This window comes from Phoenix dactylifera, chromosome 1 (assembly GCF_051530095.1).
Source record: "Phoenix dactylifera cultivar Ajwa chromosome 1, Ajwa_hap1_PhDact_Kaust_v1.1, whole genome shotgun sequence".
In the NCBI taxonomy this organism is placed as follows: domain Eukaryota; kingdom Viridiplantae; phylum Streptophyta; class Magnoliopsida; order Arecales; family Arecaceae; genus Phoenix; species Phoenix dactylifera.
The window spans coordinates 65,522,949-65,595,037 of NC_143190.1; the positions used below are offsets into that span (position 1 = coordinate 65,522,949).

Consider the following 72,089-nt stretch of genomic DNA (forward strand, 5'->3'; position numbering starts at 1 on the left):
CCAAATCCTCCAGATAGCCTGAGCTGATCGTCTCGTCGCACGGGCCAGTAGTAGACAGCCATCGGCAAACAATAGATGCGAGATTTGAGCCGACCCTGCTGCCAGTCGGTAAGCCTCCACCTCTTGCATCGCTGAGGCATGACGGAGAGCTCTAGATAAGAAGTCTGTGTAAATGATAAACAGGAGTGGTGACAGGAAGCACCCCTACCTCAGCCATACCGATGACTCGAAGAACTGCGAGGGAGAGCAGTTCACCAGTAAGGCAAAAGACGGAGTCAGAATGCACCTTTGAATCTACCTGCTCGAAAGTGGGTGAAAACCAAATCCCTCCAAGAAATAATTCCCATCTTTTCACTAAAAACAATAAAAGAGCATCAAAGCACAACCCTAGATATACTCCTACCCACGAAAATAAAAAGAAATAGAAAAGGAAAAAAATGATTTGTGGTTCCTGTATAATGCGCACCAAAATTTTTGAGGTCATGCCCGAGAAAGTTTTGAATGTCGGACTTCCACCGCTGCTTTGCGGTCTTGTTGGGCGTGGATCCAGGCATACAGTCCTCTGCAGTCTGCATTGCAATGTTCCTGCTCGTTGTACTTCCCTGTGGGCTGGGGGGGACCTTGGGTCCGTTGGGCTGTCCTTTAGCAGCTATCCGGCTAATGGTGTGAGGCGGTAAGGAAGGCTGCCGTGTGTGCAATTGATTCTTAGAGCTAGGTTAACTGAAAATTTGGTAAGCTTAGGATCCATAATTCGAAATCTAGTAATGATAGAAGACAATGTAGTTAACGCTTGCTTATAACTCAAAAGAGAAAATTTTCATTGTTGTTAACATCCAAGTTGTGCCCGCTTCATGCGCTGGGACGTTAAGCTCCTCACCTATGCTTAACGAGTTGGATGAGTTGGATGTGCAAAGCTAGCAGCTAGTCATCCTGCGGTGGTACCTTTGTGTGGAACATGCAGAGTGTTGAGATTTCAGCTCATGCTACTACAGTAAACATTGGAGACCCTTTGAGTCCTAGCTATGGCATGAGAGGCATGTATGCCCTAATGAGCTGGTAGCCAAATTCCCAAACTTTCGAAGCTTCTGATGCACCGTGTCGCACAGGCTGGTAGTTTTTTTTTTTTTTTTTCTTGCTAGACAAAAGAAAGGGGGAGGAAGGGACAAGCCCACCCCCGTATAGCAGCCTCCATTAGGCCCCCGCCCCGCCAGGAGAATGTTCGATGCGGCCAGAAATGGCCGTGTTGAGCATCCGGACCAATTTTACTCATATCCTCCCCACCCGTGGGCCCGGCTCAGCTACCCCTCTGGGCTCTGGCTCGAGTTCCATGTGTGAGTACGTCACACCTGGCACCACCCCGGCTACTAGAGGTCCAAGAAGCGTTCCTATGCCTCATGTCCAAACAGTGGCCGAAGCCACATTTTAATCAATGCCGCAGCGACTCGAACTTGGAACCATGAGGATAGAAATTACGCCCAGTACCACTAGGCTACCACCTTGGTGGCACAGGCTGGTAGTTCGGTTAGGTGACAGACACAGGCCAATAGCATCAAGGCCTTCCGCTAAAGCCAACCATCATCCCTCCATCCATGGGTAATGAGAATGGCGCCCCCTCCACTCCAAACGGCCCAAAAGTCCTCTGACTACTCTGGGAGGTAGGCGATCAAATCACAGGTGGACCACCATGCACTACAGGGGAAGAGTGGCCACTTACAGATGTCAGGAACTCTCCCGGGTACTGCAGTTTGACCTGTAGTGTGTGCCACTAACAAATTTAAACATGAGTATGGAACCTGAAAAATATAACCCTTCAAGCAGCAGCAGCATTTACATAAACGATAAACACGAAGAATGAAACATATCTGACATGGATCGAACATATCTGACACCTTGGTAAGAGCATGCTGTCAGAGAACCAGGCCATTAATCGTCCTCCACATATTTTACAAGATGGTTAAAAATTGAACCAGCTTGGATACTAGTTTGTGAATTAGATCATATCAAGCTGGCAGTAAAGAGCACTGACATGCTAGTCGGTAGCAGTAGTAATTCACTTGATACAGAGATGAGAAGCATTGGAAAATAATTTTCAAACATAAAATATAAATTATGATTCAGGAGAATGGATCTCTGGTTTTAATCCTGCAATTTTAGCACAACCTATAACTTTGATAATTACGGCATGAGAGAATATTTAATCAGTTTTTTGAACTTTAGATTCATATAATAGAAGATTTAACTGACAGGAATATATATACCTGGACTGTGAGGTTGCCCCCATTTCCTCCATGCTTTTCTGACAGAACAGGCTTCCCATTCTTGTCATACAGGACCCAAATTGAGTTGATGCACCAATCATACACCAGAGTTATCTCTCGAACTCCATTGTAGCTGCCATCATCCCAAGCACTTCCCCCCATGGCCTCCCCATAGGCCTACTTTAACAGTCTTTGCTCCAGCCAACAACCTTCTTCTGAGAATGCTGTACCAGACAAAGCCTAACCATATTATCCGTTTGAAGTCCGGTCATCAACAATTTAAGAAATAAACTTTTTAATTTAGTTGCCAGCGCACCAAAATGGAGACTTAGTAATAGGTTTATTAAGAACTTTTGGAAGTAAATTTAGCACGAAGAAAAGTTTGCATGTTTGGACAGGCATGAGAGAGAATCAAAACCAAATGACAAACATTGTTAAACATACGCTAAAAAAATTAAATTCATCAAAGAAGATGTCAGGAGTACATAGCCCAAAGTTCAATATTTAGACAGTTTGCCCAAGATTCAATAAAAGGTTGGTGTATTGGGAAGAACAGATCCATTCATGATTACCATCAGGCATCAGCATCATATATCAAAGCAAACCATATATTGTTTACAAAACACTAATACAGGATCCTTTACTAACCATAGTGGACTGCGGAGAGCAAGCACCAAAGCTTTATCTAAAAGAAATGGAGATATATGGGCTTAGACTGACGATAGCAATGCAGCACTCATATAAATAAATGTGATTGTAAAGGTGGAGAAGGAATCAAACACTCTATTCTGTTGACAGCATCCCATACATGCTTTCTGCTTTTCAAAAGCACATGTGATTGCTTTGTCACCAAATGTCTCTGAGTGGAGTGTTTGTATCTTCTAACAGAACAAAAAAAAAAAGAAAAAAAGATAGATATCACAGCATTGCATGTGAAAAAGTGAGTTTTAACAGTGGATCAGACTGGAGGAAAGCTCACAGCAGACTAGAAGAGCTCACCTATGAGCCTGGTGTGGCTTAACCACTGTCATCCTCTTAACTGAGGTCCATGGCTTGGTTCAAAGCTTGATTGATTCTCTGGATAAATATAAAGTCTAGACTATCAAGCAACATATTGTACAAAAAAGAACCATATTTGAAATAAGTTCATGCAAGTGCTGTACTAGTTTGTGCATTTTCAGAAGTGGGCATCAAGAAAGCGATATTTTCAACTATCAAGCAGCATTCTCCTTACAAAATCTAAAAACATCTTTACAGCTTCAAGGAACAATCTTCCACATCAAATGTTTTGACATGATTTAAAGTATCATTTACCCATAACATTGTGGTATGCAGACTGATGAAGAAACCCCCACTTCTGATCACAAAAAAAAAAAGCAATTGGCATCTTTCTTTTTCCTTTATGCTAAATACAGGGAGGTTAGCCGATCCAGAAAACCTCCAGTAATACCATCTGCCATCCACTGCCCTCAGCCAGAGAATTTTGTGAGGGAATATAGTTCCAGAGTCCAGAAACAGACTAGCAATCCGGCTACAGGTTAGTTGCCATCTTTATCCATGTGGATGGATGAATCTGTCAAAAGCCAAGAACTTTGCTGAAATGCATGCTACTGGTACAAAATGCTCACTCTATTCATGTGAAAGTGAATCAATCTTTTTATACCGACAACAATGAACCAAAACAAGTAACTCAATCTTTTATACCCTGACAACAATGAACCAAAACAAGTGAATTCATCATTTTATACCGTGACAACAATGAACCAAAACAAGGGATGTAAGAAGGCGAATCTTGTAGAAATAAATGATCATTCAATATATCATTGTAAAGGAGAAACTGCAGCACTAACACAGAGAGGTCATCCCATTGTTATGGATTTAGAGTAGTTAAACAATAATAAGATTTCAAATTCTTCCCTTCCATAAGTAAACCATAACTCCACTATTAATCCGGTTATAGCATGCTTTTAAAACATCATGCATTCTAAGTTGCTATGTGATTACAGGCTTACACAAGTTTAATATCAGAAAATACAGCAGTGATCAAAGGCAGGCTACAAATCCTACTGTATAAATATGAAGATCCTATAAATCCACATGTCAATACCATATTCCACAAGTTTCAGGTAGCTGACGAACCAATTTAAATGATCTGCTTGTAAGCACTAGACAACACATGTAGCATCTAGTCAATGCTCCAACATGTCACAATTGCTTAGATGAACAAACATTGTGCAAGTGTCCAGGCCAGCCCTATCCATTCCCTTGTAAATATTATGAAAGTCAAACCTAATTATTATGACTCTATAGACAGAAACTCCTAGTAAGTTTTAATGCCCCACATGCAAGTATGCTGCACAAGGCCGAAGAGCCATAACTGTTCACTCATATTCCTCAACTCGGACAAGCGAAACCAGCTGTGCTGGTTTAAAAACTTGTGTACATGGTCCCTCTCTCTGTCCTCCCTTTCAGCTCTGAAAAGTAGGAATAAACCGCATGCTTCTAGTTTTAGTCTTATTATATTTGCCAGGATGATATAAATGATGAGTGAACTCAATAAAGAAACGCCAAAGGTTTCAGTGATATTTTTTTCTCAGTACAAACTATACACCCAAGGGCTAGAGGACATAACGAATCTTACTAATTATATTGTTCATAAAAAAAAGTTTCAATTGAAATAATATTGGACAAGAATTTCAATTAGATTTAAAAGCACCAGGTTTCTTACTGAGTTCTTAAATATTATCTCATTATAATATCATATCAACAGAAGAAAAACTACCATCAATAGCTGAACTAGATAGCATGATTGTGACTGTACCTATAACAGGAACATAATGGGAGACTTCTTTACAATTATGTTTCAAGTCATAGACATGTTTAGCTGATATATTATTCTACATCACCCTTCATTTAACAGATAATAAATTAGTCAATTATTGTAAAGTAATATTATAGCCACAGTAAGCATTACAAATGCAAAATTAGTAACACCGCGTGTACATGATGAGACCAAGACTGCATTAGAAGTTAGAACCATCACTAGCTGAACCAGTACATGTACATAATGCTCTCCTAATATCCATCTATAAGCAAATGATTGGACTCGGCCAAGTTCAATAAGAAAGCTTACAGTATAACAAGAACCTTCATAACATACAAAAAAGGAATCTAGTGCTTACCCTCGGAGGTTATTTTATCATTTCTTCACCTCTTGGCTTCTCAATTTCCTTGACATCATATGTTGTTTGGATAAGATTTCTGCTATGAGCTGCTTTTGACCAAAGAGATGCGAGTTTTTAAGAAGCAAGTTCCTTGATGACGAGTCCACACAATAGCCATGTCTTGACATCCATTGCAGAAGTTGCAAAACCAGCTCTTTCTTTTCAGGTTGTCCAAGGTAACGTGAAACAGCTGCACGGAATATGTCCTGGAAAGAGAATAGGTGCATTAGTCAGTTTCTATCTTATTAGGTTCAATCAATATTACAAAAATCTTGCGGTGGAAAACAAATATTTATCAACAGAACTACTAATAACTCTGCAATAAAATAATCAGAATAAAACTAATAGGATGGGGAGAAAAACAATGTCAAGAAGACAGTTTGGGACCTCAAAAAAGCCCCCCATTGTTTCTCCTTTTTGATAAGTTACTTAAAAACAAAAAAGTTCCCTGATTGTTGGTCCATGGCTACACAAAGTTCACACAAGCAACCAAATTGGAGTTCAATGACACATCAACCTGTAATGGTGCTTGTTAAGAACTGAACAACAATTCCAGTAACTTCAGGCGGTCGTTTTGAAACGAACCAGTCATGTCAAATTGGGCCAGTTGGGCCAGATAAGTTGGCTTGGCTGAAGTTGTTGAGAGGACTGGGTCCAATCAGTCATGTCCACACAAGCTACGTCCAGTCAAGCTGGGTCTCTGCAAGTGCGCGTGCGCGCATGCACACATATACGTGTGGATGTTTGTATTTGGGGAGGGGGCTTGTCTGTGTTTGTCAGTGGGTGGGTGGGGGTTCAAGTATGCTCATGTTAGGCTGGACCAACTAAGAGTTAGGGGCTAGAAGCACTTGCATCACTTCTCCCAATCCCCGAAATTTGACTTTGGCATCCCCTAGACAAGGAGACAAAAGCTCTGTTTTCATTTCATAGTTGCCATCATGGAAAATGGATTCGAGAAACAATGCAAAAACAGGAAGCAGGAAACAAAGGTATTAAAAAAACAAAAAGGATCTTAAAGCAGGAAGAGTTATGAAAGGTTACATGGAAGAATACTCATAAAGAAACTAAACACAAATAACTAAGAAACTTAGTCATATCTATAAGTAGCTTAATGGAACAAACATATAATCTTTAAGAAACCAAAGGGGAAACTATCAATAAAACTGGTCCAGGGTGTTGGGCAGTTGCAGCAGTGCAGAGTGGGACAGCAACATCCATGAAGAAGGGGGACAGCAGTAGCAATATTTGACCACAACCCATTCCTCCTAGCACCTCTCTTTCTAACAGATTTTCAATTTTTAACTTGAAGTTTTAGGCTTTTCTTTGAGGAAAAGTTTTAAGCAAATTTTGCACTCTTTCTTCTAACATAAAAGACAATAAAGATGAAATAAAGGAAAAAGTACTGGTGGGAGAAGGAAGTAAAATAGGAACAATTTGCTAGATAAGTGGAAAGCCGATGATAATGGAATGTAAACAGGTTTGGTTTGAATTCTCTTTCCTTAGCTTTCTGGTCCAATTTTATCTAGCTCTAGTTAAAGGAAATCTTTTATTGGAAAGTTGTGGAGTGATTGATTAAAACCCCTATTTGATTTTGATGAGCTCAAAGCAGTTGAGTATATCTTATGTTTACTAATGAATTCAATTAAGTGTTTCAATGAAAATCGTGTCTAAGTGTTTCTAGACTTGGTTCAAGATATTTTGGATAAGGTATGAAGTCAGTTTGAACCAAAGTCTGAGACTCGAGTCGACTCCAGGATATTACGAGTCGACTCCAAGTGTATCAGAATCACTGGCACGGGCTCGAGTCGACTCCAGACCAGTACGAGTCGACTCCGACTGAGAACAGACAGACGAACAGAAAGCATCAACTTAAAACCTGTCAGCGATTCGACTCCTGAAGTGCGCGAGTCGACTCCGATGCTTACCGAGTCGACTCTGGAGTAATATGAGTCGACTCCAAGAAGCTACAGACAGAAAAGTCAGAGAGCGTTATTTCGACCCTGAGATTCGAGTCGACTCCTGTGGAACGCGAGTCGACTCCGATGGTTGGCAGGTCGACTCCAAAGAAAGCGAGAGTCGACTCTCAGTGGTACACAAAGAAAAAGTCAGATAGGAGTTTTCGGACTCTGAGATTCGAGTCGACTCCCGCAATACACGAGTCGACTCCAAGGCAGCGCTCCACCAAAAAGACAGAAGGCCAAGTTTCGGAAACTGAGAGCCGAGTCGACTCCAGAGAAGTTCGAGTCGACTCCAAGACTGGACGAGCCAAAAGACAGAAGATCGGGAGTTCAGGCTCTGAGCGCCGAGTCGACTCCCAGGATTATCGAGTCGACTCCAGTGGGCCAAGTTGAAAATTGGCTCCGTGGATTTCATGAGATGAGCCGACTCCGAAAATGCCAAGTCAGCTCCAGAAGTTGGCGAGTCGACTCCGGGTCAAGACGAGTCGACTCCCAGTCGAAGAGGCCACTTTAATTCAAATTCGGAACAGTTGCCGAGTCGACTCCAGAAAAGCATGAGTCGACTCCCGCTACAGCTGAGTCGACTCCTGATCGCGCGAGTCGACTCCGACCCCCCAACGGACATATTGTCAGGTTGTGCAGAGTGTGCAGAACGGGCAGAAAAAGGTCTCTAACGGCTAGTTTCCGTGGGGGATGGTTTAAATAGCCACAGAGGACTGTAGCAAGGTAGAGAACTACCATTCCATTCAAAGAGATCAAGCTTTCATTCTCTGCAAGTTGGTTTTCAACGAAAAGAGGGAAGAGCGGCATTAACTCCATCCAACTTCCTCTTCCCAGCATTTAAAGAAGCCTCCTCCTGCATTCAAGTCGACCAGACATTCAAGAGGAGACCCGAAGTTCAAGAAGCCCTACTCAACTCCAACTCAAACGTGTTTGAGGGCTTCTAACCTCTCTTCAGTTTATATTGTTATTTATCTGCTTTTGAGAAGCTTTGTTTTCTGTTTGTCCCTTTTATTTACATCTTGTCTTTGCTTGGTTCAATCGGGGGATTGAATCAAGGGTATAGAGGTTGGTTGGTGAGCCGAGTGTAAAACCAACGTGTGTAAGGGTTCGATTGTGATCCCGGGAAAACAATCGGGGTGGTTCTAGTCGGTGAGCCAGGGAAAACCGACCGAGTTCGTTGTGAGCTCGTAAAACAACAAGTTTGGTTGTGAGCTTGTAAAACAACCGGCTGTAATCCAAGGGGTTATAGTGAATTCCCAAGTGAGACTTGGAGAGTGGACGTAGGAGCAAGGGTTAGCTCCGAACCACTATAAAACATTGTGTTTGTGATTGATTGTCTCTCTCTATTTCTCTCATTTCATTCACAGCACATATAAACGAATCAATCATCACGCTAAAGCATTAATTAGTCATCCACAAACGTTTTAAATAGCTAAGTTATTTTAAAACCCAATTCACCCCCCCTCTTGGGTTGTCTATCTGGGCAACAAGTGGTATCAGAGCCTAAACTCTTCTACCTTAGAGTCAAAGATCAAAATGACAACCCCATTTGGATCTTCCCACATTGAGGGTCAGTCCACCCAAAGACCCCCTTTCTTTAATGGATCCGACTACTCATATTGGAAGGCTAGGATGAGAATATTTATCCAAGCCCAAGATTATGAGATGTGGACCATTATAGTGAATGGACCATACATCCCATCCATCTATGTAGAGGGTGTCAATGTACCCAAACTAGAAAAGAATTGGGATGACCATGACTTTAGGAAGGCACAACTCAATGCGAAAGCAATGAATGTGCTCTATTGTTCACTAGATAGGAATGAATTCAATAGAGTCTCTACTTGCAATTCTGCAAAAGAGATTTGGGATAGACTTGAAGTGACCCATGAGGGCACGAATCAAGTCAAAGAATCCAAAATAAATATATTGGTTCATAAGTATGAACTATTTAAAATGGATTCTAATGAATCAATCACATGCATATTCACTAGGTTTACTGACATTGTCAATGGCCTAAAAAGCCTTGGCAAAAATTATACTAACAGTGATCTTGTCAGAAAAATTCTTCGCTGTTTACCAAGGTCATGGGAAGCCAAGGTGACGGCAATCCAAGAAGCTAAGGACTTGAACAAGCTTCCACTTGAAGAGCTCCTTGGATCCCTAATGACTCACGAGCTAACAATGAAGCAGCACAGCGAAGAAGAGTCCTCCCATAAGAAAAAGGTAATAGCTCTTAAATCTACATCATCTAACAAAGATCTGTCTTGCAGTAGCAGCAGTGAAGAAGAAGATCATGAGGGAGATGATGATGAGGCTCTCCTCGTGCGCAAGTTCAGAAAATTCATCAACAACAAGAAGTCCTATCATCAAAGGAGAGGCCCCTCAAATTCCTATCGGAAGGATAAAGGTAAGGAAAGGGAAAATGAGGGGATTGGGTGTTATGAGTGCAAGAAACCGGGGCACATCCGAGCTGAGTGTCCCTTACTAAAGAAGGGGAGCAAATACAAGAAGAAGAAAGCTCTCGTCACCACCCTATCGGACTCCGACTCATCATCATCATCATCGGATGATGAACAAGAAGAAAAGGCCAATTTCTGCTTCATGGCCAATGAAAATGAGGTAACGTCCGAATCGCATCTAGATTTTATATTTGATGAATTGTATGATGCATTTAATGAACTAATGATTGAATATAAGGCCATAAATCTTAAGAATAAAGAGCTAAAGATAGCTAATCAATCATACCTACATAAATATGATAAATTAGTTAAGGATAAGGACTCTATCACCAAAGAAAATTTAGAACTTAAGACAAGCAATCAACTCTTAACTCAAAAGACTAATACCTTGAGTAAAGATAATGAAAAATTAACTAAGGAAATTTCAGAACTTAAAAACAATAAACAAATCTTAAACGAGAATCTCATAAAAGATGTAAACATTCTAAAAACCGAAAAACAAACTCTAACTAAAGAACTTGAAAAGTACAAACCTTTGGTTGAAAAGTTTACATATAGTTCTGAAAAATTGAATATGATACTTAATAGTCAACGAGCAGTATTTAATAGAGCGGGTTTAGGGTATAAACCAAAAAATAAGCAAAAACTTCTTAGTAACTTCTTTGTTAAAGCTGGGAAAAGTAAAACTAAGAAAATAACCTGTTTTTGTTGTGAAACCTTAGGACATAAAGCAAATGTGTGCGATTATAGAAAAGGTAAAACTAAAAGAAAAATTAAAAGGGTATGGGTTCCAAAAGGAACCAACATGACTAACCATGAAGGACCCAAGAAAACTTGGGTACCTAAGATTACATGATTTGCTTGTGTAGGAGTGTCTTGCAGCCAAGGTCAACAAAAATTGCTGGTACTTGGATAGTAGCTGCTCAAGACACATGACGGGTGACAAGGATCAATTCTTCACCCTTGAAGCTAAGAAGGGAGGTGCTGTGACTTTTGGAGACAACAACCAAGGTCACATCATTGGTATAAGTAAAGTACAAATTACCCCTTCTACTTTTATTGATAATGTTAGGTATGTTGACGGTCTTAAGCATAATTTATTAAGCATTAGTCAATTATGTGATAAAGGTTATGATGTTATGTTTAAACCATCACTATGCATCGTAACAAACCCAAATGACAATAGTTTAGTTTTTAAAGGAATAAGACGTGGGAATGTGTATGTTGTAGATCTTGAGGATCTTGCCAAACACAACCCATGCTTAGTTGTTAATGAAACTAAGGACAATGATGCTAGTTGGCTATGGCACCGTAAGTTAGGTCATGCAAGCATGGACACAATATCTAAATTAGTTAAAAGAGATTCCGTGATAGGCTTGCCAAAACTAATATTTGAAAAGAATAAAATATGTGAAGCTTGTCAATATGGCAAACAATCTAGGAACTCCTTTAAATCCATAAAATGTGTCTCTACTTCTAGACCTCTAGAATTATTACACATGGACCTATTCGGACCAACTAGAACAACAAGCCTAGGTGGAAATAAATATGGTCTAGTTATTGTAGATGATTATTCTAGATACACATGGGTCATGTTCTTAGCTCATGAGGATCAAGCATTTTCTGTTTTCAAGAAATTCCATAAAGAAGTAACCAATGCTAGAGATACCTCAGTAATAGCTATTAGAAGTGACCATGGTACCGAATTTGAAAATCATTTATTTGATGAGTTTTGTAGTAAAAAGGGAATAACACACAATTTTTCTGCACCTAGGACACCACAACAAAATGGAGTTGTGGAGAGGAAAAATAGAACTCTAGAAGAAATGGCTAGAACTATGTTATGTGAAGGTAACCTCCCTAAGTACTTTTGGGGAGAAGCCATTAATACTTCTTGTCATATATTAAATAGAGTTTTATTGAGACCCATTATAAAGAAAACACCTTATGAACTTTGGAAAACAGAAAACCAAAGGTAAATTACTTTCATGTTTTTGGATGTAGGTGTTTTGTTCATAATAATGGAAAAGATAATCTAGGTAAATTTGATTCTAAATCTGATGAGGGCATATTCTTAGGATATTCTACAACTAGCAAAGCCTATAGGGTCTTTAATAAAAGAACCTTAGTTATAGAAGAATCTATACATGTTGTATTTGATGATTCTAGTGACATTTCTTCTAGCAAGAGAGTTAATTTTGATGATGATGCTGAAATTCTTGAAGAAAAGATAGATGAGATGACATTACAAGATAACAATCAAAAATTAATTGAAGATGCATCATCAAGCCAAGAGACTATAGTAGATCATGGGCTAACTAAGGCTTGGAGGTATGCTCACGGGCATCCTAAGGAATTAATTCTAGATGATCCATCACAACCTGTTAGGACTAGAGCATCCCTTAGGAACTTAAATAATCATCTAGCCTTTGTTTCACATTTTGAGCCCAAACACATAGAAGAAGCCGAAAATGATGTAAATTGGATAAATGCAATGCAAGAAGAATTAAACCAATTTACTAGAAACAAAGTATGGAATCTAGTTGAAAGACCATCTGAATATCCAATTATAGGTACCAAGTGGATTTATAAAAATAAATTTGATGAAAATGGAATAGTTATAAGGAATAAGGCTAGACTAGTAGCAAAAGGTTATAATCAAGAAGAGGGTATAGATTTTGATGAAACCTTTGCTCCTGTAGCTAGACTTGAAGCTATTAGATTATTATTAGCATATGCATGCTCTAAGGACTTCAAACTATTTCAGATGGATGTAAAAAGTGCATTTTTAAATGGGTATATCAATGAGGAGGTATATGTAGAACAACCTCCTGGTTTTGAAAATCATCAATACCCTAATCACGTATATAAATTGAACAAAGCACTTTATGGTTTGAAACAAGCACCTAGAGCATGGTATGAAAGGCTTAGCAAATTTCTATTAGAACATGAGTTCTCTAGGGGTAATGTAGATACAACACTATTTCTGAAAAAGCAAAACAAAGATATGTTGTTAGTGCAGATTTATGTTGATGATATCATTTTCGGTGCTACTAACAATCACCTCTGCGAAGAATTTGCTGATTTGATGCAGAGTGAATTTGAGATGAGCATGATGGGAGAGCTGAACTACTTCCTCGGGCTTCAAATCAAACAGTCCGAAGGAGGCATCTTCATCAATCAAGCCAAATATATCAAGGAGATGCTCAAGAAGTTTGATATGGAGGGAAACAAGTCAATCAGCACCCCCATGAGCTCATCATGTAAATTAGACCAAGATGAATCAGGTAAATCTGTAGATCAGAAACTATATAGAGGTATGATAAGATCTTTATTGTATCTTACTGCAAGTAGGCCTGATATCATGTTTAGTATTTGCATGTGTGCAAGATATCAGTCTAATCCTAAGGAATCACATCTAATTGCAGTTAAGAGAATCTTTAAATACCTAATAGGAAATAAGAACATAGGTTTATGGTATTCTAAAGAATCTAGTCTGAACTTAATAGGATATACAGATTCAGACTTTGCTGGATGTAAACTTGATAGAAAAAGCACCAGCGGGTCATGTCAATTCCTAGGAGAAAACCTAATCTCATGGTTTAGCAAGAAACAAAACTCGGTTGCATTATCTACTGCTGAAGCTGAATATGTTGCAGCCGGGAGTTGTTGTGCTCAAATCTTATGGATCAAACAACAATTAGAAGATTATGGCATTAAACAAGATAAAATACCCATTAATTGTGATAATACAAGTGCCATTAATCTAACTAAAAATCCAATTCAGCATTCAAGAACTAAACATATTGAGATAAGACATCACTTCATAAGAGATCATGTACCGAATGGTGATGTGACACTTCAATTTGTTTGTACTGATGATCAATTAGCTGACATTTTTACAAAACCCTTAAGTGAAGAGAGATTTAGTGTGCTTAGGAGGGGATTAGGAGTGATTGATCCATCCTAGTGGTAGTTTCCACTAGTTCATTGATTTTGACGATTAGATTTTAGCTAATATAGAGTCTCTTTTCAATGATCATCAAAACAGGCCATAATTTAGTGATTTTCCCTCATTCGGCACGAATATAGCATGATTTTAAGGTGTGTGCCAGGGTTCGAGACGACTCGAGCATGTTTCAGAGTCGGCTCGTAAGGGGGAGTCGACTCGCACATTTACGGGAGTCGACTCGAGATCAATGGCCGCAGAGGGTGAGTCGACTCGCATACAGTCGAGAGTCGACTCAAGGTCAATAGGCGCATAAGGAGAGTCGACTCGCGCATACTTTGGAGTCGACTCGAGGTCGAGTCGACTCGCGACTCAGAGGAGTCGACTCGCAGTCGGGATCCGATTTTTTAACCCTAACTTCATCGCTTAGAAAACATTTCTTTTCACCGCCGCCACTGTTCAAAACCCTAGAGTCGACTCGTAGATCGTCTCCGGCCGCCCCTAGGTCCTTTTCCCGTCGATTTTTCATCGTCCATTAGGTTTTCATCCCATTCTAGGTCAACCATGCCTCGCAAATCCGTTGTCTCAAGCCGGAAGAGGCCCCATTCCGCGACCGGTGCCGAGCGGCGTTCTAAGGCTCGGAACGACCCCGTGAGGCCACAACCTCCGGCTCGTTCCCCGCCGAGGGCGGTTCCCGCGAGGCCGTGCGCCGGGAAGGCGGTCTCCACCGGGAGATACGTCGATTTCGACTATCTCTCCCGAAAATACATTTGAAGGTGGGTCGATGCCCCTGTGATTTAGGGCTTCACCATAGGTGAGAGATTGCGTATCCAGGGCTTAGAGTATTTCCTTACGTTAGATCTCCCCACATACCCTGGATTAGTTAGAGAGTTTTACGGTACCGTCCATCGGGGAGATGGGGGTATAGAGGGCACGGTAGCCGGTGTCCCTTTGTTCATTTCGGAGGATATCATTGCCCACATTCTCCACCTTCCACAAGTAGGGGTGGCTCCCACACATCCCGAGGATAGGACTGAGGCCCTTACGGCCATTCTAGGATACCCACCTCAGTCCCCCTTAGATGAGGTGTCCGCTAGCTCACTTCCTGTTGAGGTGCGGATCCTCCTGAGCATCTTGTCTAGGTCCATCTTCCCGAAGACTGGGCGCTTCGATTTTGTTTCTGAGAGGGACCTCGCCCTTATGTTTTATATTCTTCAGGACACCCCAATCAACTTCCCCAAACTCATTTATAGGTATCTATGTGAGCCACTAGATAGACCTAGGCTCACCCTTCCCTACGGTATGTTGTTCACTCTTTTGTTTAGGGAGTACGAGATTCCTATTCCAGAGGGGGAACCCTCTCGCGCATTGCGATGGACAGATCGCATGCGTCCGGGGACCCTACACAGGATGGGGTTTCGGAAGGTCGAGGGGACATGGGTTAGGAAGTCTTCTACCTCCACACGTACCACCAGACACTCTCCTAGTCCTGACCCAGACTCTGATTATCCCACTCAGCCTTCCACTCCAGTACCCTCCACCTCAGCCGGACCCTCCTCCTCAGCTCCACCACCCATGGAGGTCCGGATCGCTCCTGAGCAGCTCCTGGAGTTGCGGCAGGAGATTGTCAGAGACCTGCGGGATGATCTACTTCGGGAGCTCCGAGGTTCAGTGCCTGCTCCCACTCCTGCACCCACATCTTCTGAGTTGGTCCCTTCCTTGACAGTCGTGACTGACATGACGGCCCATGTACGGGAAGAGATCTACAATGTCCGGAGTTTGGTCCAGGCTCAGTTCTCCAGTATGAGTGAGGTCACGGGCATCACTCGGAAGATGCGCGATGACATCCGGAAGGACATGAGCACCATTACTCAAGGGGCCGAGCGCTTGTCGAATGTGCTCATCGACAAGCTGGATGCACTTCAGAAGTCGGTGACCGAGCTCGACACGATGCATAGCAGGGCCACCTCGGCCATCATCCGACAGCTAGAGCACGTCACCAATGCGGTCCAAGCACTCGCTGAGCGCATGCCTCGAGGAGCCACATCCTCGAGAGGAGGAGACACATCCTCGAGAGGAGGAGATACATCCTCGAGAGGAGGAGTTACATCCTCGAGGAGACCTTAGCTGTTTTTGTGTTGACATGTATTGTTTTGCTTTACTTATTGTATTCTCAAATGTATTTACATACAAATCAATACAATGAGTAGCCATATTTTCTGCAATTCTGTGCCATTTGATCTATGATTGATTGTGTGTTCTGATTACCTCCTTTTTGATACGATGACAAAAAGGGAGAGAAATATTTAATAGATAATAGATATGTAAATGGAATCAACATAAAAGGAATCAAAATGAAAATTAAAACATAATTTGTTCTTAGTGGATTTGGTACCTCGAGGCTCATTATCTCTCTGTTGGGGCTCCTAATGGAGTAATCTCCAGAATCTATTCAAGGGATATTCGGAGATTAGCTGAATCCAACTCAAGAACAAATTGACAGATTTTTCCTCTAAAAACCAAAAATTTAAAATCAAAAAATTCAATACATTAAAAGAAAATTCAGAGAATCAAATCATAAGTAGAATGCATATGTTGAGGGGGAGAATCTGAATGTTTTTAAGAAAGCTAAATCATTAAATATATATAAGCCAAACAATTGATTGCATGATATGAAGGCTTATATAATTCCAAATGAAAGGGGGAGCTTTAATTCCAAAATTTATTGCTTCACACCTTTCAAGCTTGGATATATTAAATTACCAGATATTTGAATTCATTTATGGATTTTATTTCCTTGTTTATTGAGCAATTCACTTTACATATACTCAAAGTTTTGTCATCATCAAAAAGGGGGAGATTGTGGAGTGATTGATTAAAACCCCTATTTGATTTTGATGAGCTCAAAGCAGTTGAGTATATCTTATGTTTACTAATGAATTCAATTAAGTGTTTCAGTGAAAATCGTGTCTAAGTGTTTCTAGACTTGGTTCAAGATATTTTGGATAAGGTATAAAGTCAGTTTGAACCAAAGTCTGAGACTCGAGTCGACTCCAGGATATTACGAGTCGACTCCAAGTGTATCAGAATCACTGGCACGGGCTCGAGTCGACTCCAGACCAGTACGAGTCGACTCCGACTGAGAACAGACAGACGAACAGAAAGCATCAACTTAAAACCTGTCAGCGAGTCGACTCCTGAAGTGCGCGAGTCGACTCCGATGCTTACCGAGTCGACTCCGGAGTAATATGAGTCGACTCCAAGAAGCTACAGATAGAAAAGTCAGAGAGCGTTATTTCGACCCTGAGATTCGAGTCGACTCCTGTGGAACGCGAGTCGACTCCGATGGTTGGCAGGTCGACTCCAAAGAAAGCGAGAGTCGACTCTCAGTGGTACACAAAGAAAAAGTCAGAGAGGAGTTTTCGGACTCTGAGATTCGAGTCGACTCCCGCAATACACGAGTCGACTCCAAGGCAGCGCTCCACCAAAAAGACAGAAGGCCAAGTTTCGAAAACTGAGAGCCGAGTCGACTCCAGAGAAGTTCGAGTCGACTCCAAGACTGGACGAGCCAAAAGACAGAAGATCGGGAGTTCGGGCTCTGAGCGCCGAGTCGACTCCCAGGATTATCGAGTCGACTCCAGTGGGCCAAGTTGAAAATTGGCTCCGTGGATTTCATGAGATGAGCCGACTCCGAAAATGCCAAGTCAGCTCCAGAAGTTGGCGAGTCGACTCCGGGTCAAGACGAGTCGACTCCCAGTCGAAGAGGCCACTTTAATTCAAATCCGGAACAGTTGCCGAGTCGACTCCAGAAAAGCATGAGTCGACTCCCGCTACAGCCGAGTCGACTCCTGATCGCGCGAGTCGACTCCGACCCCCCAACGGACATATTGTCAGGTTGTGCAGAGTGTGCAGAACGGGCAGAAAAAGGTCTCTAACGGCTAGTTTCCGTGGGGGATGGTTTAAATAGCCACAGAGGACTGTAGTAAGGTAGAGAACTACCATTCCATTCAAAGAGATCAAGCTTTCATTCTCTGCAAGTTGGTTTTCAACGAAAAGAGGGAAGAGCGGCATTAACTCCATCCAACTTCCTCTTCCCAGCATTTAAAGAAGCCTCCTCCTGCATTCAAGTCGACCAGACATTCAAGAGGAGACCCGAAGTTCAAGAAGCCCTACTCAACTCCAACTCAAACGTGTTTGAGGGCTTCTAACCTCTCTTCAGTTTATATTGTTATTTATCTGCTTTTGAGAAGCTTTGTTTTCTGTTTGTCCCTTTTATTTACATCTTGTCTTTGCTGGGTTCAATCGGGGGATTGAATCAAGGGTATAGAGGTTAGTTGGTGAGCCGAGTGTAAAACCAACGTGTGTAAGGGTTCGATTGTGATCCCGGAAAAACAATCGGGGTGGTTCTAGTCGGTGAGCCAGGAAAAACCGACCGAGTTCGTTGTGAGCTCGTAAAACAACAAGTTTGGTTGTGAGCTTGTAAAACAACCGGCTGTAATCCAAGGGGTTATAGTGAATTCCCAAGTGAGACTTGGGGAGTGGACGTAGGAGCAAGGGTTAGCTCCGAACCACTATAAAACATTGTGTTTGTGATTGATTGTCTCTCTCTATTTCTCTCATTTCATTCACAGCACATATAAACGAATCAATCATCACGCTAAAGCATTAATTAGTCATCCACAAACGTTTTAAATAGCTAAGTTATTTTAAAACCCAATTCACCCCCCCTCTTGGGTTGTCTATCTGGGCAACAAAAGTCGATGAGTCCAAATTGTCCCCCACCCCCCTGGGGCCTCGCCTATGGATACTACATATTAGTTTCTTTGGGTATGTGACTTTGGCATTTCTCAAAACCTGCTTCGCACTTCTCTTCTAACTCATTTCCTAAGAAAGTTCTATTGGAGTAGGAAACATCTCTTCCAGCATCTATGGTTACCATCAAAGTTCACTAAACTAGTGCCAAAAGTCATACTGGCCGGCAACTAGTTCGATATAGTACCACTACGTATTGTACCAACCCAAGACGTATCAAAAACAGAGGGAGGAAGATGGAGAGGAGGGAGGAGAAGAGAGAGGGGGGGGCGCAAAGCCACCAGTCATCATCTTCCGGGGAGAGAGAGAGAGAGAGAGAGAGAGAGGAGGAGGAGCGACGCCGCCAAGGTCATCATTAGGAGAGAGAGGAAAGAGAGGGTGAAACCGCTTGGGTTGTCATCTTTGAGGGAAGGGGGATAGAGAGAGAGAGGGCGAAGCGCATACCTATGATCATCATTGGAGGCGGTGGCGGCAGGGAGGTGGCGTCGAAACCCTAACTCTAGCTGAACGCAAGGAGGGAAAGATTGATCGAGAGATGAGGTTTGGGTGTGGAGACAATGTGACTTAGGTTTTGCTCGATTCATGTCAATTCAGGTTGATTTGAGGCCTGCACTGAACCAAACCTACATCTTAACCCGATTTTCACTTGGAACAGGCTGGCATTCCCCAAATAGGGCAGTTTGGTTCGGGGCAGCCAACCTTGGTTCAATACTCCAATCAAGCTCTCTACTTTCACCGAAACAAATAGTCCATAGCCCCTAATGTATGCAATTCAAGTGGCAAGCAAGGTTTGAGGTTTTGGCCAAAAAAAATCAGTTTCAAGTAGTTTCACCAGGGAGCAATCCAAAAGCAAGCCCTTTTTCAGGCATCAGGAGTTTCCGCCAAGTCTAGTCACTTTTGGTTAGTTTCAGCCACTTAATGGGACTCATCATCCAGAAATACCCTTAATAGAAATTTGTAAAGATTGATGTGAACTACTACATAAAGTACACCATCATCCACAAAAATAACAGCATGTTTTTAAGTAAAACAAATATAATTTTTTGTAATTACATCCATTTTGTTAAATAGTCAAGTAAGCTCAAAAATCTTGTAAGGCAATATCCAATCGAGATGTTCACAAATTGATGAAGAGAATGGTCCAATGAACTAGGCATTGAAGATTTACAATCATTAAATACAATGAGTATGTGAGCACTTGAAGTTATAAATTCGACAATTAAAGTTATATATATCCTACTACACAACACTAGTTTCAATCTCAAACTACTGAAACCACAGAAATCAAGAAAATGTACAGCATGAAATACTCTAAAATTGTGCATAGTAATTTTTCTAGCTTCTTTTTTTTCTATTTTTTAATTGTTATTGAGTTTTTCCAGATTTTTCAACCAAAACTTGGGGAAGAAACCAAAGAAGTGGAACTTCACGAGCAAGACCGAACCAAAAATCAAGTTTTCAAATCATGGTAACATGCCACCGCCACTTACACTCAATGAACAGCATGAGGCCCTCATCCTTCATACAAGGAAAAGTTACAAGAATCAGGCAACATGAATAAACATCATCATCACTTCACAAAAACATGAAACTGTCATCATCTTGAGATCTTCAATACAATGCACTTAAATCTTCATGATTCACAAACCTAAAGCGGAAAAAAAAAAGTTTTCAAAACCATGATAACATGCTAGCACCTACATTCAATGAGCAGCAACTACAAGGCCCTCATCCTTCATGTAAGGAATGGACACAAGAATTAGGCAGCATGAATAAATATCATCATTTTGCAAACATGAAATTGCGGTGATTAAAAGAAATTAAAATCAATGCACAGGAATTTTCATGACTATCATAACTGCCATAGATAGACCTCCAAGGAGTCCCAAAGAAAACTATGAACGTTATGCAGGCCAATTCATACAGTTGACTGAGAGAAAATGGCAAGAGAATCAATCTAAAACAGAGAAAATATGATGTGCGGTATGCTAAATAACAATATCTTATGAACCTAAAGTAAGAAAAGAAGCAGACGATATGGTAAATAAGTACAAAGAAAATATGCAGTCAGGTCATTTTTGCTAGACATCAGCATGGTTATGGATTTATTAAGTAGAAAGCTTTTGCAGTCCCCACCGAGGACCTCATTCAGCTCATTGTCCAGCTATATTTTACCTAATTGTTTCAACAGAAGACCATTTTCACATTCAGACAATGCAAGATTGAGAAAAAAAAAAAATTGAGTAAGCTGGATGGAAGAGAATGGAGTTTTTCAGGCAACATGTATTACTCAAAGGTCCAGTCTCTACCACACAAGGCAACTGTCTTGCAAGAAACTCAAATAGCACATTTCATTTGTTGGGGCTCTAAATTCCTTAACATTGGACGGTGAGTGATTGGCATTGAAGCAGGTCTTGTATATTAATCTGGACACATCTAATGACTCTGAAAAGATGCATCTCAGTAAAGTGACCTGGATTAATCAAAATCCCCAGCCACTAAAACCTAATTACAAGAAACAAGTAAAGCATACGAGTCTCTAACATATACAGATATTTGGCATGATATGCTTACTAATAAACTCATAAAGCCACCCAAATAACAGCTAAGTCAAAAATCAACAAGCAAAAAAAGAAAAGCGAGAAAGAGAAAAGAGCTGTTATGAAATAAAATTGTCATACCATATTAATTTGTCGTCCAAAACGGTGGAATGCTTTAAAAACATCATTTATCAAATTTATATTGCCTGATCTCATAAATGAAACAGCAAATTTGTCCAAAGAGCTGGTGGATATCAGCTTCATATTATCCTATTCCATTGAAAATGACGAGAATTAATATAAGATGTTTAAATAAAAAATTTATACAAAAACTCAAGATAACTATACCTTCATTACTATATAAGCATCTTTTAGAAGCCCTGCTGCAACTAAGAGGTCTAGCATCTTCTCGTGAATGGACTTGCACAATGTTCTTTTACTGTATCTCAGCATATTATAAACAGAAAAGGCTTCTGATGGGAAACCCGATTGTCCTAATTGTAAAATTAGTGAAGAACAAAGTTCCTGAAAACAAAAATGTACAAATATTATTCAATAAATACTACGATGTTTCCACTCCACCAACACTTTGTGATATCGCACATCATATTCCTACATTAAAAGATCATATGAAACAGCGAGTTGAATGAGAACTGCCAAAAAAAAAAGTAGAAGACTGCAAGCAATTAGGAAGAGCACAAACAAATTGTCAGCTTTTTCCCGCCTTTGATGAATGTTGCACAGACATGGAGACGAATTGGATCAAGCCAAACGATCAAGAGCCAAATTTGGCAGGAGAAAGATACATTAATTTGGAGACAGATCCACATGCAATATATTTGACATTTGATATTTCTCTTCAATAAAATTAATTCTTTGATTATATTTTTTAATTCATAATCATTATTTTTTAGTTGTTAAAAATAACATGATAAAAAATTGTAGCCTTAGTCTGTCTTCACATTTATAAAAATTGAAAATATAAAGGTGAGACTCAGGATTCTAAGATGCTGACAGGTTGCAATACATGATGAATCAGAGTCTAGGTAAAACACATGTTCTCTGATACCTCTAACTCACTAGATTACTGACCCTAATTAACAAACATGATGCACTAGAGAAATATTTAATTATTGATATTAGACAATAAAGGCTCCACTAAGAATACATATGGTTTACATTTTGATAACATCACCAACTTATAAGACAATTTTCTTTATGGTGAATGTTTCTTTTGCCTTTTGGTCAAATCTATGTTGACTGCTTCACATGCGATCTAAGAAATAAATCAACAATTTATTTGGACATAAATATGAACAAGAAACATGAGTTTCATCTATGCATATAGCTATATACCTAGGCAAGTCACTGAAGCTGTTGTTGTTTAAGAATTGGAAAGACCATACCAGCAACCAACACCAAGAAGCATATCAATTTCCAATCAACATGGAGCTCATGAGAAGACCAAACTTTCTCAAGATGAAATTACATGGCAAAGTAACCAAAAACAATTCAAATTTGAAAGATGGAATAAAAGGACGATTTTAATATAGAAAAGAAGTCAAATACTACAAGAAATTGGTTGCAAGTAGGATTTTTGAGTAAATAGTTGCACCCTACGTATTTCTTGTATCAAATTGTACCTTCCCCAACTTGATGTGGCCTTGCATATGCTCAATTTCTACAAAACAATGTCATCACTTGTCCAATTGCTTGATTTGAGAAGAAAAAAAAATCTTTCAAAAATTTCTGGACATTATGATCACATGGAGGTGTTTGAAAATGCTGGATTTAAATTGAAATAATGCTTTGACAACATCATTTCATAAATTCTATGAAATTGCATAAAAGCACAACATGATTAATCTTGCAATTGACACAGATAGGGCCTCTATTTTACAAAACTAGTCAATATGACTGCTGCAGAATATAGAAAGTAGAAAATCAGTGCAGTTGGCCACCCACCACTAAACCTATCTTCCCCTTAGAAATATACATCTTCAAATATAATCTCTTCATTAAAATTTGAAAAACAATTAATGGTGTCTGCATGTTCAAAAGTTGTTTGATATTAAAATTTTGAACTTTGATGATTTAAAAAAGAGACTCAAGATATGATAAAAACGAGTTAAAATCTGAACTTGTCAAGTACAGAGTAGATATTGATGTCAGCACCAAGCTTTGGCCACTATAATTTTTCATATTGAATTATTAAAAATCCCGTTTGTTTTTATACATCCTACCATCCATGTCTAGCATCTTCATGGATACTAGTTTATCATAGATCAATGGTGAAGAAACAATGTAATATTAGCAAACTGGAAGACTCAAAACCAGCATGCTTTATGAGAACCAGTTAAAGAAACGAATTTAGACAAATACAATGCTAAAGAAAAGCTTACCTCATTTATTTGATGGCCTCTACCATGCATGTCCTCAATAGTTCGATATGCAAGGTGATACAGCTTTTCCTTACAGAAATACTTTATTAGAATATGAAATGTGTTCCAATCAGGAGATATTGCCAACTCATCCATTTTTCCTAACACTTGCATTACACTGTCCATATCCCCTGCATTGCAGTAAGCCCTGAGCAGGGTGTTAAGCATAACCAAATCATATTTGTTGTAGTTTGCTTCAAATTCCTTTGCAAGTGTTCTTCCTTCTTTCAGTAACCCACTACGACATAATGCAGAAATAATTATACTGTGGGCATATCCAGCTGCAGAAAGGAGAAGCATTAATTCCATGAACTGAAACAGTTAGATATGATATATAGGTTCTCTGCATGGTTTAAAGCACCCAGCTTGATACCATCTGACACAGTTGATATGGCATAGTTTCAAGCACCAGTCCGTGCTCAGCCAATACTGGCACCCAGTACTGCATTGCTACTAGGTACTAGATGGGCTGACCAGTACTGAATGATGTCAGCCCATGTTGACCCAGGCCAGTTCAGCATGGGCTGATGAATCTTGGTGCCACCCAATACCAACTACTAAACCAAAAGTGCTCTTGAGTTGATATTTTGTTTTGGCACAGCACATGCTAGCAGTACTAAAATCCTCGATGTACAGTGCCAATGCCTTGTATATATGCAGCACTGGCAGGCTGTATGCATGTGCTTGGCACACAGCGATCAGTGCATATCACAGCATGGCCGGGCACAGTATGTATTGTGCTACTGCTAGGCAGGCATGCCACCTACATGTATACCTAATCCCTTGTTCAGCAAGACATACAGATATACAACAATTTATTAGTTTAAGAACATTTAACTAAAATGCTGAATTTTAGAAAGTAGTTCTTGCTTTCATGTCAAAATTATGTTGCACATAATAATAAAGTAGTTTTTAGTTCTCATTAGTTCATTTATTCACTAATTTCACAAAAATATAATTGGTTTGACCATTGAAAAAAAAGGTTGTGGAGTCAGTGTCAAGGAAATTAAAAGCACATCACAATGATGGTCATGCTTATGTTTATTCCTGAACATTCTGTCACGTGTCATTTGCAAAAAGAAAAAAACCTGTGACAAGCCCATCGACCTCCATGTATTATATGGGAACCAGAATTGAGGATGAAAATGATAACATCGAGCACATTGTTTAATTCACCAAACAAATTCTACCAGAGAATTAACACTCTGAATAATAGGTCCACAAAACTGATAAGCGCCTCCTATCCAACAAATTCCACCAAAAAACAAACCAGATCATTATGCGATGAAACAGTCTTCAGTCAAAGATACCTTACATAATAAAGCAAACAACTCTTTCATCAGATACTAGTCGCCATACATATATTCACCCAACACTATACTCCTGGTTCATACCTTATCCAAAAGCTAAATACTGCCTAAACCAGCATGTCACCCACCACATGAGAGAGAGAATAAATATTGTTCAATCTTGTTCTAGGAAGCTTATGAAGGTTCCTCTGTGAAAAACTTATTACCTGCCAGATGGTAGAAACAGATCTTGGTTCAATCAGCTTGGGTGTCCTTGAGGAACCCAAGTGTTTTTTTTCTGATTCTGGCATTGGAGAAAGTACTAGGTGCAGCAAAGGTAAGAAAACGAGATAGCAGGAAAATGAACCTTTAATAACGAAAGGATGATTTTGGCCCTCACTAGTTTGTTAATTGTAAAGAAACAGTATGGATCGCAAGAATGGTCGAGCAGATTATGGAATTCAAAGATTTCTTGGCTGATGCATTTTGAACCTAGGATAGTTACTTTACTCCTTTGGCTTCAACTATAAAACTGATGCAATGGTGACTACGCAGCTCACCACTCAGGGTACACCTTGTGGTCAGGAGAGGAGGAGCGGCCACAAACGCTCCGTGAGTTTGTGTTTTTTGATTTTATTGGGTGTATTCGTACATGCATTGTATGATGAATCCGCCAAAGCAAAAAAAAAAAATAATGCAATGGTGGTTCATATTCCTATCATGTAAACCACCATGTCATCCAACTAATTTTCTTGTTTATTTTTAATTGAATATCCTTTATTGCTTAATAAGGAAATTAATTAGAAACCTAGAATAGAATATTGACAGGATCATGATGGGGATGATGACAAATTTCGAGTCTACACAAGGCAAGCAAAGAAACATCCAAGACATTGGATTGACTTGGATAACCTGGCACCATGAATGGAGCTTCAGAAATAAAGTCGAACATCATTAAAGCTTGTCGAGTTATGGGTCTTAGTGTCATTTGTCTTTTATTTTAATTATAAAATATGTTTTAGCCATATTTTCTTCTGTTGGTGTGAAAAGGACTAAATTAAAGTGATTAGTTACATGTATTATTAAAGTCAGTAGGGAGTTTTTAGGAATTAAATAATGGGAAGGTTACTGTTTATGGAACTGTAGCATGAATGGTAATGCTGCAATACTCTATTTTTTAATATTCCCTTGTCTTAGAGTTTTTCATGAACATATATGCAAAATTTCTCATCAATGAGATCAAAGTTCTCTCTCTTTTCTCCATGTGTGAGCCCTGGAATATGGGTGTGAGGCCGTAGGAAGTGATTCCTTACAGAAATCAAAATTCTCTTCTTCTTCCTTCTTGAAAATATCTCATCACTGTGCTTCTATTTTCTTTTCTTTTTTCTCATTTCTGTTATATTACAACCTAAAGAAAACACCCTTCAACCCTTATTATTGCAGTCACTTTACAACCATCAATCAACACCTATTTCAAGCCTTGATCTGTCTAAAACGCTATCCGTGGGAGTCCAATCAGAACTGGAACTTCTGCAGACCTGTCAACCCTCTTTCTTTGGTTCTGAAAACCTTGCAGTAAACTAGCAAATCCTAAACCTAGTTGTTGTGACGTGTCAATTCCTACTGCAACTGGAAGGGTCTCAAATCTTGGGCTGTTGTACATGATCTACAAGCAAGAAACTGAAAAGATTGGATTTGGATGGCGATGCAGCGTACTCACCTATGTGAATGAAGATCTGTTGCTTTGCATCCTCCACAGAATTCTGGTAATTTTCAATACTTCTATTGCAAGATCATATGCTATATTTGTGAAAAACTATTTTTTTAATATGGTTTCAGCAAGGGGCATTTAGGCATCTATCAAGCATCTTCTTTGTATTAGAATAGGTTGTTTAATCCCTAAGCCTGGTAGTTTCTTGATTTTAATATCAGATTGCTGTTTAGTGTCGCACAGCATCATATTTCAGATATTTATATTCATAAAAATTTAAGTTTGCACAAGTTTGGATTAGGGTTTATCATATTTGTGTGGCATTAATTATTAAGTTCCCTATGGTTGTCTTGCATCATATTTTTTTTGATATCAGAGCTTAGGTTTGCATCATGGCTACCCATCACGGGACACCTTATAGAGGATGTATGGCAGATAGACAGAGAAAGAACATGTAATGAAAAATTTGCCAACAGTTCGATACCATGCAAGCCTAACAAGATCAGTTAGTGCATGAGTTCATGGATGACGAAGATCATTTCCAGTCTTTAGAGAGCACTTCTAGTCCTAGAGCAGATGGGACTGTTAAGAGAGAAGGTTTCGTACAACCTCGTCCTGAAAACAAGAATAATCACGAGCACACGCACAATCCAGAAGGCATGATCTATGGCAAGATCTAGTGGATTCAGAGCATGTTGATGAGGTAGATTGGCCCCGAGGAATCACCCTAGACCATCAGTTGTGGGTAAACACCATAGGGCACCAATTGTTGAGTGCCCTCCACAGGGAGGGTTTTGTAGGGACCCTAGGCCACATCATGCAACTCTTGGACCAACAAGTCCTGCATATCATGGGTGTTGGTTTGATACAGAGTACTATGGTCAAGTAGGGGTGATTTTCGTGACATGGAGGACAATATCACAAAGAAAGAAAGCTTAAGGCGCCTAGCTTTGATGGGGGCGGCTTGACCCTAAGACTTTAGTGACTGGTTATCTAAGATGGACCATTACTTCGACTGTATGATATGTCGGATTCCCGAAGAGTTAGATTTGCCAAGAGGAAATTAATTGGACAAGCCGAGATTCATTGGACCAATGTCGAACAACAACGTAAGCATCTACAGCAGGGCCCTATAGATAGTTGGAAAGAGATGAACGAAAAGCTGAATGAAAAGTATCTTCCAACAACCTATAAGGATCACTTGATGGATGAGTTGTTCATGTTGCACTAAGGTAGCTTGTCGTCATTCAATACATGAACATGTTCAATAAATTAATGCTCCGGTGTGAAGTTGCAGAGGAGCCACAGTTCACCCACTCTGGGTTTCACACTAGTCTTAAATCTAACATTAGGTGAGGGATGTTGCCACAATTAGTCTATTCAATTGACCATGCATATTAGTTGGCTTTAGAGTTGTAGCAGTACTTGATAACTCCTAAAGTTAGGAGATTCAATTTGCAAGCTAGGGAGATTGCTTCTTAGAGACCCTCTGAAGGAAACCAACAGGCTCAATTAACTAGTTATACATGTAGTGGGACATTTCTTCTTTAAGAGATCCTAAAGGGAATTTAGTTGCTGCCACCTCCTCCAAACAAGGCAGCAATGCAATTGAATGCTATAACCGCCACAAGATTAGTCATTAGGCATATTAGTACCCTGTTAGAAATCTTTATATAGGTGCTAAAGGTGAGAATGAGGGTGAGTTAGAGAAGGATGTTCACGTATCCGAGAAAGGGGCAAGTGATACAAAAGAGGCATTGGAGGACACCTCTCTGCATGTGATGCGTGTTTTGATCACATCTAAGGTTGTGGAGGATCAGAGACACACCACTATCTTTCATACATGCATCAAGAATGGTGACAAAGCTGCAGACTTATTGATGGTAGCGGATGCATACATTTTGTCTCCAAATAAAACAGTGGGTCATTTGGGGTTGACACCCGAGCAACACCCTCAACCCTATAAAGTTGCCTGGATAGATAAGATCGCTATGCCTACTATGACCTAGAGGTGTTTGGTCACTATCCAACTAGCAGCATACTAGGATCTTACTTGATGTAATGTCCTTCATATGGACGTTGCTCATATTTCACTAGGAAAACCTTGGCTCCTTGATTTGGATGTGACCCAGTTTGGAAGGATCAACACATTTTCCAGCATAATGGAAAGAAAATTGTGTTGGCCAAAAGAGAGTCAAAGGGTCAACCCAAAAAGTCTAAACAACTTGTTGAGCAAAAGAAACCCCTCCATGTGCTTAATAAGAAGCAGTTTGAGAAAGAAAGAAAGAAGGGGTTGTATATGCTCTTGTGGTCATCGAGGTCATATAACCACTAGTTGGATCTACACCGGAGGTCCCTGAGGAGGTTAGTTAGGTACATGCTGAATTTAGTGATGTCATGGCTGAGGAGTTGCCTAATGAGTTACCATCGCTTAGGGACATACAACATGCCATCATTCTTGTGCTTGGGTCATCCTTGACCATTCTTCCTCGTTATGGAATGAGCCCTACTAAGCATGCTGAGCTGAAACATCAGGTGAATGAGTTGTTACATGGGAGAATTTTTCATAAGTCTTAATTCTTGTGCCGTCCCTACATTCCTCATCCCTAGAAAGGATGGTAGTTGGAGAATGTGCTTAGACAATAGAGCCATCAACAAGACTATGATCCAAGTATAGGTTCTCAATATCTAGACTTGATGATATGTTAGATATGATGGCTGGGTTGTTGACGTTCTCTAAGATTGATCTATGTAGTGGATACTACCATATTCGTATCAGAAAAGGTGATGAGTGGAAAGCTGCATTCAAGACAGATTAGACTTTATGAGTGGTTAGTCATTTGGTACATTTATGAGGGTCATCACACATGCCCTTTCATAAGTAGTTTCCTCGTCGTTCACTTCGACAACATTTTCATTTATAAAAAATCTAAGGAAAAGCACCTTTGTCAGTTATGTTAGGTACTTGAGGTTCTTCGATATAAGAAACTCTACATTATTTTGAAGTGCGCTTTCATGAATTGTATTGATCACTTTCTTGGATTTGTTGTCTGTGAAGAAGGTGTTGTAACTAACTCTGAGAAAGTTAGAGTCATTCGACACTGGCTCGAACTTTCTAGCATTCACGAAACCAATAATTTTCATGGACTGGTCGCCATTTGTAGAAGGTTCATCAAAGTTTTAGTACCATTATGGCTCCCATCATGAATTGTGCTGAACAAAGAGGAGTTCAAATAGACTAAACCTAAAATTGAAGAAAAATTGTCACGAGCCCATGCGTTAAGACTCCCTGATTTTCCTAGGGTTTTTTTGGTAGCATGTGAAGCCTTAGGCGTAGGCATAGGAGATTTGAGTCAGCAGGGTCATCCTATCACATACTTTAATGAGAAACTGAATAGGGCACGACAAAGATATTCCACCTATGACCAAGTTTTACACCATCATTCAGGCCTTGAGTATTGGAACCATTATTTGTTGCTTAGGGAGTTTATTTTGTATTCTGATTACTGAGCCTTACAGTACTTAAAACTCCCAAAGAAATTAGGGCACTGATATGGTTTTGCAGGAGCACACTTTTATTCTCATATTGCTCAAGTGTTGAGAATAAACAAGCGGATGCACTTAGTTGGGCAATAGCCATCCTACATACCATGAATCTACGTGAGTGGTGGGTTTTGATAGGATCATTAACAACTATCCTTCGTGTCCGGATTTTGGTGAATCTACACTACTGTGACTAGTGATTCACGTTCTCATCACATAGATTATTTGTGAAGGCTACTTGTTTAGAGACAGTCACCTATGTATTCTCAGCAAGTCTTTAAGAGATTATCTGATTTTGAAATTACATGCAAGTTGAGTAGTAGGTCATTTTAGGAGGAACAAAACCACTACCATGGTGGAGAAGTAGGTTCTTCAAGCCTAGCCTCAAACATGATGTGGCATGCATAGTTCCTCAATGTCGTACATATCAAGCAATGAAAGATAGAAAATAGAACATAGGTTTGTACATATTGCTGCCTATTCCACATGCAACATCAGTTTAGATTTTGTTTTAGGTCTTCCTAGGACACTTAAAGGTCATGACTCCATCCTTGTTGTAGAGATTGCACAATCTCCCTAAGACCATTGTCTCAGATAGGGATATAAAGTTCATAAACTATTTTTGGAAAATGCTTAACACGACACTCTAGGTTTGCAATGCATACCATCCAACAGAAAGAGGTTGTAAATAGGAGTTTAGGAAAAATTCTCAGATGTCATGCAAAAGATGATGTCTCGTTGGAATCAGGTTCTTCCAGTGGCAGAATTTACTTATAACAACTCCATCAATCGATATACAGGTCATATTCCTTTTGAGATTGTCACACATTACCAGCCTAGGAGGCCTATAGATTTGATTCTCCCATCTATTGCATCTAGACCTAGTGAGTTAGCAAATTTATTTGCATGTTGAAATTCGTTGGAAAAATACTTTGAGCGATGAGAGGTATAAAACTATAGCAGATGTACATCGCTGGTTCCAAGCGTTTGGAGAAGGAGACGTGGTGATGGTGTGAGTCCACCTGAAGAGTTTCCCATGAGGAACCTTGAGGAAACTGCATGCTAGCAGGATAGGTCCCTACCATGCCTTGAGAAGGATTGGTGCGAATGCTTCTTAGTTGGATCTTCCTAAAGACATGGGGTCAGCCCTCCATTTAATGTAGAGGACTTGTCACTCTACCAAGAGCCCATATATGTATCTTTTGAGCCATTTCTTTCTATCTTTCCTACTACTTTTACTATTGCATCTTCTGCATCTCCATGAGGTTTAGTATCTACACTTCCACAACCTCCCACTCCACCTCATCCACCACTTCGAAGGAAGAAAGAGAATGAGATTGACGACATCATTGGTAAGCAGATAGTCTCTGCTAGTGCTACCAAATTTTAGAAGTATTTGGTCAAGTGGAGAGGATATCCAACTTCAGATAGCACATGGATCACAGATGATGACCTATAAAAGCTTAGGCCAGAGCTGCTTGAGAGACATAGCCTCCATGCGTTGTGAGGCAAATTTTTCCAAGCCAGAGAGTGTTGATGGGGGATTGCAACAGATTTTGAGTTTATACAAGATGAGCAAGAAACATCCAAGCCTTGGGATTGACTTGGATGACTTGGTGCCATGACGGGAGCTTCACGAATATCATCGAGCATCATTAAAGTTTGTCAAGTTTTGGATCTTAGTGTCATTTATTTTTTATTTTAATTATATTTCCTGTTTTAGCGAGGTTTTGTTTAGTATAATGTGAAAAAGGACTGAATTCAAGTGGCTAGTCTAGTCACATGCATCATTAAAGAGCCAAGAAAACATTTTAGAAATTAAATAAGGGGCAGGGTTGGCACCATAGTGTGAACAATAACACTACAGTGGCGTGCCTTCATGAACATTGTATGCAGAATTTTTCATCAACAAAATCAAAATTCTCTTTCTTTTCTCTCTGCATATGAGACGTGGAATATGGGTGTGAGGCCCTAGGAAGTGATTCCCTACCAAACCGTAATGAAATTAGTTTGTTTTCTCCTTTTCTTCTTCCCAAAATATCTCCACACAGTGTTTCTGTTTTCTTTTTCTTTTTCCTCATTTCTGCCATATTATAGCCTCAAGCAAACGTTCTTCTACCCTTATTACCATTTCCCCGCAGCAATCACCTTACAATTATCAGTCAACACTTATTTCAAGCCTTGATCGGCCTAAAACCTGATTCGTGTGAGTCCAATAGATCTGCAACTTCTGCAGACCCGTCAGCCCTCTTTTTTCGGACATAGAAAACTTTGCAGTACATGAGCAAACCCTAAAACCAGTCCTTGGAGCACCTTGATTGCTTTTATAACTAAAAAAAGGTGTCTGATCTTGGGCTTTCATATACAATCCACAAAGCAAGAAACAGGAAAAGGATCGCAGCACATTCATCTAGACAAATGAAAATCCTTGTTTTGCATCCTTCAAAGAATACTAGTAATTTTCGATACTTTTGCTACAAGATCATAGGCTTTATCTGTGAAAAGCTGCTGTTTGAATCTGATTTCAGCAAGTGGCATGTATGCATCTATACCAAGCATCTTCTTTGCATTAGAATAGGTCATATTTTGAGTCCTAAGACAGGTATTTTCTTAATTTTAATTTGAGATTGCTGCTTAATATGGCATAGCATCATATTTTCTGATATTTATACCATAGCATTTAAGTTTGCATAAATTTGGATTAGGGCTTATTATATTTGTGTGGCATTACTTATTAAGAAATGTTTCTAATCTTTGGTTGGATGTGGAAAGCTGCTGCTAGTTTTGGTGTTGATCTAAAGTTGGATGAGGGTTTTCTTTTTTCTCTTTACTTTTTCTTTTTGTCTCTATGCATCTACCTTTTTTTCCTTTTTAGGGAGCGGAGCAGGGAGCCTATGATAGAGCCTCCATTTTTAGACTTTTGACCTTTCCGAGAGATAGTAGGATACAATTATTGAACTAGCATTATCATCTCCTTATCGATGATGAAGGTCAAAGAAACTTGTCCAAGTAGCCAAATGCAGTTTGGGGACTCTTCAGGATGAATCAAGTCATCAGAGTCCAAATGTTGGTTTTCAAATGTCGTGGCTGATTTGAGGTTAGGCTGTTTTTTCCAAGATGACAATTTTGTCAAAATTTGGGAGTTATTTTTCTCCCTTCAGACTCCTATTAATGACATCTAGAATCAAGTCATCGGAGTCCAAATGTTGGTTTTCAAATGTCGTGGCTGATTTGAGGTTAGGCTGTCTTTTCCAAGATGACAATTTTTTCAAAATTTGGGAGTTATTTTTCTCCCTTCAGACTCCTATTAATGACATCTGGAGTCATATTTTATTAACAGCTCTTAATATTTGTTATTTATTTTTTTTCTAAAATGCAACCCAAGAGAAGAGGGGAATAAAGCAAGAAAGTAACAAGAACATATCTATAAATGTTAATATGAACTACCAACCATTTTTATACATAAATTAGCATTTTGTGGCATATCTAGAAGAGAGCTCACCAGATTTCACATGTTTTTGCTTCATTTCAGCAAATAAAGCCTTTGCTTCCTGTATATGTCCAGCCTTAGCAAGACTATCCATCAACAAACAGTAAGGCATCTACAAGTAAAATTGCATTTGATGAGATTGAAAGGGTGGTTACATAATGATGAAACTGAAACAATAAAGATAACAAGAAGGTATTTCTAAGCATATTTACAAATCTTCGAAGGGAAAAAAAAGGAAGATGGGGAAGGGGGCAGCATATGAAGTGGATACAGGCCACAACAGTTGGTCCCAATCCCAGATGAAAAAGATGGAGGGCTAACTTTAGCTTAACAGCCAGTCATAAAACATGATGAATTGTGATGAAATGGATTTAAACTTTATGTGCATGAATTGTAGGGCATCCCCTATTACATCAGAGGTTGCCCTAAGTAGGAATTCTTGGCAAATAAGGATACATAAAGCCACTTGCAAGTGCATACAGTAAATATAAAGGAAATGGGATTATACCAAAATGTAATCATATAGAAAGATCAGCATCTTCCATCCTATGCAACACCATCATTATGCAAATGAAGGTAGGATCAGTTGTTCCTAATGTCTTTCAAAAGCTAATTTACATAAGGACTAGCCTGATCATCCATTATATAACTTATATGTCAGGATATACTCAACATAAATGAATGCTTTGGATGCCATGAATAATTTCAAATATATTATCTTAGAGGAGAAGAAAGAGAACAACACAAAAATGAAAATCTTATATAACTCATGGCATCAGAACTTTTACAATTTTAGTGTACCTCATCTTCAGCATATCCCAAAAACTCTAATTCAGCCAATAGTTCCTTTGACTTTTCAAAAAGGCCCCCTCTAGCATACACCTTCAATAAAGTAGTCAAAATAACCTGCAGATAGATGTAACTAGACTTGAGAAGAAATATAAAAATCTGATAAGTTTGATGGATTGACAAAAGAAATTCTGTGGAACCACACCACAGACACAGCTTGGATGAAATAACACTGCCTCCTTAATGTTTCCACCAGAACTCACAAAGATATATTATCAGTCTCAGATATTTCCTTTTCCCTGCTAAATCATGCAATTACACAATATACATAGTGTAAAGCATGATCTGTGATCTGGTAGCGTATGTATTTGCCTACAACAATCAAGACAAGATGACATGCTGCATGCACAATGTCCATGTTTCCAATTCGTTACTCAGAGGTTCACACTAATTAACAAAATATGGCATTCTTAATGCAATTGTTATTTATAAAATTGAAAAACCTGAAAATATAGATGCAACAAGAAATCGCATGAGAAATATTAAGTTGATATAGACTTGAGGAATATATTGTACTATTGGATACATGTATTAGCATTATAAATGTTCTTTACATAAAGAGAGTTTATTTCAGAAGATCAACCCTTCACCTCATATTCCCATAAAGGATGGAATTATACAACGCATGTAACAAATCCTTTAAGTATGGTTGAACAAAGGCAACTTGGTCTCTTATGCTTACTGTACTAGTAATTGTTTGCTTAAAAGTATATGATGTGATGGAGAACTAGACAAGATTAAAAAGGCATACAGTAAAGACTAAAGACACTGCTGACAACTTTAATTAGATGGTGGCATCAGATGTAGGCTGTTCCCAGAATTGGGGAGTTCAAGACCAAAGCAGCCCTCCATGCTTGAGAATGATATGGTAGAAGAGGTCTATGATTAAAGGGAATAGTGTTATACAGAAAAAAACAATGGAGTGGCACTTAGGAAGACAGTCCAATGGAACAAGCCCTAATGGTAGGATAGGACACTCTGTGTTATGGATTAATCCCAAAGATGGAAAACTGTTCCACACTATTGCAGGTCCAAGGTTGGAACCAGATACATGCCCTATTTCTAGGTCAGTTCTACAGAAAATTGGACACTGATTCATGCTCGGTTTTTTTTTTTTGGAAAATAATTTTAGGTTAAAAAAAATGGATAGCAAGAATAAGATATGAAGGGTTATATCCTTATACCAGAGAAGAGTAAACCTTAGGTCCTATGTAAGACCTTAAAGGGAACTAGTCAAAAATAAGAGAAGCTGATAATTCCATTTATAATTTTCACAAAGACTAATAAATCAACCATGACTGTCGCCTCTATGTACAGTATCAGTATACAATTACTTTGCTGGGCAAATTAGCAATCAGAAAAGGTAAGCCAACTACAACTCCTGATTCTCTAACTACAGAATAGCAAAGAAAGATTTGAATGACCAACCCAAATTTTTGATAGGGCTTGTTGCTGAATATCATGAACATGTTGCAATAGGGGCACATTTGGAATTTATGGGAGGAAAGCCTTACTTACAAGCCACAATTAAATCTTCCAACATATTATTTTTGACCAATCAAACAATCAAACTAATTGCAAAAGGGGGACACCTTAAAACAACAATATCTAAGATTCTAAAAGCTGGGTATATTTATTAAAAAACTAATTAAACCATAGAATGTCTATGTGAAAGAACTTTAACTCAGAACACCAAGGAAACTAACATTAGCGAATAAGGGAGAAACAGACATCATATAAAATGAAAGATACCTTATTTGGTACCAATCCCGAAGACTTCATATCATTTACTAATTTCTCAGCCTTCATATAATTCCCATCTACCGAATAAGCATTGAGTAGGGAGCTGTAATGAAATAAATTAGGAGGACAACCTTCATCCTTCATCTGCTGAAAATATGACTCTGCTTCGTCACATAAATTATTTGAAGCACAAGTGGCTAAAAGAGTGCCATAGATAACACCATCCATACGCAGACCTTTATTTTCAAGTTCCTGGACCAACTGCATCGCCTTAGAGTAGCCATTCTTCACTTTACTGCAACCTGACAGAAGCTAAAATAACCAGACAGAAGGAAAACTATGAGGAAAGTATGGGTGGAGAAAACTTACAAGCTATTAAATAATCTACAGAATTACAAAGATATAAACATTTCACACGCTAGTTGATTCTAAAAAAAAAATAGAGAACAAACAAATGAAATCATGGATAGCATTACTGGACATACAGTACTATAAGTGACCAAGTCTGGCGATAGACCATCATCTTTCATCTGATTAAACAACTTGTTACTGCTCTCGAACCGTCCATTTTTCACCAAACAACCAAGAAGAGAATTACAAATGGACACATTAACCTTCAATGACTTATCTGGGATGCTATCATAGGCTTGTAGAGCTTTCATCGGGTTGTGACTTATGCCCATGTATTTGATAAAACTGCTATATGATGCAAAATTAAGCTTCTCATGTTTCTGCATCCAATCAAAAAGCTGCATCATAGCAAACATGCAAAGCCGTTAATATCTTTCAATTAAATGCCAGGGACGAAGGGGGCTAAACTTATCAGATTCCAAAAATACTTTATAAGAAAAGAACATCATATTGCTATTGGATTTTAATTGGCGTATGGCGGATATTATATAAATTGGAAAAACTGATTGACCCACGAAAAACAAAAACCCCGTAAAGCTTATTAATAAAACATGAACTGTAAAGTGTACAGCAATAACAAAATGATAAGATGACTCGGTACATCCCTAATAGAATAGACTAATAACATTCTTTTACAAAACTCTTGACACTTTTATTCTCATATGAAGCTTTATATAAGCCACCAATAATAGCAATAGCTTTAATGTTGTGAGCCCAGGACCTTAAAATATAAAGCAGCACAATCTTCTTCCAAATATCTAAGCCAAGCCTGTGCTTTTAGCCCACAAAAAAATGAAGAGAATAAAGAAGTACAAGAAAATAATGGAACTGCATCTTAAGTATAATTATTATCCTCCATGGGAAAACACACAAGTTATCATTTAACAGTTGTGTTCAATCAATCAAAGCAGTTGCAAACATGAACAATGGAGCATCACTTTTGCTTCAAAAGAACTACCAATCAAAAAGTGCTTCTATGGAGATGATTTGAAAATGCTTTGTAAGTGTTGGTTATGTTGGTCAGCATGCGCCAATCCAGGCCAATACTGACATCCAACATAGGTCAGCATGGTACCTATTAGATCTATTTTCATATTTTTACTTAAATTTTCTTTTTGGCTTCAGTGCAGCATAGCACTGTGTGCGCCATGTCAGTAGGTCGCTAGCACAAGAACCAGAATCGATGCCTAAATTTTTAGGTAAACATGCTTTACACAAAGTATTTCAGTCATGTGGGTAAAGGAAAAAGGCCCACATAGATTTGTGGGCTTTCAAACTACAAAACCTCAAGTTTATCTAGCTTCCAGAACCATGCCGACCCCTTCAATTACTTGGTTTGTATTCAACCATGTCAAGCTTGGGTTGGGTTCAGTCAGTATAAAATTTAGTTATCTAATTGGAGCAATCTTGACTTACCTCTGTTAGGTTTTGCAGAGTTTTTCTTAGTATGGATAAGATATAGGAACCAGGTTTAGAGCTCACATCCAACCAAAGGTAGAGATAGCACTTTGGCAGGGCCCTGATCGAATTATATCCTCATTTAATCCAGGTTTACTAGCCTATTTTCACCTCGCATGCAGTGCAAGATTGAGAATTTGATCTGAAGTAGAAAAAAATTGTATTTGCGAAGGGTAAAAGCTCAATTTTCTACCTCTTCTAAAAGCAACTTTTAGGCTTATTCTTGCTTGAGAAGTGCTTTTGTCAAGTTCTAGACAAAGATTTTCCTTTTCATGCAAATGTTTTTTTTTGCTCTGAAGCCATGAAAGAAGTACTATAGCAATGCCAGTAGTCAACAGCTTTTTAGGTAAAACGTTTAAATTCATTGCTTATCCAAAAAATTTAGTTATACAGATATCTATGCAGCACACGTCTGAACCTGTGCATTTATAGGTACAACAGGCAAAGAGAGAGAAATCTTACCATCTTTACTAACCCTACTACAATAACTTACATGCATTTTTTCATCTGTTTGGGGCCACCATCATAATTTTCTTATCATTATCTACCAAGGGTTAATAGCATTTGCATTGTTTTTAGTTATCTTCAACAAAATCAGGAAACAAGAGGATTAAGATCTCAAATTGCCAACCTGAGAAACTTTGGTCCATCTTCTTAACCCTCCAAAATAGAATAAAATGTTGTTATAATCTTGTACTTGCAATATTCCCTCCACCCTGTACATAAAGAAATATGAAAGTTAGAGAGACAGCTATACTAATTTCAGCCCAGCCACATGTCATAATGGTCAAAGTAGCAGCTTAGACGAAGAGACTGGGACAACAATTATTAAACAATTAGATATGTGAGGGATCTGTTATTCTAGGAAGAGAACAAAAATTGAAGTCGATATGAGATTCAAAAACAATTTGAAACAACAACGTAGTGATCCTTGGGAAGCTCATATGATGTTTTGATATTCATGCTACATATAAGACTTTGGAAGTGAGCACATGGTCATGAAGAAAATAAACACAAAATAAGCACTACCAAGACTTAAAATACAAGTCCATACCGAGCATACCATGCCAGTCTGATAGGGAACCACTATATGGAGGAGCAACCTCTAATCATGACAAGCTTATTTGGTGCTTGGAATATTTTAATAGTTCACTTGATATGTATATTATTAACACCGATGGCATTAATTTAGTTTTAGTTCTAAATCTTGGATAAGTACTGGTGTGGACACCAGTACCGGACCGCCTGTTACGCGGGTCTACGGTCGTCGCAGGAGGAATGTCCAGCCACTTTCGTTATGGTTGGATTGATTTGATGTTAGTTTATTTTATGTTGATTGAGTTTATTTACATATTGTTATGTTAGTGTTTTTATGGGATTAGTTTATTTGTAGGAAGCTTTTTGTATTTTGTAACCCTATATATGGCTTTATGCACTTGATGAATGAAAACGAATGATGATGAATGCTTAAAATTGCCTCCCTTCTATTTTCTCCCTCCTCTTCCCTTCATTATTCTTCTTCCTCCTCCTTCCTCGTCTTCCTCTCTTCTCCTTCTTTCTCTCCACTCCACTCCCATAGCCGTACTGCATCAGTTTTGGTATCATAGCTTTGGCAGGCTTTGCCCCTGTTGCCAAAGCCTCGATCCCTCTGTTCCCTTCCTTTCTCTCAGTTCCCACACAAAGAACAGAAAAAAGAAAACCCCTATGCTAGACCTTCTCCACCGTCGTTGCACCTGAGCCCGCCGCCGCCATCAGTCGCCGCCAGCAACGCTCGAACCGCCTTACAACGCCACCGTACCACTGGTTGCTACCGGAGAACGTCGAGCCCCACCTTGGTGTATGGCGGAATAGCCTCCGATTCCACATTTCAGGTGGCCACACAAGATCTACGATGTACCTCGCGCGCCACGAACGCCGGAGCGTGTTGAAGGGCCATGCGCAACTCGCGTTGCCAAAAAGAGAGGGAGCATCGCCTCTCTTCTTTCGTCTTTGTCCCTCAATTCCACTGTCGTAGCCACAGGCCACCACTCACAGGAAGAGAGCCAATGTCGGAGCGGGTGACCGGTCGCCGGCCGCCACCATAGGCCACCGAGATCTGCCTGTAACAGGTGGCATGAATCTCGGCACGATCGGCCACCGCGAATTGCCTGCAGCTGTTGGCGTGACTCTTGGCACGCACGCTTGAAACCGTCGGGAGTTTCAAGTTGGTTAACGAGTAAGATCCAAACCCGTTAACCCCAGTTCAGTAACCCAAATCCGTTCTTAAAAAAAAAGGCAGGGTCACGTGACTTGCACGTGACTTCCCGCATGCCCCGTCGCACGTGAAGGACAAAAAAAAAATTCTCACACCTCTTTCTTCCCTACGAAGAGGAACCCTAGCTCTAGGGTTCCGCCACTGCCGCCGCCATCGACACGTCGCTACCACGCACGCCACTCCGCCACTCCACCGCCGCACCCTTCATTGTCGCTGCCTCTTCACCGCTTCCGTCGCCTCCCGCCACCGCGCCACGAACGTCCCCCCCCCCCTCTTTCATCAAGCCAGAGCCTGATGCCCCTCCCCCCTCCTTTGGGGCCTCAGCCCAGCGGCCCGCTTCCATTTTATCCTCACGGGCCAAGCCCACAGGCCTGCAACATCCCTGCAAAGCCCACTGCAGCCTGCCTTCTTCCTCCTTTCTTTGGACCACAGGCAGACCAGAGTTGCACCGATTAGCGAGCCGGCTTGCTGTACGTGGATCGTCACCCTCCGCCAGATCAGGTTTGCCCTTTTCTGGATATTTTGTTTGCTCTTTTTAATTTAGCATCAAATAGTTGTTTTGTGCTTGGTGGCATACTCTGAATATCCGAAACACACGCTCTCACACACCTCCACAAAACACACAGCAACCCTTATGACAACTCTCTTTATTATTAATTGTAGAGCTAGCCTTCGTTAGGGCCTACAAGGTTCTGTGACACCTGATAATTCACTGAACACCTACACTACTTGACTGCAGCTACTTGTTGGCTTGCGTTTCTTTCTACTTCCTAGTTTGGGGTATTTCTCTATTCAAGCATAGTCTTGTGTTATACTGAGCATACACTTTGCATTTTCATCGTCTTTGCATGCATTTGATCTACTTCACATCATTATTGTCCTTCTTTGATAGGGTAGCATATAATTGAGTTCAATCATCATATGCACCTTCATAGTGGTTGTGTCCTCTCACATCCCGATACCCAGTTTACAATGGACAACCGCATCAAAGCCCTACTGAAGACCGCGAAGACTTGACCACTAAATCCAATGCCCGCCTTAAGTCAGTTGAGTCCTTTCTACAAAGACTCATTGAATCTAAAGAAGATAATGTCGCCCACTTCCCCGATCTAGACTTTGATGAAACCCCAGAACCCCACGGCTCTGTTCGGCAGGAAAATTTTGACATTGTACACTTGCCAGGGTGTCATCATGCCTTCCCATGCCCTAGAGGATCGGGCACCGTTCCTAATGCTGACCAAGGTCATCGTTATAATGTGGAACCTAAACAGCCTCGTGACCATGATAAAGACGTGTTGAAGGGCATTCGTGTTGAGGCCCCCACCTTTGATAGTCGCCTCGACCCAAAGGTCTTCTCAGACTGGTTGCACGAAATGGACCACTTCTTTAAGTGGTATAATTTGTCTAAGGACAAGAAGATCCGGTTTACTAAGACGAAGCTAGTTGGTCGCGCCAAACTTTTCTGGCAAAGCACCGAACAATTGCTAGCTCGGAGACATCAACCTGCGATAATCAATTGGCTAGAAATGAAAGAAAAACTAAAAAAAAATATCTACCCTTCAACTGCCAAGATGAACTTCTCGACCGGTGGAATACCTTGCGACAAGGCAATCGGTCCGTTAGTGATTACATCGCCCAGTTTGACAAATTTATGATGCGATGTAATGTGCAAGAAAATGAACGGATGGCCCTGAGCAGGTTTCAACGAGATCTTAATGATAAGCTCAGGAAGGAACTCATCCTTCGAGAATATCCACCCTCGACCAGGACTACACATTCATCCAGAACTATAAGCAGGTAACTAGGTATATATTTGCTCGACATTTTGACTTTCGAGGGCCACCCACCAGCGCCTGCCCCTTCAGGATCCCGACATTCGCTTGGGCCCACGCCTTCTAGACCTATTTCCTCCATCCCTACCCCTAACCGGGACACTAAGGGCAAGGGCATTCTTGGCGAAGCCCCAAAGGCAAGTTCTCGAGTCCAATGCTTTAAGTGCCAGGGTTTTGGACATGTCGCTTCATAATATGCGAATACATCTCTTGTCATTGCAACGCAAGAACAAGAGGATAATACCGGCGAATTGGAAGAACAAATCTATGAACCAAATTTAGACGACATCCACGACGTCGATGATGACCAAGAAAAATGTACCGACAATTTAGGATGTATCCGAACCACAACTCCATCGGTTGTGACTGAATCAACTCAGACCGTTATGAATGTAGTACGGTGTGCTCTTTCCCAACCCACGGAACAGGCTGACTGGAGACGTACTTCAATCTTCCACACTTATCTTAAGTGCAGAGATAAAGACTGTAAGGTTATCATTAATAGCGGGAGTTGCATTAATGCAATATCTTCAAACATTGTCTCTCGTTTGGGTTTGACTCCAGTTTCTTAGACCCGACCTTACAAGGTTTCCTGGATTGATATGTCTTCTATCCAAATCAAAGAACAGTGTCTCGTTCCAATTCAAATTCTTTCGTATAAAGACACCATCTGGTGTGATGTAATTTCGATGGATGTGGGTCACTTAATATTGGAAAGACCTTGGTTGTTCGATCTTGATATCACCATCTTTGGTTGATCTAATTCTTGCTCCTTCATATTTGAGGGCAAGAGGATTAAACTTAATCCCCTACGGCCTAGGACACTTGACGAGGGCAAGAACACAAGTGAGCCAAAGAACAAGGAACTCCATATCCTGAGTCCGTCCGAATTTGAACGGAAAGTTTCTAGTGATTCTATGGTGCACGCTTTACTTATCATCGAAAACCAACTGAGTCCGCAAAGCGAGCTACCATCAGAGGGTCAGCTCATCCTTGAGAAGTTTTCAGAAGTTTTCCCTAAGGACCTCCCGAATCACCTGCCGCCCTTGCATGACATACAACATGCTATTGATCTGGTTCCGGGAGCTACCCTGCCTAACCTACCCCACTATCAAATGAATCCTTCTGAGCACGCTGAGCTGCAATGGCAAATTAACAAGCTCATCCGAAAGGGGTTCATTCATGAAAGTTTGAGTTCGTGTGCCGTACCTACACTTCTAACTCCAAAAAAAAGATGGCACGTGGAGGATATGTGTCAACAGTCGGGCCATCAACCGAATCACGGTCAAGTACCATTTTTTCATCCCTCGGCTCGATGATATGTTGGATATGATAGCAGGCGCCACGATCTTCTCCAAAATCGATTTAAAAAGTGGATATCATCAAATCCAGATCCGTCCAGGTGATGAATGGAAAACGGCTTTTAAAACAAAAGCTAGCCTGTATGAGTGGTTGGTCATGTCTTTTGGCCTCTCGAATGCTCCTAGTAGTTTTATGCGGGTGATGACACAAGTACTACGACCTTTCATGGGCAAATTTTAGTCGTGTACTTTAATGACATCCTCATCTACAGCCAATCAAAGGAGCAACACTTCGATCATTTATGACTGATATGTACAACCCTACAGGATGCAAAATTGTATGCTAACCTTAAGAAGTGTTTGTTCTTTAGTTCTCATGTCAACTTCTTAGGTTACATTGTCTCCTCAGAGGGTTTGTCTGCTGACCCTGATAAGGTCACTGCGATAGTCGAGTGGCCCGAACCTAAAACCCTCACTAAGGTTCGCAGTTTTCATGGGCTAGCTACTTTTTACTGTCGTTTCATTAAGAGGTTAGCACACTTATGTCCCTAATCACTGATTGCTTGAAAGGGGGCGACTTCCATTGGACTAGCGCTGCTGCTAACATGTTCCACGATGTCAAGAAGATGATGACGGAGGCGCCAGTTATGCGCTTGCCCGACTTCAGTAAGGTGTTCGAAGTGGAGTGTGATGCATCCGGCCGTGGCATCGGTGGGGTGCTCAGTCAAGAACGTCATCCCATAGCATACTTTAGTGAGAAGTTAAACGAGGCCAAGCAAAAATACTATACCTATGATAAGACATTTTATGCCATAGTTCAGGCTCTCCGGTATCGGCGCCATTACCTGCTACCTAATGAATTCGTACTTTACTCCGATCATGAAGCTCTTCGCTACCTTAACTCCCAAAGAAATTGAATTCTAGGCATGCCAAATAAGTTGAGTTCCCCTTCAGGAATACACTTTTGTTCTTAAACACACATCGGGTGCCTCCAACACTGCCGCTGATGCACTGAGCCGTCGAGTGACCCTTCTCTTGACCATGTCCATACATGTTACGGGCTTCGACAGACTCAGAGATGACTACTCTTGCCCCAATTTTGAAAAACTCTACAAAACCATCGCTAATGGACAAGGACCCTCAATTGATGGGTTTTATATTCAGGATGGTTATTTGTTTAAGGCAGCGAAGCTCTGTATCCCACGAACGTCCGTACGAGATTTCTTGGTGTGGGAAGTACATGCCGGTGGCCTTTCCAGGCACTTCGGACATGATAAGACCATCGAAGAGGTGGAACGTCAATTCTTTTGGCCTAGCCTAAAATGGGACGTTGTTAAAATCATTGGCCAATATCGAACGTGCCAATTAGCCAAACACCGAAAACAGAACAATGGTCTTTATACCCCTTTACCGGTACCTGATCGTCCTTGGCATGATATTAGTTTGGACTTTGTACTTGGACTTTCCCGTACTGTCCGAAAATACGATTCAATTCTTGTCGTCGTGGACTGTTTCTCCAAAATGGCCCACTTCATGCCGTGTTCCAAAACCTCGGATGCTTCCAAAGTGGCCAAACTCTTCTTTGATGAGATTGTTAAACTCTATGGCCTTCCCCACACCGTCATGTCCGACCGGGATGTACGTTTCATGAGTTACTTTTGGAAAACTTTGTGGCACTCGGTTGGTACGAAACTTAAATTTTTCACTGCTTATCATCCACAAAGTGACGGCCAAACAGAAGCGGTAAACCAAAGTCTGGATAATTTTTTACAGTGCCTTGTGGGTGAGCATACTTATAACTGGGATTCAGTTCTTTCCGTCGCACAGTTTGTATACAATAATTCGGTTAATAGGTCCATCGGCATGAGTCCATTTGAGGTCGTACATGGTTACAAAGCTAGAAAACCTTTAGATCTTTTACCCATGTCACCCCATGTTAGGATTTCTGAGTCTGCACACGCATTTGCACAACATATTCATGAGTTACATCAGAAAATCTAAAAGCGCATCCATGCCAGTAATGCTCAATATAAATTACAAGCTGATTCTCATAGATGAGACAAAATATTCCAACTTGGGGACTATGTTATGGTACGTATTCGGCCGAAGCGGTTCCCGCATGGGATCGTTAAGAAACTGCAGGCTCGTAGTGCGGGGCTATTTCGGATATTGCACCAGGTGGGCACGAATGCCTATATTATTGACCTTCTCTCTGATTTTGGCATCAGTTCTACTTTTAATATTGAAGATTTGGTAGCTTACAAGGGTCTACCATCCATCCCTGATGACCCTTTCGTTGAGACCTCTCTTGAGCCCGCTACTTCCCATATCCCTGATTTCATACCATCTCTACTTTCTTTGCCTCTCCCACCAGCACAGAAAGAACTCATTGATGCCATTTTAGATGAGCAAACCATTTTATCCAGTGCTGGTAGCATTCAACATTTTTTAGTGCGTTGGCGTGGCCGTTCAGAGTCCGATTCGACTTGGATTACATGGGAGGAGCTTTAGCGTATTGATCCGGACCTTTTAGAGTATTACCAGAGCTGCACGGAGCCACATTTGTCGAGGTCAACTTCTTTCGATCCGGGGAGAGTTGGTGCGGACAACAGTACCGGACCGCCTGTTACGTGGGTCTACGGTCGTCGCGGGAGAAGGGTCCAGCCACTTTCGTTATGGTTGGATTGATTTGATGTTAGTTTATTTTATGTTGATTGAGTTTATTTGCATATTGTTATGTTAGGGTTTTATGGGATTAGTTTATTTGTAGGGACCTTTTTGTACTTTGTAACCCTATATATGGGTCTATGCACTTGATGAATGAAAACGAATGATGATGAATGCTTAAAATTGCCTCCCTTATATTTTCTCCCTCCTCTTCCCTTCTTTATTCTTTTTCCTCCTCCTTCCTCCTCTTCCTCTCTTCTCCTTCTCTCTCCACTCCACTCCCGTAGCCGTGCTGCATCAAGTACCAGTCAGTCCAAAAGAAAGTTATACTTTTTCAGTTTCTCGAGTCCTAGAAAGCAATTTGTTATTTTGCTTGCAATTAATCGTTAGGATCTTCGGGTTTTTTTAATTTCATGTGTATTTCAGAGTTGGAGTCATTCCCTTTGTGACTTTCATATTAGAGGGTTAGGACATCCACAAGAATGAAGAGTTCATTGTAATAAATAAAAGGATAAAGAGTAGACTGCACTCAAACAATTATCTTCTTTTTAACTAAGATCCCAAAAAATCTACCCTTTCCCTCTCCATTGATTTTTCACTTCAGAGGTGTGATTCTACAATTCCTGTTTTTTCCTCCCCTCAAAGTTTTGTCTACAGAACCGCAGAACACATCAAATTTAAGTTGCAAGAACCATCTATTTATGTTCTACACCTGCCAAAAACCACTACCAATATACAATTTTTGTACACCTTTTTTTGCCCTCTCCTGCGCTGCAACAGAAACACCAAATTATTTTTTTTGTCATTTATCATATATTCCGTACTTCATTCAAAGGCCTCTTCAGCACTCATAACTACGATTTTTTGGAAGAACAACTTCCATGCTAGTGCACAAGAATCACAAAAGATACAACAAAGTCGAGGATCCACCACTACATTGACTTTGGATATGATCAATTATGAGATTATGTTTTTACATGCAAGTGCTCTTTCGTATACCTAAATACTATTAAGATTATCACACTAATGCACATGAATCCACTCACCTGGACACTTTGCCTCACATTACTGTGCATTTTAATATATAAAGCATGGAAGCAAGAATTGAAGGCCAGAGAAAAAGATGTAGTAATGAAACTGAAAGATTGCATGGAAGACCAAGGCCACCATAATGATCATGAAAGCACATTTCCCGAGTACAGATAATGATTATTGGCATTCATCGTTAACCAATTGCCCATAAGAATAAGTGCAGCAAAAGTGGGGGAATATAAACAGGAATATCTCTTCTCAAATTAAAAGATCACTGCATATGGTGCAAGAAATTTTCATCACTCAGAATAACCATGTTCTGGGTGCATGAGATCTTTCATTCCAACGTGAAGATGTAGGAAACCAAAACAATCTCTTCTTATGAAGATGATGTAAAGAGTTCAAAGAGAAGGGGAAAAAGTTGCCAAGTAACTACAGCCACCTGATCTTGAGGTGCTTTGGAATTTAATCTTAAAATCCAAAAGAATTCTTTCTCAGTATTAGGTAACCGTGATTTGTAAAGTACAGAATTTAGAAAGAGGGGACTGTATTCCATTGGCAGCAAATCTTGATAAATGTCAGGGATCATAGAATGAGGAAGCTGAAGATATTTCTTAAGAACTCTCATATAAACTATCATGATATGCAGAGAAGCCCCTTTGTTTAAACTGTGATTATGCAACTTCCTTGTCATCTTGTCAAGGAATCAGAAAAAACACTTCCCACTTCCCAGTCTATGTTTTTCTTTTTTCTTGGAAGGCAAGACCGGTTTGTTTTACATGCTACGGGACTACAAGAAAGGATTTCTCTCTAAAATTGAGAATCAAGAAAACCACCAAACCCAAAATTCTACTTTCAGTTGTTATTTGGAGTCACGATAACCATCAAATTCGTGCCTTTTTAGCCTACGTACTTCCACGGTTCTTGTCTCTCCGTTCTCCTATGAGAATTAAAAACCGATTCTTGATTTTTTTTTTTTTTTTGAGAATCCGAATTCTTGATTGTTGTCAATGAAAAGAAATTGCTTCTACGATCAAATATTAGCAGCCAAAATAGAGTGCTTCCATGGAAGAAATTATATATCATTCTACTCAGTAGATTACAAATGCTGTTCTAATTCAAGAAGAAGTGAAAAGGGGTCGGAAAAGATAACCTGGAGAGAGCCGAATCCAAGTCGGTCGACGCTTCCACTTCGGCAATGGCGGCTCGCCTCGCAGAAGAATTGAAGGAGGGCGTAATGGTGGCCGGAGAAGAAGAGGAGGAGGGAGCGGCAGAGGTGGAGGCATGGGATTTATCTAGGGTTTTAGAAAGAGCGGGGATCCGGCGGGAATGCTTATGATTTCTTGAGAGGGGACGGGGAGGGGAGAGGAAGGGGGTGGTGGGAGTGGCGTGGCAGCCCACCGCCAAGGCGAAGGCGTCCATGTTAGAGCCTATCGTAAAGGTCGGCCTGGTTTAAAATCTGGATCGGGTTGACTCCCCGTCACCGCCCGGTGAGCGGACCTCCGACTCTTATTGTGCAAGAGCGGGCAATAACGATAACGGGCCAAGGGCCGTTTCCGGCCGATTTATTTCGGGTCTGGTCTGCTGGACCATACGATGTATTTTAATTTTCACTTTTACCCTTTTCCGCTCTTAAAATTCGTCCAAAAATCCTACGAGGACCCAACAAAATTGTTCTCTCTCATGTGAAAGAATAATTGATGTTATTTCATAACATCAACTATTGGATCATGCCTTACACAAGTCTCAAAGTACTCCAAACTTTTCTTTCATCAACTTGCACAGATCTCAAAGTAGTCATTGCATGATCCAACAATTGAAGTCGCGAAAGAAAGGTGAATCATTCTTTCGTGCGAAAGATACAACCTGAACCGTAATGATATGCAATAAAATCGACTACAGCTCATGCAAAGGGTCGTCCAGCCAAAGCTTGCCATGAAAGCAACACACCACCAGTCGAGGCCAACCACTTGGCATGCTCAGAAGTGTGGCCAAGTTCGAATTTTAAAATCTTCTTATGGTTGGCAACATCCCAGCCGAGATCCCAAGCGATCTCTAAAATCATACAGATTAAACAAATGGGGCATGATTCGCGTGCGAACCACCCACACCCAATATTCAAAACGTGCAAAGGTCTATTAATCCTAGCCAATCCACATGTCCAAATGTCATGGCGCTAGGCTCTCGCCTTCGCTTGTACAACCAACTCTCTGAAGAACCTTCCAAGTAAGTGCCCGATGCCCTAATAGACCGCTAATAACCTCTTTCTATTTTCTGAGCATTGTCCTGACTTAGGCCTTATTTGGGGGAGCTGTTGGCAGTAGAGCTGTTAGAAGTAGAGCTATTGGAAGTAGAGCTGTCTGAAGTAGAGCTGTTATAAAAAGCTGTTTGCTGTTTGGTAACTACATTCGTAAAGTGCTGTGATACTTTGTTTTGTGTTTGGTAAACAAACTGAGAAAGTACTTTTGTATGACAAAATTACCATAAAGGACATTGCATAGTATTATACAACAGAACATAATAAAACATAACATAAATTAATACATAAATATACGATATAGTATAATATTATTGTAATATAAAATAATATTATGTTAATATAGCATAATAGTAATATAATTATTAGAGTAAATTAATATTTGGTAATATAACATAATATTAAATTATTTAACATAACATATTAATGTATTATGATATGATGTAATATATATTATATTTATAGTATAATACAATAATAAAAGTATAAAATATTATAATTGTTAGTATAAATTAATTTCTCATAATATAACATAATATTAAATTATTTAAAATAACATATTAATGTATTATAATGTAATGTAATATAATACAATATTTATAGTATAATACAATAATAAAGGTATAAAATATTATAATTATTATTATAAATTAATTTTCCATAATATAACATAATATTAAATTATTTAAAATAACATATTAATGTATTATAATGTAATGTAATATAATATAATATTTATAGTATAATACAATAATAAAGTTATAAAATATTATAATTATTAGTATAAATTAATTTTCCATATTATAACATAATATTAAATTATTTAACATAACATATTAATGTATTATGATATAATATAATATGATATTATATTTATAGTATAATACAAAAATAAAGGTATAAAATATTATAATTATTAGTATAAATTAATTTTTCATAATATAACATAATATTAAATTATTTAACATAGCACATTAATGTATTATGATATAATATAATATGATATTATATTTATAGTATAACACAAAAATAAAGGTATAAAATATTATAATTATTAGTATAAAATAATTTTCCATAATTTTTCATAAAATAATTTTCCGCGGTCCAGGGGCTCTTCTTCGTGGTCCACGCTCGAGGAGGACCTCAGCGTGGGCCGTGAGGTTGATGATAAAAAAAAAAACAATAGATTGATTTTGGAAGGTATCGAAAAGGATTAAAATTTTTTTCTTCTAAAATGTGGTTCAAGAGATGCATACAAAAATTGAAAAGAAAAATACCTTTTCTTACGGAAGGGAGTCTGACGGCTAGGGTTCTTGGCTCCAGCAGATTTTTAGGTTTATAAAGGGACGAACTATGTAATTATGTTATTTTAATATGGGCATTTTTGTCAAAAATACAGCTTTCCGAAAAAGCTGAAACAGCTTCCTCCCAAAAGCTCCAAATTGGAGCTTCCTCCCAAAAGCTGTTTTCAGCTTTCCGCAAAAGCTGAAACAGCTTTTTGAAAAATTTACCAAACACAGTTTTTCATCTAAAAGTACTTTTGGAGGGCCAGAAAGTGCTTTCTGGCCCTCCAAAAGCTCCCCCAAACAGGGCCTTAGATATTGGAGAGTCCCCCGCCAGACACATTCTGGCAAGAGGGCTTCTTCATCTTTACCTTTTTAAGCCGGAATGCGGTCACGGACCAGGATCCTAGCAACAACCTCTGCCTCAAGTTATGGTCTAGCATGATTCGAGCAACCAATCATCGAGCCCTCCAACACCAACGCATCACTTGCTCGACGTCTAGGATAGACTGATTCCCAGTGGCAACACCTAAGATGGGCTAGATGGAGTGAAGAAGAGATAGAGCTAAAGAAATAGAGGTAGGTCATGAGGGGGCGGGATGCCAATCTTTGTATGATTAAATAATAACAATAATAAAAACTCAAAATGTTTTCTAGGTCTAGCCAAGATGGGGTTGATCCCTCTTTTTTGCTCCCTTAACCTCCCTCATTGCTCTCTCTTCAACTATCGTGCAAGATTTTGCATTATGTTGCCAAATATGCCCTTAGTAAATCTGATGACATTCATCTATTAATGTTGGAGAAAAAATGGATTGCCCCGAAACACATGGACGCATTGCCGGCACGTGATGACAGGTGCCCCGGCAGTAACCCTCAGAGGTGCCCGACCACAAAGCGCCCGATCACGAGGCGCCCGATCTCAAGGCGCCCGACCTCAGAGGCGCCCGACCACAAGGCGCCCGATCTTAAAGGCGTCCGACTACAAGGCGTCCGATCACGAGGCGCCCGACCACAAGGCGTCCGACCTCGGCATCCCCGACCTTAGAGCTCACAGCCTCGTGGCCTTGATCTCGGCTAAGCTGAACCCGATCGACCCCAACCCCGAAGAAGACCCGGTCAGAGGACGAAGCTAACTCCTCCATTCCACCGGAATTCAAGCCTCTCTCTTCCTCATCCGGGATTCGATCCCGTGATCTCCACTTAAGCGACTGTCAACCATTAAATGCGCACAATCTCCGCGGACCCCCAGCTTACTCAAAATCTCAGACCATCCATGGCAACTCACTGACTCACTCAACTCCGTTCAGTCGTCCACGGTAACTCATTAATTCACACGATCACGCCCCATCATGACGGTAACTTATTAATTCGTCGGGTCACATCACAGGTAACACTGGCACTCCGCCTATAAAAGGAAAATTTCTTCCTCTTAAGAGGGACTTCTAATTTTGACTTTGATATATAGTCCATCTCCTTCTCCAACTCAAGCCCCCCTCTGACTTAAGCATCGGAGGGCAGGCACCGAAAATCCTGACCACCGGCATTTTGCAGGTCCCCAGAGGATGCAGCCCGCCAACGCACTGCCCACCGGAGCTCCTCCTTCTCAGCTAGTGGTCCCTTCCGGGTCTAATTTCCAGCAACAGTTGGTGCTAGAGGAAGGGACCGAGTTGTAGCCATGAAGCTAAGAAGTAAAGGAGCCTCCAATGCCTCCCGGCGTTTTCGCACCAAGTTCCGGACCCTCAGTCCAGAACTCACCACCAAGATCTCCGGCGGACTCGACCCCCCAAGTCCAGCCAGAATAGTTCAACCTCCTGGTGCAGCAAGTTCAAGCCCTAGCGGCGGCAGTCCAAGGCCTGCAACGCGTGGAGGCCCCTCTTATGCTGCCTCCATAAGTTCAAGTCCAGTCGATGCTCCCTCCTGATGGACCGATGCCCCAAGGCCAAAATCTTCATGGCTCCTCAAGGGTTAACAATGAGGAGCGCTGCTGCTACCAAGATTCGGCCCGAGCGTCTCCCCGAAGAGAGCCGCTAGGGAAGAACCCGGACAAGAGGCCACAGCTTTCGGAAGCCGAATTAGCTCCAGGACAACCGGCACTGGAGCAGACAACCGTGGCAATCCCCCAGGGCAGGAAACTCGATAGGAAGGTCGAGAAGCTCGAGCGCCAAATTAGGCGCTCCACAATCAGAAGGCAAAGCGCGAGGGTGACTTTGAGTTCACCACCAAGTCGCCTTTCTCCCGCCAGATCGAGGATGAATTAGTCCCACGGAGGTTCAAAATGCCCCAAGTAGAGCCCTACAACGGGACTACTGACCCCCTCGACCACTTGGAAAGCTACCGGGCCCTCATGACACTCCAAGGGTCTTCGGAGGCCGTGCTTTGCAAGGCCTTCCCAGCGACTCTCCGAGGAACAGCTCGACTTTAGTTCTCTGGCCTGAAGCCGAGCACGGTATCCTCATTCGAGCAGCTCGGCAGGCAGTTCGTCATCAATTTTGCTGCCAGCCGACGTCAGCGGCGAATATCAGACTCCCTCCTTGATATCTAGCAAAAGGAGGGAGAGTCCCTTAAATATTACCTCGACTGCTACACCACCATGACCTGGAAGGTCCGCGAGCTCGATCAGTCGATAGCCATGTCAGTGTTAAAGACTGGAGCTCGGTCCTACAGGTTTCTCTTCTCTATTGAGAAGAATTTTTTTGCCGACTTCACCAAAATGTTGGTCCGAGCTCGAAAATATGCGAAGGCCAAGGAGACTATCGCCTCCAAGTGGGATGCGACCGAGCAGGCTCCAAAGAAGCAGAAAAGGCACTGCGAGGAGCGCGGCCGTCCGAGAAGCCAGTCGCCTCGCCGAGAGAAGAATTTACCTCAGTTGAAGAGTCCACCTCGACCACGGGCGCCGCTTCGACTGAGATCTCCACCTCGGCCACGGATGCCCCCAGAGAGGTGCGAGAACTACACTCCCCTCAATGCACCCCAGGCGGAAATCTTTATGGAGATAGAAGGCCGAGACTATCTCCGACCTCCACTCCCAATGCAGGAAACAGGAGCTCGGCGCTACTTTAGAAAGTACTGTCGCTTCCACCGAGACCACGGTCATGACACAGAAGAGTGCTTCCAGCTCTGAGATGAGATCGAGGCACTCATTCACCGTGGGGTGCTCAACCGGTTCGTGCAAAACTGGCATGATGAAAGGAGGCCGGCAGAGAATGTTGCGCCGTCCGAAAATCCAAATGACAACAGGCTCATCGCCGACACCATCAACACCATCGGAAGAAGCCTAGCTGAAGGGAGCTCGGCTGAGGAACTAACCGGGAGAGGGTCCCCTTCGAAGCGTCCGCGCACTTCCGAAGCTATCTTATTCTCGGACGAGGACTTAGAAGGAGTTGAGACCCCTCATGATGACGCTGTGGTCATCTCCATGATTATAAATTAATTTGATGTAAACCGTGTCCTGGTTGATAATGGAAGCTCAGCAAATATTTTGTATAACGATGCCTTCCGAAAAATGAGGATGATGGAAGACCAACTCCGGAGAATGAACGCTCCGCTAGTTGGATTCACCAGAGACTCGGTCCTGGTTAAAGGTGTAGTTAGCCTACTTGTCACGGTCGGGCTCGCCCCTCGAGAGAGCACCGTGGAGACGGACTTTCTTGTGGTCTGCCTGCCTTCAGTCTACAGCGCCATCCTCGGGCGACCGGAACTCAACGCTCTCCGAGCCGTAGTCTCGACATGCCACCTGCTCGTGCGATGCCCTTCTGAACAAGGAATGGGCGAGGTTCGTGGGGATCAGATGGCGGCCAAACAAATCTACATGGCCACCCTCAAAGCAAAGCAGCCTGCTGACGAGCCAAGCCGAGCAGGACCATCAACCGAAGCGCCAGCATAAGCCTCGGACCAGGCGCTGCCCATTGAAACCCTGGAAGTACGGGATGAGCCTAAGGGGGAGCGAGTAGAACCTGGTGTGCTCCTCGTCCAAATTCCCTTGAGAAGAGACTGCCCGAAGCTAACCCTGCAGATTGGCTCTGGTCTGAGCTCTCGCGAGCGGGATCACCTGATCGAGTTCCTCCAATTCAACATGGATGTCTTTGCCTGGTCACCCACAGATATGCCGAGTATAGATCCCGAGGTCATGGTTCACCGACTCCAGATGAAACCGACCTGCAAGCCTGTAAGGCAAAAGAAACGAAGTTCCACGCCGGAGCGACAGCGAGCGGCGGCCAAGGAGGTCGACAAACTCCTCGAGGCTAGTTTCATCCGGGAGGTCTCCTACCTGGACTGGCACGAAGAAGATTTGTTTCCAGGTCGGCCGAGCGGTGCCTCCCATTCTTCAAAATCCTCAAGTGGCCAAAGAATTTTCTATAGTCGAAGGAATGTCAGCGAGCCTTCGAAGAGCTCAGACGCCTTCTTGTTAGAAGTATGCCCTAGAAGCCAACGTGGCTGACGCATATTTGTAATCTAGGGCATAAATTTGTAATTTGACTCTTATTAATAAATAAGATTGGGGAATTTGTTTTTCATTCATGTTTGTATGTGTCCATGAATCGTCCAAGAAATTAATAGATGATGACACATATTCTCAAGAAGTTGAGAATTTGAGGCATGCGTCATTAGGGATTAATTGTTAAATGCTCCTGATCGATGAATCCATCATGAGGGATGATGATCAATCCGCTGAGATTAGTGTACAGATCACTTAGTCAGATGGACGAGTCACGAATCCACGGTGTAGAGACACTGGAGTGATTATGCAAGTACTTGTTAGAGAACAAGGTACCGAGCGTGACCAAAGATAGTAGTCACATGAATGCCTATCCACTCGTCAGTGACTACTTATGCTGCAGTTGTATGACTGGTCCTTTAACCTGCGATGCCTCGGCTATTCAGCATGAGGTTGCTATAGTTTGACTAGCATGTGAACTTGGGCCCTAGCCATTCGGTTTCTTGTAGCGCGGATTGGCTACAGTAGGTTCATTTTGGAATAGGATTGCATCTAGATAGGATCTATCAATCATGATAGATTAGGAGTGATCCTATGTGATTTATAAGACTGAGTTCGATAAATTTCTGGCCAGGTATTTTAGAAAAAGAGTTTTCCATATCTCGAACTGGAAGTCGTATAAATTTGACATATAACGGACGATGGGATTTGACGAGATTTTCATAACCTCCGTCACGTCGGGATCCATGATAGAAAGACTGTATCATACGCTAACTGCACCTAGAGGTTCAGACATTCTATTCTGCTAGGTTGCCACCACATACTGCTAGGTGTCACTAGTGGATTGTGAGACTCGAAGTTATTCACTTGGTGATCAGTGAACCCTGAGAGTAGAACTGAAATCGTTTCAGTCCACTGAAAGGAGTTTAAGTGATATTGAGATGGAAATCTCAATATGTCTCACTACCAATCAGAATAGAACCTACGGGATCACACACATAGAGGATTTAATTAGCCAGACTATCATAATTGTGATTTGGAATCATAATAGAAATCAATCATCAATATGATTGGTGATTGAATTAACCCACTAAGTGTTAGTGAGTTAATGGAAGAAGAATTAAGTGGAATTGATTGCAATTGGATTGCAATTGGGCTAATTTAATGTGCCAAATCAAATTGGGTTCGATCCAAATTGATTTGAGTTCATGATTGGGTTAATTTGATTAAACTAAGATTTGTGTGGATTTTAAAAACCACATGTCGTCGTAGGATGAATATGACTTAAGTCATGTTCTACACCTGCAAAATTTTTGAAGATGAGATCTTCAAATCTACAACTTCTGATTTTTGTTTTATAAATCTTAATCAACCCTCCTCAGATCCTAATCTTCCCTTCCTAATGAGTTCAAAGATCTTCTGGATTTGGATCCAGAAAAATTTTTGAATTCTACAATCCAAGGCACGTTCATGCGATGAACGATATCCCGTGCGAATTCCATTGTGAATGTCGCATCGCACGGGGCGTAACTCAGCAGTGGTATTAGAGCCATTGTTCTAGAAAGCATGATTAGGACTTAAGTGATGATTACCATATTTAAAATCTGATTTTTAAAGAAATTATGCTTACTGGATTTTCTGCGTGCTGAAATTTCAGGTTGCAGAAATTTTCAACATGCAGATTTTTATTTGCTATGATCTTGCAAATTGTTTTAGAATTACAATTAGATTGCAATATTTTAAATCAAGTAATGTATGATCTGAAATCCAGAGAATAGCATAGTAGGTTTAAAGTTTCAAATCTGAAAATATACATGAGATGCATGTGGTAATCATAATGTTCATACTTGTTTAGGGTTATGTTTAAAACAACGTATACATGAGATGTATGTATTAGATAAACAAAATTTATTTGCATAAAATGTAAATAAAATTCTTAAACAATAGAACATTTACATAAGATATAAACTGAAATAATTATATCATTTATATAAGATGTAATCACATAATATATGAAAGGGTTTTATAATTACATAGGATGTAAACCTAAACCAATGTGACATTTACATAAGATGTAAATCGAATGACATATGGTATGGTGTAGATGGTTACATTAGATGTAAATCCCAAGAGACCTAAAACCTTCCTAAATCAATCGAGAATGAACGATACATTGAGCTAGCCATATTTGATTAATTGATCTAATGTTAGAAGTATGCCCTAAAAGCCAATGTGGCTGACGCATATTTGTAAGCTGGGGCATAAATTTGTAATTTGACACTTATTAATAAATAAGATTGGGCAATTTATTTTTTATTCATGTTTGTATGTGTCCATGAATCGTCCAAGAAATTAATAGATGATGACACATAATTTTAAGAAGTTGAGAATTTGAGGCATGTGTAATTAGGGATTAATTTTTAAATACTCCTGATCAATGGATCCATCACGAGGGACGGTGATCGATCTGCTGAGATTGGTGCACAGATCACTTAGTTAGATGGACGAGTTTCGAGTCCATGGTGTAGAGACACTGGAGTGATTATGTAAGTACTTATTAAAGAATAAGGTCTGAGCGTGACCAAAGATAGTAGTCACATGGATGTCTATCCACTCGTCGGTTACTACTTATGCTGCAGCTGTATAACTAGTCCTTTGACCTGCGATGCTTCAGCTATTCACTGTGAGGTTGCTGTAGTTTGACAAGCATGTGAACTTGGGCCCTAGTCATTCGGGTCCTTGTAGTGCGAATTGGCTACAGTAGGTTCATTTTGGAATAGGGTTGCATTTAGATGGGATCTATCGACCTTGATAGATTAGGAGTGATCCTATGTGATTTATGAGACTGAGTTCGATAAATTTCTGGCTAGGTATTTTGGAAAAGGAGTTTTTCATATCTCAAACTGGAAGTCGTATAAATTTGACATATGACAGACGATGGAGTTTGACGAGATATCCATAACCTCCGTCACGTCGAGATCCATGATAGAGGAACTGTATCATACGCTAACTGCACCAAGAGATTTAGATATTCCATTTTGTTGGATTGCCACCACATACTGCTAGGTGTCACTAGTGGATTGTGAGACTCGAAGGCATTCACTTGGTGATCAGTGAACCCTAAGAGTAGAACTGAAATTGTTTCAGTCCACTGAAAGGAGTTTCAGTGATATTGAGATGGAGATCTCAATATTTCTCACTACCAGTTAGAATAGAACCTACGGGGTCACACACATAGAGGATTTAATTAGTCAGACTATCATAATTGTGATTTGGAATCATAATAGAAATCAATCATCAATATGATTGGTGATTGAATTAATCCACTAAGTGTTAGTGAGTTAATGGAAAAAGAATTAAGTAGAATTAATTGTAATTGGATTGCAATTGGGCTGATTTAATGAGCCAAATCAAATTGGGTTCGATCCAAATTGATTTGGGTTCATGATTGGGTCAATTTGATTAAACCAAGGTTTGTGCGGATTTTAAAGACCACATGTCGTCGTAGGATGAATATGACTTAAGTCATGTTCACACTATGCGGACTTTAAAGTCCACATGGTGTCGTAGGATGCATGCTCCCAAATCAATTAATTCTCCTAATGAGATTAGGAATCCTAATATGATTAGCAAATTAATCAATTGATTAAATTGACACATGTCATGCATCTATGAGCACAAGGATTGGACACTTGGCATTAATCCAAGGGTGGGTTATAGTCCCATACTCCTAATAAGATTAGGAGGAACCCTAAACCCAATCTATAAAAGAGTAGCAAGGGAGAAGTTGTGAATTAATTCTCTCCTCTTCCTCTCCATGCCTCCTCTTCTTTCTTCCTCATTCTCCACGGTAGCAAGGGGTCTTCATCCTCCTCTTCTTCCACAGTAGCAAGGCAAAGAAGATCCACGTGCAAGGTTCCTCCTTCCTCTTCCTCCATCGCGAGCAAGGTTGAAGAAGAAAGGGTTCTTCTTTAAGGAGGTATGTTGCAGATTTTTATCTTCTAATCTATATGATAGCCATGAGAGGTCCATACAAGGAGCTAGCACTCTGGTAAGACCCTATCTCAGATAATTAGATCCTCGTGTGGATACCTGTAGAGGTCGGACAATTGTGCGGCTCAAACAGGAATCTAGATAGATCATCAAGCTGCGGTGTTCTTCACCTGCAGAATTTTTGAAGATGAGATCTTCAAATTAATTTCTTCTGATTTTAGTTTCAGTTTTATGAATCTTAATCAACCTTCCTCAGATCCTAATCTTCCCTACCTAATGAATTCAAAGATCTTCTGGATTTGGATCCAGAAAAAGTTTTGAATTCTATGATCCGAGGCGCGTTCATGCGATGAACGACGTTCCGTTCGAATTCCGCTGCGAACGTCGCATCGAACGGGGCATAACCTAGCACTGGTATCAGAGCCATGGTTCTAGGGAGCATGATTAGGACCTAAGGATTGATTACCATATTTTTAATCTGATTTTTAAAAGAATTATGCTTGCTGGATTTTCAGCATGCTGAAAATTTCAGAACTTCTGAAATTTTCAGCATGCAGATTTTTATTTGCTATGATCTTGCAAATTATTTTAGAATTGCAATTAGATTACAATATTTTAAATCAAGTAATGCATGATCTGAAATCCAGAGAATAGCATAATAGGTTTAAAATTTCAGATCTGAAAATATACATGAGATGCATATGGTAATCATAATGTTCATACTTGTTTAAGGTTATGTTTAAAATAATGTATGCATGAGATGTATGTATTAGTTAAACAAAAATTTATTTGCATGAGATGTAAATAAAATCCTTAAACAATAGGATATTTACATAAGATGTAAAATGAAATAATTATGTTATTTACATAAGATGTAAACACATAATATATGAAAGGGTTTCATAATTACATAGGATGTAAACCTGAACCAATGGGACATTTACATAAGATGTAAATCGAAGGTCATATGGTATGGGGTAGATGGTTACATTAGATGTAAATCCCAAGAGACTTAAAACCTCCCTAAATTAATCGAGAGTGAACGATACATTGAGCTAGCCATATTTGATTAATTGATCTAATTGGTGGCTAGGTAAACTCAAAGGTGGTTACTTAATTAGGACCTTACTCTCTGAGTAAGGGAGCCTTCCACCTGCTTACCTGGTCAATTGATCGATTACCTCTTATGGAAAGCTCAAAGTTGGAATCACTAAGATCTGATTACTCAATATTAAGTCGATTGGTTTTCCACCGTAGTAGAGTTGCTAAAATCTTTCCAGCGTTGATTAGTCTCGGCTGGATACAGTGGGCTAGTTGCATCGGAGGATTGGACCTCTCTATTAACATGAGATGTTGTGGGGTAAAGGTGGGGTTGGGCTCCAATAACTATTAGGTGAGGATTCAAACACAGCTTTATTTTCGCGGAATATACGGTGGGTCTAACTTAACCAAGGAACGGGTCCAATAACTGTTAGGTGAGGTCCTTATGACTTGGCGACCAGGTTAGCTCAATATGCTTACGAAGCATTGTACAAAAGTTGTACACTCATCGTCCATGTGTCTCCAATAACTGTTAGGTGAGGTGACATGTAGATTGGTGGGACCGCAGTACCCCACTCGAAACCCTAAGTCGCAGGTTTCCGTATCTTTACTAGGGGAGTGTGAGAAATCCGAAAAATAGTGGAAGGATTTGATCCAATTTTGTTCTAAAATTTTCTAAAACAAATTAATGTCAAATACAAATTTTTAATTAGAATCTTTACTCTCTGCAGATGTCAATGGCTTCCAACCCGATAGTTCGAATTCTAGATAACAATAGGTTGACCGGACCAAACTATAAAGATTAGCTCCGCAACTTGAAGATTGTCTTTAGTTGCGAAAAGATAGCTTATGTTCTTGACCATGAACTTTCAGTGTTACCAACCCGTGGAACCAATGAGCAGCGTGAGATGCATGCAAAATGGTTGGATGATGACAATAAGGTTAGGTGCTACATTTTGGCATCCATGTCCAATGAATTGCAATGCCAGCATGAGAGCATGAAGACTGCTACGGACATACTTGATCACCAACAAGAATTGTATGGTGAACAGAGTCGCGCAGCAAGGTTTGAAGTGTCCAAGCGGCTCTTCAAAGCCAAGGTGTGTGATGGGCAGTCCGTCCATGAACATGGTTTGACCATGATCAAGGATCTTAAGGAGCTTGAGAAGCTTGGCATGACCATGCACAAGGATTTGCAAACGGATTTGATCCTGCAATCGTTGCCATCTTCATATGGGCAGTTTATTGTAAACTACCATATGAATAAAATTGAATGCACCAAACTTGAATTGTTGAATATGTTGGTAACAACTGAGGGAGCCTTGAAAGGTTCAAGGGGCACAGTTCTCGCTGCTGAGCTAGCTTCTCCTTCCAAGAAAAAGTCTACTAGGAAGAAGAAGAAGCCTGCGAAGAAGCAGAAGACCGAGAAAAAACCGAAGAAGGAAGTTCCTAAGAAGAAGGCCGACCCCAAAGGAAAATGTTTCCATTGCAATGAAGACGGCAATTGGAAGAGAAACTGTCCTATCTACATGAAAAACATAAAGAGCAAGAAGGGTGACACGCCTTCTGAAGGTATGTCTAATATGCTCATTATTGAAACTAATCTAACGATTTCTTCTATTTCCAGTTGGATTATAGACTCTGGTTCTAGTGTTCACATGTGCACTACCATGCAGGGTCTAAAGGAAAGTAGAAGGCTTACGGAAGGTGTGGTAACCCTAAGAGTTGGCAATAGAGCAAGAATTGCTGCTGTTGCTGTGGGCACATTCCCTTTGCATTTACCATCAGGATTTAGTTTGATACTTAAAGATTGTTATTTTGTACCTAGTGCTAGCAGAAATCTGTTTTCTGTATCTTGTCTAGCACAGGAACATTATGAATTCAATTTCAATAAAGACTACGTTTCTATTTATTTATGAAATAAACTATTTGGACGTGATTTTATGATTGACGGTCTCTATCACTTACATATGGATGTATCTGTAAACGTATCCGAGCGTACAGTGAGTACCATAAGATCTAAAAGATCTAGAGATGAGATAAATCAAAAGTATTTATGGCACCTCAAACTTGGTCATATAGGAAAAGACAGAATTAACAAATTGGAAAAACATAGACTTTTGAGTTCATTGACTTCTGAGTCATATCCGATTTGTGAATGCTGCCTTCAAGAAAAAATGGCCAAATTACCTTTTGTAGGACACGGGGAGAGGTCCACTGAAATACTTGCCCTAGTACACACTGATGTATGTGGCCTATTCGATGTGGAGGCTAGGGGTCACCTTTTCTACTTTATTACTTTTTCCGATGATTTCTCATGGCATGGTTATGTCTATCTTATGAGACATAAATCTGAAGCATTTGAAAGGTTCAAAGAATTCAGATTTGAAGTAGAAAAACAGACATGAAAACTTATTAAGATTCTTCGATCAGATCGAGGAGAAGAATACCTTAGTGGAGAGTTTCACGATTATCTCAAACAAAATGGTATAGTTTCACAATGGACACCTCCTGGAACACCTCAACTCAACGGAGTGTCAGAAAGAAGAAATCGGACCCTATTGGATATGGTTATATCCATGATGAGCTTCACTGACTTACCGCCCTACTTACAGCTATCTACTTATTGAATAGAGTTCTCTCTAAGTCCGTTCCTACCGCACCGTATGAGATATGGCATAGTAAGAAATCAAGTCTTGGTTATCTCAAGTTTTGGAGATGTCCAGCCCAAGTCAAGCGACAACAGGCGGACAAGTTAGAGTGTAGGACAATTGGTGCTCGTTTCATTAGATATCCTAAAGAGTCGTTATGATACAATTTTTACATCCCAGAAGATCACAAAGTGTTTGTGAGCCGACATGCCATCTTCTTGAAAAAATAGTTTATCCTTGATAGAGGCAATGGGAGAATAATTGAGCTCGAAGAGAAAGTCTCTGAAGAGCAACGAGCAATTGAGCCTAGTGAACCTATTCACATTGAGCCAATACATGAAGAACCTCGTCCACTTCGTAGATCTAGTAGGATCTCCCATCCTCCTGGGAGAAAGAGTTTATAGTAATGATCCCAAGACCTATAACGAAGCGATGTTAGACATCGACTCCGAAAAATGGATGGATGCGATAAAGTCAGAAATAGACTCTATGCATTCCAACTAAGTATGGATCTTAGTAGATCCGCCTGAAGGTATAGTACCTATTGGGTGTAAATGGATCTACAAAAGAAAAATGGGTTCGGATAGCAAGGTAGAGACCTATAAGGAAAGGTTGGTGGCAAAAGGTTATAGTCAACGCGAAGGCATTAACTATCAAGATACCTTTTCACCGGTAGCCATGCTGAAGTCCATTCGAACGTTGCTTGCCATTGCAGCTTATCATGATTATGAGATATGGCAGATGGATGTGAAAACTACTTTTCTTAATGGATATCTTGAGGAAGATATCTATATGGAACAGTCTCAGGGTTTCACTTCTAGTGATGGTGATCACAAGGTCTGCAAGCTGCAAAGATCCATTTATGGACTAAAGCAAGCATCTTGGAGTTGGAACACTCATTTCGATGATGTGATGAAATCATTTGATTTCATCAAGAACGAAGAGAAACCATGTGTATACAAAAAGGTCAGTGGGAGGGCTACAGTATTTCTCGTATTGTACGTGGATGATATACTCCTAATTGGGAATGATATTCCCATGCTCACATCGGTCAAGTTATGGCTGTCTAAGAAGTTATCCATGAAAGATCTAGGTGAAGCATCTTATATTTTGGAGATTAAGGTCTATAGAGATAGATCTAAGAGGATGCTTGGCCTATCACAGAAAATGTACATAGAGGAAGTGCTGAAGAGGTTCAGCATGAAAAACTCTAAGAGGGGATTGTTACCCCTAAGGCATGGGATAAATCTCTCCAAAAAGATGTGCCCCAAAACATCTGAAGAGATTCAGCGTATGAATAGGATCCCTTATGCATCAGTAATAGGGAGCCTCATGTATGTCATGCTATGTACTCAACCTGATATAGCACATGCTGTGAGTTTCACGAGCAGATATCAGTCAAATCCAGGCGAGGAGCACTGGATAGTTGTGAAAAATATCCTAAGTACTTGAGAAGGACTAAGGATCTATTTTTGGTCTTTGGGGGAGGCACAGAGTTAAAGGTAGAAGGATATACTGATTTAGACTTCATAACTGACCCTGATAATAGAAAGTCTACATCAGGATATGTATTCTTATGCAATGGAGGATCGTAAAATTAGAAGAGTTCCAAGTGACCGATTATTGCAGATTCTACCATGGAAGCAGAGTACATTGCTGCATCGGATGCTGCGAAGGAAGCGTTCTGGTACAAGAAGTTTGTTGAAGAGCTAGGAGTCATATCATCAGATGCCATAATTCTTTTTTGCGACAACAACGGCGCCATGGCACTGGCTAAGGAGCCAAGGTCTCACCAGAAATCCAAGCACATAGAATGGTGATTTCATCTAATTCGCGACTACCTCGAAAAGAAATATGTAGAGGTGCAGAGAGTAGACTCCACTGATAACGTGGTGGACCCATTCAATAAGCAGCTGAGCCAGAAAAAATTACAAGTCCATCTTGAAAAAAATGGGACTTAAATACATGTCTGATTGGCTTTAGTGCAAGTTGGAGATTGTTAGAAGTATGCCCTAGAAGCCAACGTGGCTGACGTATATTTGTAATTCGAGGCATAAATTTGTAATTTGACTCTTATTAATAAATAAGATTGGGCAATTTATTTTTCATTCATGTTTGTATGTGTCCATGAATCGTCCAAAAAATTAATAGATGATGACACATATTCTCAAGGAGTTGAAAATTTGAGGCATGTGTCATTAGGGATTAATTTCTAAATATTTCTGATCGATGGATCCATCACGAGGGACGGTGATCGATCCGCTGAAATTAGTGCACAGATCACTTAGTCAGATGGACGAGTCTCGAGTTCACGGTGTAGAGATACTGGAGTGATTATGCAAGTACTTGTTAGAGAATAAGGTACTGAGCGTGACCAAAGATAGTAGTCACATGGATGTCTATCCACTCATCAGTGACTACTTATGCTGCAGTTGTATGACTGGTCCTTTGATCTGCGATGCCTCAGCTATTTACTATGAGGTTGCTGTAGTTTAACGAGTATATGAACTTGGGCCCTAGTCATTTGGATCCTTGTAATGCGAATTGGCTACAGTAGGTTCATTTTGGAATAGGGTTGCATCTAGATGGGATCTATCGATCTTGATAGATTAGGAGTGATCCTATGTGATTTATGAGACTGAGTTCGATAAATTTCTGGCCAGGTATTTTGAAAAAAGAGTTTTTCATATTTCAAGCTGAAAGTCGTATAAATTTGACATATGACGAACGATGGAATTTGACGTGATATCCATAACCTCCGTCACGTCGGAATCCATGATAGAGGGACTGTATCATACGCTAACTGCACCTAGAGGTTCAGACATTCCATTCCGCTGGGTTGCCACCACATACTGCTAGGTGTCACTAATGGATTGTGAGACTCGAAGGTATTCACTTGGTGATCAGTGAATCCTGAGAGTAGAACTGAAATCGCTTCTGTCCACTGAAAGTAGTTTCAGTGATATTGAGATGGAAATCTTAATATGTCTCACTACCAATCAGAATAGAACCAACGGGGTCACACACATAGAGGATTTAGTTAGTCAGACTATCATAATTGTGATTTGGAATCACAATAGAAATCAATCATCAATATGATTGGTAATTGAATTAACCCACTAAGTGTTAGTGAGTTAATGGAAGAAGAATTAAGTGGAATTGATTGCATTTGGATTGCAATTGGGCTGATTTAATAAGCCAAATCAAATTGGGTTCAACCCAAATTGATTTGGGTTCATGATTGGGTCAATTTGATTAAACCAAGATTTGTGCGGATTTTAAAGACCAAATGTCATCGTAGGATGAATATGACTTAAGTCATGTTCATACTATGCGGACTTTAAAGTCCACATGGCGTCGTAGGATGCATGCTTCCAAATCAATTAATTCTCCTAATGAGATCAGGAGTCCTAATGTGATTAGAAAATTAATCAATTGATTAAGTGGACACTTGTCATGCATCTATGAGCACAAGGATTGGACACTTGGCATTAATCCAAGGGTGGGTTATACTCTCATACTCCTAATAAGATTAGGAGAAGCCCTAGAACCTATCTATAAAAGGCTTGGGGCGTGAACCATAGGATTCATCCTTGATCTCCATGCCTCCTCCCTCTTCCTCTCTTCCCTTCCCACGGCTGCAAAAGGAGACCTCCTTTTCTTCACAGTAGTAAGGCGAAGGATCCCCTTTCTTCTTCCTTTAAGGTGTTGGAAAGCAAAGAAGAAGAAGGATCAAGGGAGAGAGATCAATTCAGCCCAAGGAAGGAGTTCTTCCTCCCACGTCAAGCTTCTTCCTTTCCTCCTTGTCCACGGCTGAAAGAGGGCTTCTTCTTCCTCTTCTTCCACGGCATCAAGGTTAGGAAGATTCACGAGCAAAGCTACCTCCTCGTCTTCCTTAATTGGGAGCAAGGTTGAAGAAGAAAGGATTCTTCTTCAAGGAGGTAAGTTGCAGATTCTTCTTCCAATATTATGATAGTTATGAGAGGTCTTTGCAAGGAGCTAGCACTCCGGTAAGACCTTATCTCAGATGATTAAATCCTCGTGTGGATACCTGTAGAGGCCGGACACGTGTATGGCTTAACCAGGAACCTAGAAAGATCATCAGACTGCGGTGTTCTACACCTGCAGAATTTTTGAAGATGAGATCTTCAAATCTACAACTTTTGATTTTTGTTTTATAAATCTTAATCAACCCTCCTCAGATTCTAATCTTCCCTCCCTAATGAGTTCAAAGATCTTCTGGATTTGGATATAGAAAAATTTTTGAATTCTACAATTCGAGGCACATTCAAGCGATGAACGATGTCCCGTGCGAATTCCGCTGCGAATGTCGCATCGCATGGGACGTAACTCAGCACTTCTTGCCTCCCCTCCATTACTCACAAAGCCTCAGTAAGGCAAGCTCCTCTATTTGTACCTGGCCGTCTTCTTGGTGGCGGTAAGCTCGGTCCTGGTCCGAGAAGAAGACAAGCTTCAAAGACCGGTATACTACACCAGCCGGGTCTTGAGGGATGCTGAGATCCGATATTCTAAGCTGGAGAAGACGATCTACGCGCTGATCACCTCAGCCCGAAGGCTCCGACCCTACTTCCAGGCCCATACTGTGACCATATTGACCGACCAGCCTGTAAAGCAGATCCTGCAACGGTCGGATCGTGCAGGGAGGATCGCTAAGTGGGCAGTCGAGCTCGGAAAATTCGACCTTGAATATCGCTTAAGGCCGGCAGTCAAAGCCCAAGTGCTCGCCGATTTTATTGTAGAATGCACTCTGTCGGATGATCCCGAGCCCGAGCTTACACCAACGGAGGAGACCCCGAGGCAACTGTGGGCTCTGCATGTAGACGGCTCCTCGTCCTCGGAGAGTAGCGGAGCGGGTCTTATTCTCACTAGCTCGGACGGGGTAGTTGCAGAGCAGGCCATATGCTTCGAGTTTTCCACCTCGAACAATGAAGCGGAGTATGAAGCACTTATCGTTGGGCTCAAGCTGGCGAAGGAGCTGAATGTCGAGAACCTCAAGGTCTTCAGCAACTTCCAACTAGTTGTGAGCCAGATTTTGGGAGACTTTGAAGCAAGAGAACCATCAATGCAAAAATATCTCTGAAAGGTGCGAGACATCATGTCCGCCCATACCGCAGAAAAATTTCAAAAATTTCAGATGTAGCGGAAGAGGCATGCGCGGGATCAACCGTTCATCGCATGGACGTTGTTTAAAACCGTTCGTAGATAGATAAGGATTAAAAACTTTTAAATAACATTAGAAGATCAGATCTTCACCTTGTGTGGGTAGATGATCACCGCAAACTAATGATCATGGTTTTGGATGAAGATTCGCTTGAAGCCGTTCAAGTGTCCGGCCTCTACGGGTATCCATACGAAGCAGAAACCGATCCAAACATTCCAATCTCCCCGGGGTGCTAGCTCCCTTGCAGAGATATGTTTTTGATGGCTGATCACCTTCTTTTCAATCAACTCTTGATTGTGCTTGGGAGGAGGAAGAAGAAGGAGGGATCTTGAAGAAGAATCAAAGCACCTTGCAGCCCTTTTCTTTCCCCTGCGTTGGATGAAGCAAAGGAGGAGGGAGGAGGCTACCGCCAAGCTTTCTTCTTCTCACCTTTTTGCTGATGGCAGCTGAAACCAAGAGGGGAGAAGGGTGGCCACGAGTTGGAGAGGAGGAGGGCTTCACTTATCATTAGGGCACCTCCTTTCAAAGCCTTTTAAAGGCATCTAGGGCTCCTATTTGGTTTAGTCCAAATTATGAATCAATTGGGTTCAATCTATGCTAGTCCTAATCCAATTAGAACTTGAATGAACCATGACTCAATTGAACTCTTCAATCCTAATCTAATTAGGAGTCATCTTGATTCATTGGATTAATAATTAATTGGGACTTAAGAAATCCTAATCCAATTAGGACTTGTTTAATTCTAGTCCTAATCCAATTAGGACTCTAATTTGAATTCGAAGTCCTAATCCGATTAGGACTCTAGGAATCCTACTCCAAGTAGGAATCCAAATTTAATTCAAAACTCCTAATCTAATTAGGATTATAGGAATTCTACTCCAAGTAGGAATCCTAGTCCTACTCCAAATAGGATTTCCAGTCCAAGTAGGAATCCCAGTCCAAGTAGGATTCCTAGTCCTAATCCAATTAGGACTCTACGAATCCTACTCCAAGTAGGACTCTTGTTTTAAGTCCAATTAATCAATTTCCTTTGTTCCTTCTTTAACTTATTATCAATCGAATTGATTACTTGTGATTCCTAATCACGATTCAACCATCGGATCGGTCAATGCCTCTAGTGTGTGTGACCCCATAGGTTCTACTCTGACTGGTAGTGAGATATATTGTGATCTCTATCACAATATCATTGAAAACTCCTTTCAATGGGTCGGAACGATTCCAACTCTACTCATTAGGGTTTATCAATCATCAAGAGAATTCCTATGAGTCCCACCATCCACTAGTGACACCTAGCAGCATGTAGTGGCTATCCAGCAGAATAGAATGATGAACCTCTAGGTGCAGTTATCATGTGATACAGTCCTTCTATCGTGGATCCCTACAGGACGGAGGTCATGGATAACTCGTCAAACCCCTTCGTCTGTCATATGTCAAGATTTATTCGACTTAAGTTCGAGAGCGGAGAACTCTTTCTCCACTGTGCAATCTGCCCCGGCCGAGGTCTTACGAACTCAGTCTTATAAATCACATAGGATCTCTCCTTATCTATCAAGGTCGATAGATTCCTTATAGGTGCATACCCTACTCCTACAGTGAACCTACTGCAGCCAATATACACTGCATGGACCCATATGGCTAGAGATCATGTATTTGTGCAGTCAAACTACAATAACCTCACTATGAGTAGCCGAAGCATCGCAGGTCAAAGGACTAGTCACACTACTGCAACATCAAGCAAGTCACTGACGAGTGGATAGACATCCAAATGACTTCTTGTGTTGGTCACGCTCAGTATCCTTGTTCTCTAACAAGCACCTACACTATTACTTCAGTGTCGCCACACTGTGGACTCGAGTCTCGTCCATCCATAAGGAAAGCAATGTGTACACTGATCGAATCGATCACCATCCTTGTGATGATCCATTGATCAGGAGCATTCAGAAATTAATCACCAATGATGCATGGCTCAAATTCTTAACTCTTAAGAATACGCATCATCATCTTATTAATTCTTGGACAATTCATAGACACATAAATAATATGAATAGAAAGATGCCTTTATTTATTCAATAATAAATAGTCAAGTACAAAATTATGTCCCTAGAATTAATAATGTGTCAGCCAAAATTGGCTTCTAGGGCATACATCTAACAATTTATGGAGGTCAGTATCCCATGCGCAAGGCAAATGGATAAAAAACCGACGATGGTCCTCCACGCTTTCGGAGCGAGCTGTGCTGGAACTAGCTGGTACGCCGCCAGAAGCTCGTTCACGAACCCGTGCAAGGGGAATCGCAGGCCGGCCCAGAGTGTCTCTACGTACATCCCGATTCGACCTGGAGGAGGTTTCGTCACCCTGTCTTCCGACCCCGCGAGCTCAAGGCGAAACCCGCGTTGAAGGAAAAATACCCTACTCCTACAGTGAACCTACTATCAAGGTCTTACGAACTCAGTCTTATAACTCCAACTTCTCCTCGGCCAAATTGGACCCGACTTCGTCCGGACCGTGACCCATCACCAAGGGAAAAATAGAGAAGGAGGAAGACAAAAAAAGAAAGGCAAAAACCCTCCGAGCAAACGAGGGAGAAGGACCTACTGTGAGTTTCCCCAAAAATGCCGCCGGCCGAAGGTGAAGAAAATGCCTTGAGGCACCACCGGGAAGAACTAGGCGACGGCTGGAAGAAAGAAGAGAAAGAAAAATGGAGGAAGGGGAAGGCAACAGCAGCGGTGGCCAAATAAAAGCTTTTAGGGCCAGGTTAGGGGTTTATATAAAACCCCTCGACGGCCCAGATTGACAGAGCCAAATCCCGCCTTCCGCCTAGATCACGCCACGTGTTGACCCCGAAAGCCGAAGCGACGTATCAACCTGAATCGACACTTTAAAAGCAGAATCAAGGCAGCGTCTCATCGGATCCTGGAGCCTCATCATGAGCCCACGACTCAAAGCTGCCTCGAAAAGCAAAAGGACGCCGCCCCGTCGCCTCTCATTAAAAATGCCCCGAAGCGTGCGGAACGGCGAAACAATTTAAAGTTGCCTGGCCCCACTAGCATAATAAAGGCAGATACTTCCTTCGCCCGAGCTTGTAAACGGTACGAACTCGAAAGTCGGGAGGTAGTATTGGAAAAAAAATAGATTGCCCCGAAACACGTGGACGCATTGCCGGCACGTGATGACAGGCGCCCCGGCAGCAACCCCCTCAGAGGCGCCTGACCACAAGGCGCCCGATCACGAGGAGCCCGACCACCAGGCGCCCGACCTCAGAGCTCACAGCCTCGCAGCCTTGATCTCGGCTAAGCTGAACCCGATCGACCCCAACCTCGAAGAAGACCCGGTCAGAGGATGAAGCAAACTCCTCCATTCCACCGGAAGTCAAGCCTCTCTCCTCCTCATCCGGGATCCGATCCCGTGATCTCCGCTTGAGCAACTGTCAACCATTAAATGCGCACAATCTCCGCGGACCCCCAGCTTACTTAAAATCTCAGGCCACCACGGCAACTCACTGACTCACTCAACTCCGTCTAGTCATCCACGGCAACTCATTAATTCACACGATCACGCCCCATCATGATGGTAACTCATTAATTCGTCTGGTCACATCACAGGTAACACTGGCACTCCACCTATAAAAGGAAAGTTTCTTCCTCTTAAGAGGGACTTCTAATTTTGACTTCAATATATAGTCCATCTTGTGGAGTGATTGATAATACCCCAATTTGATTTTGATGAGACCAAAGCATTTGAGTATATTTTATGTTATACTAATGAATTCAATCCGGTATCTCAGGCAAAATTTGTAAGAATCCTCTTTTGAGTGCATGTGGAAATCAGCTTAAGTCAAAGGCTGAAACTCGAGTCGACTCCGGAAGATTTCGAGTCGACTCCAAGTGTTTCAGATGTTCTGGCACAGGCTCGAGTCAACTCCGGCACACTGCGAGTCGACTCCGACTGAGAACAGACAGCAGGACAGAAAGATGAATCTCAGACCCTATCACCGAGTCGACTCCTGAAGAATTCGAGTCG

The 72,089-nt window shown here is 40.8% G+C and overlaps 1 protein-coding gene and 1 pseudogene across 3 annotated transcripts; both read right to left on the reverse strand.

The window, feature by feature from the left end:
- Positions 1-1,853: 1,853 nt before the first annotated feature.
- LOC113463089 (jacalin-related lectin 19-like) lies at positions 1,854-3,650 on the reverse strand (annotated as a pseudogene). Its single transcript, XR_015972670.1, has 4 exons — positions 3,573-3,650; positions 3,258-3,335; positions 2,259-2,482; positions 1,854-2,142 (listed from the first exon to the last, which is right to left on the reverse strand). The product of XR_015972670.1 is annotated as a jacalin-related lectin 19-like (transcript).
- Positions 3,449-48,711, reverse strand: EMB3103 (Pentatricopeptide repeat (PPR) superfamily protein). Of its 2 annotated transcripts, none has more exons than XM_039125308.2 (11): positions 48,381-48,711; positions 38,773-38,857; positions 36,758-37,021; positions 36,282-36,584; positions 34,482-34,586; positions 33,693-33,792; positions 23,609-23,928; positions 21,555-21,731; positions 21,348-21,476; positions 5,441-5,688; positions 3,449-3,831 (listed from the first exon to the last, which is right to left on the reverse strand). In XM_039125308.2, the coding sequence occupies exons 1-10, from the start codon at positions 48,647-48,649 to the stop codon at positions 5,458-5,460; spliced, it is 1,983 nt and encodes a 660-aa protein (XP_038981236.1). In that variant the 5' UTR covers positions 48,650-48,711; the 3' UTR covers positions 3,449-3,831; positions 5,441-5,457. The 2 variants fall into 2 exon arrangements, with proteins under 2 accessions (XP_038981236.1, XP_089782744.1); XM_089926618.1 differs by lacking the exon at positions 3,449-3,831 and adding an exon at positions 3,835-3,963.
- Between the last annotated feature and the right edge of the window lie 23,378 nt (positions 48,712-72,089).

Bases quoted from the DNA above. Each gene is read 5' to 3' on its own strand.
- EMB3103 (XM_039125308.2), bottom strand. From the start codon at position 48,649: ATGGACGCCTTCGCCTTGGCGGTGGGCTGCCACGCCACTCCCACCACC. The intron at 38,858-48,380 runs GTTATCTTTTCC...CTTTATGTACAG, and splicing joins TTGGATTCGGCTCTCTCCAG to GGTGGAGGGAATATTGCAAG. The intron at 33,793-34,481 runs GTACACTAAAAT...TTTTACTTGTAG, and splicing joins TGGGATATGCTGAAGATGAG to ATGCCTTACTGTTTGTTGAT.